The sequence below is a fragment of the Macrotis lagotis genome, chromosome X, assembly GCF_037893015.1.
Source record: "Macrotis lagotis isolate mMagLag1 chromosome X, bilby.v1.9.chrom.fasta, whole genome shotgun sequence".
In the NCBI taxonomy this organism is placed as follows: Eukaryota; Metazoa; Chordata; class Mammalia; order Peramelemorphia; family Peramelidae; genus Macrotis; species Macrotis lagotis.
Window position 1 is genome coordinate 441,285,497 of NC_133666.1, and position 72,089 is coordinate 441,357,585.

The window sequence follows — 72,089 nt, forward strand, 5'->3', positions numbered from 1 at the left end:
TAGCCACCCCATAAATACTACATTTTTAATAGTTCAGGGTATCTCTTTGCCACTATTTCATGTACATTTTTCTCTATTTACTTATTTATCTATTCAGATGACTTTCCAATCTTAAATCTTACTCCTCTCCATATACTCTGTAATCTTTGAAATACTTGTCTGCAAAGCAAAAACACTTCATCTCCAATTGACTGTTCCCTATCCCTGAAATGCACCCTTTCCTCAACTCCACCTCCTGGCTTCCTTGGCTTCCTTGAAGTCTCTGCTAAAATTCCACTTCTGTAAGAACCCTTTGCTAATTCTCAATGTTTGTATCTCCTCTCTGAGTATACGCTCAATTTATTTTGTGTATATCTTGTTTTCCATGGTAATTTGCATGTTATTTCCTCCATTAAGACTGAGGTTTTTTGAGAGCATGGACTGGGTTTTATTGTTATTTGCTTGTTTTCTTTTGGTTTTTGGTTTTTCTCTGGATCTCCACTATTTAGCACAGTGTCTCATACAAAGTAGATACTTAACAAATATGAGTTATTATGACTATGACATTTATAAGAAGGAGTAGTTTGTAGAATTGAAGAAGATAACAATAGTAAAGGTCAATATGATACGCAGGAGGTAGAGATTTGGGGAATAGGGTGAAGCAAGGTCAATAAGGGTAGGGTGTGTGGTTCCTAAGGCAAAGAAAGAGATCAGTAAAGGATGAAAGGTTCTTCCCATAGTTGCTATAACTGCAAATCAAAAGAACCAAAAGTAGAAAGTCAAAATAGAGAGGACTGGTGTTCATTTTTTTGGCCTAGATAACACCATTAGAATAAATCCAGAATATATCTTTTATGTCCTAACAGAACACCTATCAAAGAGTGCTTTAAGTAGCAGGGTATTATTTAACTTCTATTATGAAGAATGATGATTTATTAGTTAAAATGAAACATGCTTTAATAATACTTGGAATTGTGTAAAAATATTGACTAAACTTAGATTTTTTTTATTTGTGGTATAAGGTTGAAATTAATTCATAATTTCTTATAGAAATTAAAATACATTATCATTTATTAAAAAGTGACAGTGGTTATATGAGGGAGATTTATTTCAAACAAATATAGGGTTAGAATTGATAAAAGAAGTGTGAATAGAACTTTAATTAATGAATTGGATAATCTTTTCTGCTGACATTAACTATTCTAGTCTAGATTGTAGCATGCATTTTCATTCTCTTCCTTATTTGAAAGGACATAGGGTTATAAGAGCAAAAATGTGTTGTACATTCCCAGAAATTCCTATCACAATCTAATTCGGACACGTTTGCTACACTTGAACTAGAATTTACGTGTTCTTGAGGACTGTATTGGGTTTTGTTTTTTCTCTCAATCTCCACTATTTAGCACAGTGTCTTACACAAAGTAGATACTTAACAAATATAAGTTACTATGACTATGACATTTATAAGAAGGAGTGGTTTGTGAATTACCTTAGTGACAAAGGGAAATAAATATAAACATAATTCTCATAACTTTAAATGAATAGGTCATGAATTACCTTTTTCCATTCCACTGACCTGCCAAAATCTATTTAAAAATGGGAAAACATTGAAATACTCTGTTGTTTTAAGCATTAACACAGATTTCTCTCTTGTTCTCAAGTCATACAATTTAATTATATCTTTGTTGTCCCACCCTTGTGGTGATCATGTGCCTACCTCTAGATCATTTCTTCTTTTTTTTTTCCTAGGTTTTTGCAAGGCAATGGGGTTAAGTGGCTTGCCCAAGGCCACACAGCTAGGGTAATTATTAAGTGTCTGAAGTCGGATTTGAACTGAGGTACTCCTGACTCCAGGGCCAGTGCTCTATCTGCTGTGCCACCTAGCTGCCCCTACCTCTAGGTCATTTACCCAACTTTCTCTACAGCTAGGTGTATTTTCTTTTTTTTTTGAGATTTATTTATTTAAGATCTCTATCTCTTATGATAGTTCTCAGGTATTTATATTTTTGAAGGCATTCCTTTATTAATTTCTTCTCAGATTTGTTAGCATGTAATGGTGTATAATATGTTCTGATTATTACTTTTATTTCTTCAGGTTTTGTGGTGATTTTACCTAGCACATTTATTATATTGATTTGTGTCTTTGCCTTCTTTTTAATCAGATTATTTTAAGGTTTATCGATTTTTAAAATTTTTTCCAAAGAACCAGTTTTTATGTTCTTTTATTTCTATTTTTGTTTCCAATTTATCTATTTCTCCTCTAAGTTCCAATATCAGATCTTTTGTGTTTATTTTCTTTGCTTATTTGTTGGTTTTCTAATTTTTAAAATTAGACATTTAGCTACTAATTCTTTTTTTAAAATTTTGTTAATGTATATTTGCAGAAATATAATTCCCATTCCCCATCTACCTCCCACTCCCTGGACTGTTTTGTCTATATCTCAGAAATTTTCATGTGTTGTTTCATCATTATCATTTTTTCCTCATAATTATTAATTATTTCTATTATTTGTTCTCTGACTATTCATTATTTCCTACTTAATGCTAAATTTCCGATGGATTCTGTGTCTTTTGCTTTTAGTCTATGAACCAAAGACTATTTTTATTATATTATAGTTTGTAAAGTATGTATTATCTATTTCTGTCTTATTACACTTGTTTGCAGTATCTCTGGGCCTTGATACATGGTCATGTTTTATAAAAGTTTGTAAAAAAATACCATGTGGTATTGAGAAATATTTACATACACATAAGTATAAAATACACACATATTATATTATATTATATACATATATAAATGTAAATATATATTCTTTTTCTGTTCCATTTACAAGATATCATAAGTCCTTTACTTCTAGCTTTTGCAATTTGTTCAGTTTCATTTTTCACTTTTTAATATAGCTTTTTATTAGTCTTATCTAACCCTGAAAGAGGGATTTTAAAACCTCCTGTCTCTATTGTGTTACTGTTTATGATTTCTACTAGCTTCATTAATTTTTTCCTTAATAAATTTGGATACTATGGCATTTGGAGTGAAAAAGTTTATTATTGGTATTGCTTTGTTGTCTTTGGTTTCTTTCACTTAAATATAATTTCCTTATTCCTTTATACTTTTTGAATATTTGTTTTTGCTTTATCAGATAAGATCATTATAATACCTGCTTTTTGTGACTTTACTTGGTTTAAAGTACTTTTTTTATGCTCTATTCTAGTTTGTGTTATGTCTTTGCTTTTTAAAATGTATTTTTTAAGCAACAGGTTGTAGAGTTTTGATTTCTAATCCAATCTGTCATTCTTTTTATTATATTGAATTCTTTGACCTATTCATTTAAAGTTATGAGAACTGTTTATATTTATTTCCCTTTGTCACTAATATTCCTTTTTCCCACCAAGCTATGATTTTTCTTTCTTCTGTTGTAAATATAGTATTATGTTCTTTCCTTCAGTTACTTAATTTATTCTTTTTATAAGATGATCTTGCTCCCAATGATTCTCTTCCTCTCTCCCCTTATTCCATCTTCCCATTATTTAATCATTTCACTTTGGGATTTTGTTTACTAATTCTTTTTTCTTTCTTGCCTCTCTTGAAAAATTTCTTAGTGATGGCAAAATAGAAGAGATGGCCATCTCTGTCCATAGTTGAAGTAGATTCAAGTAGATTAAGGAATTGGAAGATATTGGAAGATTAAGGAATACTAGAAGATAAGAATATTTGAGAGAAAAATGCCATTTAAGTTGAAATTTGCATGAAGTCAAAGTGGAGAGGGGAGATTGTGACCTAGGTTATGAATTTATTGAGAAAAGAGGGACAATGTCCTGGGAGTTAGCAGATTATAGATTCTAAGACCCGAACTGGGTACTAAATTTGTATAGAGTGAACCCAAAGTCTGACAAGTGATGGTATTAGAAGGAGTTTGGAAACTTCAATGGGGAGCAAGGAATATTCCAAGTTCCCCTTCTGGTATCAGTAAGTTAGGGATATGAGAGAAGGGCAATCAGTATGAAAAAAGAATGGACAGAGATGAAGTATCCTCTGGTGAGATCTAGGCCTCAGTGAGGGCTAGACAATGAAAAAGGAGCATGGGAGGAAGTGCTTATAAAGTTTGAGCTCTAGAAGAGTTCAAAATAAAAGGAGCAGTCAGTTCTGAAGTGAGAAATTCTGAGCTGAATGGAGAGAACCTGAAGGGTTGGGGGTGGTGGTTTATCCTCAGGCTGTTAGGGATTCAGCTAGGAAAATAAGAGGGGCTGGAAATTTGCTAATTAGTGGAGAATGCTTTAGTCCAGAAAGAGTATCAGTTGATAGGAATAGCTCTGTTCATGAAAGTAAGTGAGTAGAAGTTATTCAAAACCTTGGCCTGATCTTGGTGTTTCTATTTTTGAAAAATATAATGGAAAAGAATAATAGGATCTGAGGTAGATGGGGACTATTGACAGAAGACAAAACTATTTAGTTCCTATCTGTCAGTTTGGAAAGGGGAGAACAAAGCTTGTACAGGAAATTGAAATCCAAGATAAATGAACAGGTTGTCAGAAAGCACCTAGATGTCCTTCAGTAGCTCAAATCATCAGGCCAAAATAACTGTAGGGAATATGAGAAAGCTATTATTATTATTTTTAATATTTTTAAAATATATTTTTCCAACTACATATAATGATAGTTTTCAGAAAGCAATCTTTGCAAGGTTTTTGAGTTTCAGATTTTTTGCCTTCCCTTCCCTCCCTCCTTCCCCTGACAGAAGGTGATCTAAAATTTGTAGATAATACATGTATAATTATGTTAAACATAAATGTATATTAAACATGTTGTGAAAGAAGAATAAAATCAAAATGGGAAAAAGTATTAGTGAGAAAAGAGATACATAAGACAAATTATTAAAATTGCAGATAGTAAGCTTTGGTCTTCATTTAAACTCCATGGTTTATGGATATGGAAGATATTTTCCAACAAAGTTCTTTTAGAATTAATTGTCTTTGATTATTGTACTACTGAAATGAACAAGTCCATCATAGTTGATTATCATCCAATATTGCTGTTAGTGTGTACAGTGATCTTCTGGTTCTGCTCACTTCATTCAGCATCAGTTTATACATGTTTTTCCAGGCTATTCTGAAGCTAAGGAGGCCAGTAAGCATATATTTAGGAAAGACACCAGGTGATTGGAGTCAGACTATTTCAAAAAACTCTTATGGACTCCTTAAATAGGTTTCCTTAACATAGCTAAGAGGTTTATATAAAAAGATTATGTTGCTTAACATAATCTATGTATAGATTGTTATGGAATTAATATAATTAGTATATCTTCAAATTTCTGAAAAAATTCTAGAAGTCATTATTAAAGGGATACTTTCTAAGCCTATTGAAAGTGAAGCACTGACCTGTAAAAGACAGTTAGCTTATCAGAAACATTACATCATGCCAGACTAATTGCATTTTCATTTTTGATAGATTAGTAATATAGCCACAATTCTGCACAGTGATTTGACTGTTTCTCCTGATACCTTGTGAATAATTAAAAGGGAATTTATCAAGTGCTTAATATGTGTCAAGCACTATGTTAAGTACTGAGGATACAATTATAAACTTTGCCCTCAGAAAGCTTACATTCTAATGATGTATGATCATTCTTTGTTCTCAAAGAGGACCAAAATGATATCACTATGTTAGAGTCAAGTTACAGTGTGTCTGATAGTGACCGATCAGACTAATATGAGTTCAGAATACTTTACCACAGGTAGGGTACAAATAGTCCATTTGGGGTGAATTCTCTAAATGTCTTTTTAGCTACTTTAATTCTACTTTGCTCATACAGCACAACACTTTTTTTTCTGATGAGGACATGCCATGTTGGGTGGTCCTCTGCCAGTATTTCCCCATGTCATGCAATCAGTTCCAAAGTCCTTAAGAGAGACCTTGAGAGTGTCCTTGTTTCTCTTTTTTCTGTCTACCATGTGAGCGCTTGCATTGTGTGAGTTCTCCATAAAACATTCTAATGAAGAGGGGAGGGGAACAATATACAAAGTAGATTGATGGCTATAGAGAGCACTTGATCTTGAAAGTTACAGGGATGGCAAATATGATCATCTCATAGGGTTGTACATCTCAATACTCTCCATTCAGGAACAATGGAATTCAGGAATTATGGCTTACAGTTACAGAATTGATGTCAGGGAATGGAAGGGGAGTGAGGACAAAGGTTACAGGGTGGGGACAAAGTGGTTGACAAGGAGATGGATAGAAAGTAGGGAGGCTGGGAATGGCATGAAGCCTGTGGTCAAGACTTTTCTGAAGAAGCCAAGCACCAATCAGCACAGTGTAGCCACAAGGCCGAACTGCAGACAATGTGAAGGATGTAACTTGGATGAAAATGAAGTTAAGTAGATTCAGAACTCATTGAAGACTTGAACTGGAAAAATGTCGATCAATATTCAGATGTTCCCTTGGAGGCATGTTTTCAGTAAAGTGCTAGAGAATTCTGTCCTTGACCTAGTGATATTTTACCATTTTTATCAGTGACCTTATTGTAGGCATAGATCACATGTTAGATACAGTGCAGATGTCAAGAAGCTGAGAGGAATACCTAACAGCCTGGCTGACAGAATCAGGATCCAAAAATTATCTTTAGAGATTAAAGGAGAGGTTGAATCCAAGAAGACAAGATTCAGATATCAATAAGTGTAAAATTCAACACTTGCAGGTTTGAAAAATTCATTGTTCAAATGCCTGTAGAGGTAGGAGCATGGTTAAGTAACTGTTTATGTGAACAACATCTGTGGATTTCATAAGATTATAAGCTTTAGTGGGTGTAATATGTGGGAGTTCACTCCCTTCACTAAAATAAACATAATTGTGCAAGTCATGCCATCATTTATATGATAACGTGGTCCTCTTCAATCATGAAGGACAAATGTCCATCCATCCATCCAGGAGCTAATCTGATCCTAGTGCACTTAATAAAAAGAAGCAGGATGCCCAGACCAAAGGAAGGTGATGGCTCTGAATACTTTGCTAATCAAACCAGATATGGTGCCACATTTTAGGAAATGCCTTGATAGTCTGAAAAATGCTCAGAAGAAGGTGGTCTAGATCACAAGGGACTTAATACCATATATATATATATATATATATATATATATATATATATAATGAAGAGCATCCCAATTATAATAACTATCCCAAAGTAGCATTGGTTGAAGTGAGGATTTGAGTTTCACAGCACTGGATATCTTCAAGTTTAGGCAAGATAACTAATTTTCAGAGACAATACATTGAAATATTCATACAGGTTGAATAACTTCCAAGACATATCCCAGCACTGCTATGACATAGAGCTTGGACCTTATAACCAATATTGAGGATCTAAGCTATTTTAAGCTTTGCCCACATTTCTCATTTGAGTTTCACAAGAACAATATGAGCCAAGTACTGCAGATAATACTACCCCTCCCCTTTATAGACAAGAAAGCTAAGTCTAAGAGGTTAAATAGTAGTGTATGAAGTAGAATTTGAAGCCCAGTCTTCCTGATTCCAATTCCATTATGTGCTTTTGCTCTAAAACTGCCTCTCAATATTGCAAGCTGGATGATAGTATAAGTGGGGGGTAACTCAAATCGATGGGGAATAATTCAAACATATCTAGCTCATGGTGAGAGGATGAGGTGAACAGCTGATCTCCCTAGGGTTTTTTTTATAGGTTGTCTGAACATTTTCTGATTATTAGATATCTTTTTTTCCTAGTCCACTAAGGAAATTCTATTTTGACCTTAAGATAATCCTTTCCTAGGGGGCAGCTAGGTGGCACAGTGGGAAAAGCACCAGCCCTGGAGTCAGGAGTACCTGAGTTCAAATCTGACCTCAGACACTTAATAATTACCTAGCTGTGTGGCCTTGGGACAACCATTTAACTCCATTTGCCTTGCAAAAACCTTAAAAAAAGATAATCCTTTTCTAAGGATCTCAATGCACTTTACAAACTATTCTCTTCATCAGTTGCTTTCCATGTATAAAGTTCAGAGAAGCTAGAGAGGATTGATGACTTTCTCAAGGTTATTTTGTAAATCAATAGCAAGATAAGATCTGGACTTAGAGACTCCCACAGGCCAGTGCAATGGGTTTGGCTATTGTATAGCACTGCTTGCTTTTCTAGCCAAATAAACAAAGAAAACATGTGCTTTTGGGCAAGAAGTACATGTTCTTTTGGCATTTAAAGTCCCTGGCAGTGATTTGCAATATTTTGCTCTTTTGAATAATTTGATCTTTTGAATAAAGAGAGGAATGTTAATCAGCCTGGTATGCTGACCTCAGTTTGTTGTCCTGTTGCTACATGTGGGCTAAAGAAGATTAGCAATCCAGGGTGAATGGAAATTTCTATAATGTTCCTTGAAATGAAAAAGGTAGTACATTTGTGGTGGGGAGGGAGGGTGGGAATTAATTTCCTTATATTCATGACAATCTTGAATTTTTAAAAATAAATTCTGCTCCCTTCTCCATTCTTCCTCCTTGCTTTTCTTTGTGCTCATTTAAAGCAGGATTGGCACATTTGACATCAGTTCAAGATCAGAGTCACGTTATCCTAAAGTGAAGCCAAGTGTTTGTTTGCCTGGCGGTCTCTGGGGAAACCTCCACATTCTGTAATTTTTGAGTGTGAGAAAGGAACAGAGAAACCCCACTACTGCTGGGAGTTCCAAGCAGTGGGTAATCAGTGGCTGAGAGGTCTGGTTTCGTATTGACCATGCTATATAAATTAGTAGTGTGATTGTGGACAGGTCTTGAAAGGCAGATGATAATTAATGTCCAGCATTCTTAAGTCAAAGGAGATGCCCAGGGGTGGCTAGGTGGCGCAGTGAATAGAGCACCGGCCCTGGAGTCAGAAGTACCTGAGTTCAAATCCAACCTCAGACACTTAATAATTACTTAGCTGTGTGGCCTTGGGCAAGCCACTTAACCCAAGTTGCCTTTGCAAAAAAAAAAAAAAAACTTAAAAAAAAAAGAGATGCCCAGAAAAGCATCTGATTTAAATGGCAATAGCTCAAGTTTATAGAGCATTTTGCAATTTTCAGTTTCCTCATAGTAAGCTGGTAAGCTGAGAAGCACAAGTATTAGGTTTCCCATTTGCAGAGGGGGGACAATGAGGAGGCTGAGACTTCTTGTCAAAGCTAAAAAAGTGACAGGATTGAGAAGCTGCCTAGGTGTGACTCTAAAAGCAGTTAAGACATGACATGCTGGGCTTGAAGTTTGAAAGACTTGAGTCTGAGTCCTCTTTCTGGCACTTACTGGTAGTGTTGAGTGGTAACTGGGAAATTTGTTTAGTTTTTCTGTGCCTCAGTTTTCTCATCTTGCCTCATAAGGTTGTAAGAATCAAATAAAATTTGTATGTTTGTAAAGCACTCTATAAATACCAGCTATTATTTTTTTTTTAGTTTTTTTTTTTTTTTGCAAGGCTAATGGGGTTAAGTGGCTTGCTCAAGGCTACACAGCTAGGTAATTATTAAGTGTCTGAGGCCGGATTTGAATTTAGGGACTCCTGACTCCAGGGTCAGTGCTCTATCCTCCGAGCCACCTAGCTGCCCCCAGCTATGATGTTTAAATTATAAAGCATCACACAGATATAAAGATAAGATGAAGAACCCATGTCCCATGTAGGACCAACTCATCAGACCATTTAGTTTAGGATTATCCCTGAAACCTTAAACATTCCTGGTTTCTTTCCTTAATAATTTGTTACAGGCCTATTAGTTATATTTAAAGAAGGTTGAAAACCTGAAAAAAAATTTAAGCATTTTCTGGTCACATGGATATAATAAAAGGAAAAAAATTAATCAATCAATAAACATTAAATGCCTATTATGAGACAGGCACTGTGCTAAGCATTAAGGATACAAAAAGAAACAAAAGATAATCCCTATCCCCAAGGAATTTATAGTCTAATGAGGGAAACAGGAAACAAATTATGTACAAGATAAATAAAAAATAAAGAGGAAAGGAATGAGAAGTAAAAGAGGGCAGGAAAAGTTTCCTGTAAAAGATGGGATTTTAGTTGGCACTTGGAAATGAGTAAGGGAGAGCATTCTAGGCATGGGGGATAGGCAGAGAAGATGTCCAGAGCTGTGGAAAAACCAGAAGACCAGTATCACAGGTTGAAAAAGTAAAGTTTAAGAAGTCTGGAAAGGTAGAAAAGTTATGAAGGACTTTGAATGACAGAGAGGATTTAGCATTTGATCCTGGAGGAGACGGTTTATTGAGTTTATGGGTTGGGATGAGGGGTGAGTGACATCTTCGGACTTGCACTTTAAGAAAATCACTTTAGTGTCTGAAGTACAAATTGGAATAGGGAGTGATTTGAGGCAGGCAGACCCACCAAAAGACTATTGCTATACTAAAAGCACTCCAGGGGGGTCAGAAGAAGTGGTACCGAGGCACCCTGAAGGTCTCACTGAAGAACTTTTGAACTGATTGTACAACTTGGGAGACACTGGTATAGGCCCACTCAGCATGACATGCCCTCATCAGTGAGGATGCTGCCCTCTACGAGAAAGGCAGAATTAAAGCAGCTCAAAGGAAACATGACATCCCTAAGTTTAGAGCACCCACCCCAGGTGTTCACATGGACTATTTGTGCCCAACCTGTGCTAGAGTTTGTATTGGTCTGATCAGCCACAATAGAACACACTGTAATTTTTCTCAAACATAGTGATGTCATTTTTTTCTTCTTCAATAACAAAGGACAAGAATCAACTGCAATAGTCTAGATGTGAGGTAATGATAACTGGAACCAGAGTGGTAAGAATGTGAGGAGGAAGTATATTACTACCTTGATCCTTAATTTTAACATTTTTCTCTTCTCTGCTTAGTTGTGTAGGAAAGAAGTGGTTTTGAAACTAAGAAACTAGGAAATCCTGACACAAGAGCTATTGTCTTCTATCTTCCCTTCCTTTCCCTTCCCTTCCCTATTCTTTCTCACATCTCAAGTGTATGTTAGACTATGCCAAGGTTTCCTTTCCTTTCCTGTGATCAGGTTTAAGATGAAGTGATTACTTCCTTCCCAAGGTTTCTATTGTTTCCATAGCAACCAACTCCTTTTCGTGAGTATCAGGTTTAGAATATATTTTATTTCCTCTACATTTTGATTGAAACAAAACTGGACAAATCCTTGTTGACTCCTTGATTTTTTCTAATTGTTCACAAACCATCTAATTAATAAATCATTTGCAAATTTAAGTCTGTAATTAAGGATCCAATTTATTCATCTCATTGGATACTGGTACTTTTGGAATTTATGGTTATGGGATCATGATTAGTGAGCCAAGAGCTTGCTCTCCAAACCTGTCTCTAGTCTCTCTCTACTTTTATCACTCAGCAATATCTCTTATGCCATTCATTCTCTCTCCTTTCTTAATTAGTTCAGTGCCTGGCTTATACCCTTACCTGTACTGCAATTTCTTCCTTCATTCTAGGGGACTTCATGTACATTAAGTGTTTCCCCAAATATCCCATTTTCTCAGTTCTTCGATTTCCTCAATTCCTAAGATTTACTTCTCCATTTCATCTTGCCATCACTCACATATTCAAGAACCTGAATAGTCTTTATATGGTAACGATCCTTTATCCTTCCATCTTTATTTCAACCTCTAGTTTTCATTTTCATTATAATCTCCTGTTCCTCCATCCCTCCATCCCTTAGTACCAGCTCAGGTACTCAATTCTTTCCTGTCTACCTTCCTTTTCTTTTCTATTTCCCACTCTGTTGAACTAGTTCAACTCTATATTATTCTGCATTCTTGAATCCCTTGTTTCAATCATTCCTCGTCAAATCCCTCCTCCAGATTAAACCATTTGCTTCCTGCTTTCTTTAGTTCTTCTATATGTCTGTCAGTTCCTTTTCACTCTTTAGTGTTGTCTTCCAAGACCCTGTTCTGGTCTTCTTTTCATTTGCTTTGTTTTCTCACTTGGCAATCTCATTAGCTCCCATGTGTTCTCTTGCTGTTGAACTAGAGGGAATAATAAAAAGTGTTGACTGGGACCACTATAAATTAATGGTACCTAATCTCAATTGAGCTTTCTCTAAAGCAAGGCAATCCTTTTTCTCCTCCTAAATTGATTTTTTTTCCTACTCACCAAAGCAGCTGTTATAAACCTTTTCATCTCTCTCCAAGTCTCTTATTACTTCTCTCCCCCTCATATTTTACTGAAAAAATTTAGTGCATTCACCGAAAGTTCCCCCTTCTCTCAATTATCCATCTGATAGCCTCTTACTATTTCCTCCATTCAAGTCTCTAAGGACAACTAGGCGGTGACATGGATAGAATGTTAGTTCTGGAGTCAGGGAGACTTCTCTACCAAAATTCAAATCTGGTCTTGGACATTTACTATGTGTGACCCTGGCCAAATCACTTTACCTTGCTTGCCTTAGCTTCCTCAACTGTAAAATGAGCTGGAGAATGCAAAGCAATTCAGGATCTTAGACAAGAAAATCCCAAATGGGGTCATGAAGAATTGGACACAATTGTACTACAAAAGTCATTGCAGAAGAGACAACTACATTAACCTTTGCTCCCATCCACTCCCAACTTCACCAGCAGATTGTTTTCTTTATCATTCTCATTATTTGTCTAATTTTCAATCTCTTCCTTTCTATCAGTTCCTTCTTTGTTACTTGCAAACATATTCAAGTGTCTCCATTCTAAAAACAAAACAAGCAAACAACCCCCCCCCACACACACACAAATTACCAGATTGGTGGATCCTCACTTTTTTGTGTTGTGGGTCCCTTTGGCAGTATCAGAAATCTTTAAACCTCTTCTCTGAAGTATGCTTTTAAACAATTGAAGGAAGAACTAAATTTTATTTAGAGGTTAGTGAAAATAAAGGCATGATTCTTTTCTACTTGAATTTATGGGCCTCGTTATGCGGACCCATTCATACTACATGGATCTCAGGTTATGGACCTTAGTGCTTGATTCCAACACACACACACACACACACACACACACACACACACACACACACACACAGAGTCTCTCTCTCTCTCTCTCTCTCTCTCTCTCTCTCTCTCTCTGCTTCTCAGATAGACTTAATAAACTCAGATAAACATCTACAATCTGAACTTTCTCTCTTTTCACACATTTCTAAACCACCTACAATCTGTCTTCTGATACTATTCTTCCATTAAAACTGTTCTTTTCAAATGTACCAGTGATTTTTTAATTATAATAACTAAAATTAAATCTAATAATTTTTTTTTAGGTTTTTGCAAGGCAAATGGGGTTAAGTGGCTAGCCCAAGGCTACACAGCTAGGTAATTATTAAGTGTCTGAGATCGGATTTGAACCCAGGTTCTCCTGATTCCAGGGCCGGTGCTTTATCCACTGCGCCACCTAGCTGCCCATCTAATAGTTTCTTAATCCTCATTCTTGACCTTGCCATTGCTGACCATTTTCTTCTCCTGAATACTCTCAGTCTCCTCTTTAGTTCTGATGACCACTCTCTTTAGTTTTCCTTTTATATCAGTTTCTTTTCACTCTTTGCTGGTTTTTCTTGCAGGGTATGTCCAATAATTGTGATTGATCTCCAAAACCCTGTCCTGGACCTCTTCTCATTAGCTTTGTGTTTTCCCCACTTGACAATCTTATTAGCTTCCCATGTGTTCAAATTATCTCTATGTTGATGATTTCCAGATGTACATATCCAGCCCTATTCTTTTCCTAAGTTTTAATTCCACATCATCAACTTCCTACTGGACATTTTTTAACCAGACATCCTACAAATATCTTAAACTAAACATATCCAAAACAGAACTCATTATCTTTCCTCACAAACCCTCTCCTCTTCTCATATGTCTGATTGCTATTAAGGATACTGTCATTATTCTAGTCACCTAGGGCTACAAGCTCAGCTTCATCTCCAATTCCTCTTTGTCAACCCACATATCCATCATCAAATCTTATAATTCCTTTCTCCAAAATATGTTTCCTTTACCATTATGTCTCTATATCTCCTCTTCATTCAAATAGCCACCACCTTAGTTCATATCCTTACCACTTTTTTCTGTACTTTTTTTTTTATGTTAAATTTTATTTTATTTTCAGATGGTCATTCTTTCTCTCCCTGATTCCAATGAGAAAAAGCAGGGATGGGGGAAAGAACTCCTGCTATAAGCCTGTAGTCAAAAAACCAAATTCCTGCACTGGTGTTCTTTTTGTCTATCTGTCTGTCTCTCTCCATGCTACATATGTGTGTGTATGTGTGTGTGTGTGAGCATACATATACACACAGATACATACATACAACCCATCCTCTTTCTACCAGGAGGCAAATGGTATATCTCATCATGAGTCTGGAATTTTGGTTGCTCATCAGGTTAATCAGAGTTCCCAAGTCTTTCAAAGTTGTTTGGTTTTATTATATTGTTGTTATTAAATAAATTATCCTCCTGGTTCTGCTCACTTCACTCATAACTCACACCATACAAACAAGCCTTCCAATGTTCTTTGAAACTGAAACCATTCCCTTCATTATTTCTTATAGCAATTGTAATCCATCAAATACATTTTTAACTGTTCAGTTATCCCCCAAATGGTGACCATTCCTTCAGTTTTCAATTCTTGTCACCACCAAAGAGCCTTTCACCTAGACTGTTGTAAAGCCTTCAAATAATCTCCCTGCCTCAAGTACTTCCTCACTCCAGTCTATCCCCTAGGCATCCAACAAAGTCATTTTTCTAAAGAATATGTCTAACCAGTCATCCTATCTATTTAATGAACACCAGTGGCTCCCTGGGATCCATGACCAAATCCCAAACCTCATATCTGGCATTTAAAGTTGCATTTCTTAGCATTCAAGTCAACATTAAAGTCTTATCTTTCAAGTCTTTCTTCCACATACTCAAAGTTCCAACCAATCAGGGCACTCTATCTCCCATCTCTGTGCCTTCTTACTTACTATCCCCATGCTTCTTTCTGACACCCCACTCCAAGTATTTGACTTCTATTTATTTTTTATTTTTTTAGGTCTTTTATTTTTTGGCAAGGCAGTGGAGTTGAGTGGCTTGCCCAAGGCTACACAGCTAGAGAATTATTAAGTGTCTGAGGCTGCATTTGAACTCAGGTACTCCTGACTCCAGGGCTGGTGCTCTATCCACTGTGCCACCTAGCCGCCCCATTTGACTTCTATTAAGAAAGCTTCAACTCACCCTCTTCTAGGAGGACTTTCTTGGAACTTTCTTGGTCCTACAGATGTTGGTGTTAGTGTTTCTAAGGTTACTTTTCACCTACTCTGAATTTATCTTATGTGTTCTGATTTCTATATGCTGTCCCTCCTGTAAAATAAAAGCATCTTGGGGTCAGAGATTGGTTTTGCTTTTTCTTTGTTTCCTCGTTATTTAGTAAAGTGTCTAGTTTGCAGCAAATATTTAGTGAACGTTTGTTGATTAAGAGAGTGCATATTTCTCTTTTCATTTCTCTCAAATTCTCTTTCTGCTTCTTCCAGAAGTCTCTATTGAATCTGAATAAGTCCATTTTCCACGTACACAAATCTACAGCTTCATGAACTCAGAGGTCTGTCAGTCCATCATCGGGTAGGGCTGTTCTTCAGGAAACTGCCTCAGGCATGAGGAGAGAGTGGGGTTGGGTTGCAGGATTTCTGCATAGAAAATGGATTTTGCTGTCATAGTTTTGATTTTATGCTTATACTAGTGCAAAACTACATTTAGCCCACATTTTTAAATTTTGTTCATAGGGATATCATGAAAGACATTTGTGAATGTCTTACTAGACTCTAAGGCATTCCCTAATCTACTATTCAAGCAATTTATAAAAAAAAGAAATGAGACTTTTTGCTTCTTTACAGGAAAAATTATCATATTCTGAAAGGCAATAAAGAATGCAATGTCAAAAAAAGAGGAGCAGGTGAAATTCAAATCAAAGGGAGAGAAAAAGATCCCATTAGGGAAAAATGGCTGAAAATAAAAAAAAAGAAAAATAAGCACCCCCACATAGTGAAGGGGTGGGAACATTAGAAGGGAGAGAACCTGGGAAAAAAGGCAACATAAAAAAACAATAATCTTGTTGACCTTGTTATTTGCCCTATTTTGGAAAGGGGAGGACATTATTAAATTGTTCCTGGGTCCCAGAAAAATCCAGAGCTAGAGAGCACAATCAATGCCTTGTACCTAATTGGGGCATAATAGGTATCTGCTGAATTGATTTGATTTAGATTGGTAGATTGGTCACGTTGAGCAAACTTGTTATCACGTTAAACTTCAATTAAAGTTACTTTGGGAAGGTTTATTTAGAGATAATAGGACCAAACTCTAAACTTCTGACAACTATTAGTTTTCTAATCCCATTCTCTTTCCTTCAACCCACTCATTCCCAATTTTCCTAATTTATGTTAGAACAGGATTTCCCAAACAGTGGAACACCTTATTTGTAGAGCAGTTCTCTGAGGCATGCATTTTAATAGATCTATTAAGGCCTTGGACTCAGAGACTTTACCATATTTCAACTCCACTGATGAGATGGAGTTGAAGGAGTGGAGATGTTGCAGACCACTTATTAAGTTTACATCTTTACATTGTTTACATCTACTTTCTGTCAGATTGTTTTTAGTTTTCCCAGAAGTTTTTGTCAAATATGAAGTCATTATCTAGTACCTAGGGTTTTGGGGTTTATCAAATACTAGACTACATTGACTGTTAAATCAGAAAATCTCATTGTTGTTACCATTTAGGAAGTTCCTTTCCTTGTCTTCTTGCTCTATCTCATCCCCAGAGCAGGTGCTGCTAACCTCTTATCTGTCTCCATTCCTTCCTTTACCTTATCCTCTCTTGGCCCAGAGCTCTCCGATTTCCAAGGTGACAATCTGATTAAATTCACTGAGTAAATGGGAAATAACTAATAAACCTCCCTCTATTTCTTAGACTACAATGTGCATTATAGTATGGGCTTTCTTAAGGCAATAAATGTTATTTGTTTTTTCTATTTATTGAATTATATCAATGAAATAAAATAGTAGAAAATATATAAACAAGTACACAATATAAGGGAAAAGACATTGCAATTGGAGTTAACCTACCAGGGTTAAAATTCCTGGTTAACTAGTCACTAAGGGACCAGAAGCAAATATTTCAAGTTCTATTTTTAAAATGACTAAATTGAGTTAGATAACCTCTAGAATACCTTCTAGTTCTTATACCATTATAAATAACTATTCTTTGGTCAAGAAGTTGCAAAAATTTGTCCTGACTGAACATATTTGTGTGTATATGTATGTTTTTCTCAGATAGCTTATTTTTTTCCAATCCCTGAAAAAACTACTTTAACATTTTTTTAAAATTTTGAATTTTTAATTCTCTCCCTTTCTCCTTCATCTTTTCCCTCCTCATTGAGAAGGCAAGCAATTTGATTTAGGTTATTATCTATGTGTTTTTTATATCTTCAGAAAATGTGATTTTCCATGGTTCATAGGCATAAAGTGTTCAAAAAGGGGAGCCTTTGTATCAGAGAGAAGTATGAGTTTAATAAATGCACCATTTAATTTTGCAAAGGCAAAGCAGTCTACTCTCTTTCAATTCCATTCTGGGCCCAACTCATTTATATATCTGTCTAAGATACAGAATGTAAGGATGGATTAGTTCATTTCATTATCTATCCAATGTTATCCATCCAAACATGTATCTAGACAGTAAACTTTTCACCTGCTTAATTTTTCCATGTGAATAGTAGGATTTTTTTAAACAATGTTCTTGGACTTGATATCAGAGTCTCAGCTCCTACTAGGAGCATCAGAAGTATTTCACCGTTATAGATAAATTTTCCTCCATTTGAACTTGATACTAGTTTTTTTTTAGGTATTTTGCAAGGCAAATGGGGTTAAGTGGCTTGCCCAAGGCCACACAGCTTTGTAATTATTAAGTGTCTGAGACCAGATTTGAACCCAGGTACTCCTGATTCCAGGGCTGGTGCTTATCCACTGCACCACCTAGCTGCCCCTTGATACTAGTTTTATTAACATAAGCTAGCTAAGTAGTCAGGAAGACCTGAATTCAGATCTGCTTTAAAGACTTAATGTCAGAGTGGCCAGAGACTATTCACTTAAACTTTCTCAGCCTCAGTTTCCTTGTCTGAATAATTGGGGATAATAGTAAAATCTTCAAGGTTTTTACTTGAAGGTGAATTTACTAAAAAAAAAAAATACAAGTATAGTACTCTATTCCCTCCAGTTTTATACCTTGTTTGATATTAATATTCAGAGGAACATCAAACAAAGTTACCTTTCTCATTGCCACTTTCAAGGAATTATGTACAGTCAGATGAATAGAGCACTGGGTCTGAAATACTGAAGACTTCAGTTAAAATTTGGTCTCAGATTCTTACAAGTTGAGCTCTGTTTTTCCACATCTATAAAATGGGGATAAAAAATAGCACCCCCTCAGAAGGTTGTGAAGATCAAATGAGATAATAATTGTAAAACATCTAGCACAGTGCCTGTTACAAAGTAAGGGCTATAAAACTCAATTATTATTCTGTATGATTTTATACATGTACATGAGCTACTTTGAAAAAATTCTTTTGAGGTACAGTTATGTCCAACTCTTGGTGACCCCATTCAGGGTTTTCCTGGCAAAGATATTGGTGTGGTTAGTCATTTCCTTCTCCAGCTCATTTTACAGGTGCAGAAATTGAAGATAACAGGGTTAAGGGACTTGCCCAGAGTCACAGAACTAGTAAGTGTCTGAGGCTGGATTTGAACTCAGGAAGATGAGTTTTCTTAACTCCAGGGCTGGCACTTCATCTACTTTATCACCTAGCTGCCTTATTTGCAAATAGTAGATCTCAGATGAATGAATGAATGAATGCATTGGAAAAAGTCAAGATCTCCCCAACACCCATGCACGATTAACCTATATCTAGATTTTCTTCCAATGCTCAGCATTTTTACTGTGATATTGAGTTTCGGAGACCTCAGAAATCAGACCCTTTCTTTGTTAATGGAGCAGAGCAAGTTTTATTATATTCTTGCAATGTAGGGCTTATTTCCCAGACAGCTATTTGGGATGAGAGACCCTGTGAGCGAGGAGCATAATTCACTAAAGATGACCACATCTTGGATATTTCTCTGTGATGGTGATATTTAGATGCTTCTTTTGAGAAATCATCAGTTGACCTTTCTTGATCGTGATGTGAGTGCCATCTGGTGGTCATAAAGTAGATGGCATGCAGCTAATGGGTCATTTGTCTGAGCAGATTTTATTCTTCATCTGTGGCCATGTGCAGTGGAAGCATTGCAGTGTTTTCTGTTCTCCATTCTCATTTCTTCATTTCAGAGGTATCCAAGAAAGAGGATAATTTTAATTCTGTAAAAGTGACCTTAGTCTCTTTTGCAAGTCTTTTGAAGAGGCGGTCAGAGAGACAATGCATTTTCAGAGTGATAATCTCTTACACTGTAGCTTATTTATACTCCCATTCATTGCTCCACTTCTCCATTTGCAATTTTGATTCTTCAGAGAGTTTGATGTTCTATGAGTGGAAGTCACATAGAATAATGGTGCTAAAAATATTGTTTATGTGTTCACATCAGTGTACCAAGGATCAGTTTTGACAAGGATCTAAAATGGACTTCAATTTGAACTCAAGTACTATTCCTGGGATTCAGAAGACTAGGATATTAGGCAAAGGCTTGGCACTGTCCATTTAGGTCCTCAGGACCTGTGACTTTGGGTGAAAACACTGGGATTTCAAAGCAAAACTTTGTTCCACCCCCAAAGACCACAGCCACCAGTTTGAATTTGAAAATGCCTAGAGTCTTGGTCTTCACCCTTCACACCTTTATACTTTAAATACCAAGTCGACACCACTATAAATTTAGTTTAGTTCTTGGGAGATAGACCTTTGCCACAAATTCCCTGCTACCAGAATTTCTAGTTCTTCAGGATTTAGATCAGGGAACACTTGTTGTAATGGGGAAAAAAATATGGATTTAGAATCATAGCTCTTTGACTTGGTTTAGAGTCAAATACTAGCTCTGCTAGCTCTGTTACCTATGTAAACTTGAGCAAATAATTTAAATTCAGTGGCTAGCAGTTTTCTCATCTGTAAAAGAAAGACATTTGACCAAATGACCTCTGAAGTTCCTTCCAGCTCCAAATCTATAATTCTGTGACTGGCCCTAACTTCTCCGTACAGCATGGCAAAAACCTGAAGGGGTCCAAATAACTAGCATTTCTCCAGGACTATGCCCTGTTTCCCTGGTCCTGGTGATACAGAATTGTCGATTCCTACTTGCTAACTTCATCTTTCCTTGCAGCCTCTTCTTGTTCTTGTCTCTAGCTAGCTTGGCCCTATCATTTTGCACCAATCCTTTCCTCACCCACCTTCTGGATTCAGTGTGTCCTTTCTTTTCACCCTCTTTCCATATTCTTGTATTTATAGAATCCTAACTCCATTCAGAAAATCTAACAATCCTAGATGCCTCCATCAGTACTGTTGCTTCTTCCCTCAATGTCCCCTGACACATTGGGTCAGGAGGAGATGACGTACTCCTTACTCCCCACTGCTACTTTCAATTCCTCCCTCTGCTACCAACAGAAATCTTTTCCCCTTTGAGGTTTGCTATATCCATCTATGCCATCTGTTCCAGACTTTTGTTGATTTACTGACCTTCAGGCTGCTCCCCCTCCTTTTCCTGGGATTTATTATCTGACTTATAGTCATTCTTGCCAACCCATCCTTTATTTGCTTAGAGAATTTAAAAAAATTTCCAATGAAAAAAATTTATTTTCTCCCTATTTCTCTCCCTCCAATCCTGAGGAAACATTGAAATTCAAAAGCTTTGAAACAAATCTGCATAGTCATGAAAAACAAATTCTTGCACCTTCTTGCCCTGGAAATTTCCTTTATGCCTGTGACTTTTTTTTACCCAGGAATAATCCTTTATTCTTTCCACTCATCTGGTGAGTCTCTCCCAGAACTCCCATTTTGAGGAAGGCCCAGGCTTGGCCATATTTTATTACCTTTCACAGGTCTCTAACTTTTCTCTCTGTCTTGCTTTTCAGCTCCCTTTTATGTGTTGTCTTCCTTCATTAGAATATGAGGAAACAAAACTCTAACTTTTTGCAGATGATATGACTGCACACTTAGAGAATCCTAGAAAATCAACTAAAAACTACTTGAAACAAGTAACAATTTTAGCTAAGTTGCAGGATATAAAATAAACCCACATGAATCATCAGTATTTCTCTCTATTACTAACATAAAATACTTGAGAGAGTACCTGCTAAAACAAACCCAGGAACTATAGGAATGCAATTACAAAACACTTTTCACGCAAATAAAGTCATATCTAAATAACTGGAAAAATGCCAATTGTTTATGGGTAGACCATGTTAATACAATTTTAAAAAAATGACGATTCTACATAATTAAATTACTTATTCAATGTCATGCCAATAGACTAAATTCATTTTATAGGTTTAGGAAAAAATTGTGACAAAATTCATCTGATGGAACAAAAGGTAAAAAATATTAAGGGAATTAAAGAAAAAAAATCAATGGAAGGTAGCCTAGCCATCCAGATCTAAAACTATATTGTAAAACAGTAGTCATCAAAACACCAGGAGAAGTAGATCTGGGAAACAGATTAGGTAGAAAATAGACAGTTGTGTCTATAACTGGGGAAATTTTATATCTTTAAATGCTTACATAAATAAAATAGAGACAGAGGAGATTGGTGAATTAGGTATACAACTAAAAAAGATAGAAAAAGAATAAATTAAAAATCCTCAATTAAATTCAAAATTAGAAATTCTGAAACTCAAAGGAGAAATTAATAGAATTGAAAGTAAGAAAACTATTAAACTAATAAATAAAAACTAAGAGTTGGTTTTATAAAAAGAAAAACAAGCCAATAAGCCTTTGGTTAATCTTATTTAAAAAAAATTAAGAAGAAAACCAAATTGTCAGTATCAAAAATGAAAATGGTTAAATCACCACCAATGAGGAGGAAATTAAGATAATAATTCAGTTATTTTGCTCAACAAACAAAATCTGACAATAAAAGTGAAATGTATGAATATTTACAAAAATATAAGCTATCTAGATAAATAGAAGAGGAAATAAAATACTTAACCCTATTTCAGAAAAAGAAATCAAAGAAGCTATCAATAATTTCCCTAAGAAAAAATTTCCAGGGTTAGATGAATTTACTAGTGAAATTTACCACACATTTATAGAACAATGAATTCTAATTCTATATAAACTATTTGAAAAATAAGGTGAAGAATTTTGTCCTATTTCTTTAATGACCCCAAACATGGTGCTAATACCTAAACTAGAAAGTGCCAAAGTAAACAAAGAAAATTATAGAACAATTTCATAATGAATATTGATACAAAAATTTTAGGGTTTTTTTTTTTTTTGCAAGGCAATGGGGTTAAGTGGCTTGCCCAAGGCCACACAGTTAGGTAATTATTAAGTGTCTGAGACTGGATTTGAACTCAGATAAACCTGACTCTAGGGCAATGTTCTATCCACTGCACTACCTAGCCACCCTGATAGAAAAATTTAAAATAGAATTTTAGCAAAAAGATTACAGCAAGTTATTACTAGGATAGTACATCATGATCAAATAAATTTCTACCAGGTATGCAGGCATGGTACAAATTTAGGAAAACTATCAGCATAATTGATCATATCAACAACAAAACTAACAGAAATATAAGAAAAAAAGAAAGCAAGTCATCAATAAACACCCAAAGGAAAAAAATCTATCAGAAGAAATCTATCACAAGGATCATATACCTTGACTAGGTGGGATTTACTGCAGTAATGCTGGGTTGGTTTAATATTAGAAAAACTATCACCATAATTGACCATATCAATAACAAAATCAACAGAAATCATGATTACAATAGGTGTCAAAAATCTTTTGAAAAAATACAATAACTATTCCTATTAAAACATTAGAGAGCATAAGAATAAAGAAAGCTTTCCTTAAAATGATAAATAGTATATATCTAAAACCATCAGCAAACATTATATGTAATGTGGATTAGATTCCCAATAAGTTCAAAAGTGAAACAAGGATTCAATTATCACATCTTTTATTCAATATTGTATTAGAAAAATTAAATAGCAATATGAGAAGAAAAAATTTAAGGAATTATAAAGGCAATGAGGAAACAAATACATCATTCTTTGCATATGATATATTGGTTTACTTAGAGAATCTTAGAGAATCAACTAGAAAACTACTTGAAAAGAAGTTGCAGGATATAAAAATAAACCCACATAAATCACTAGCATTTCTATATATTACCAACAAAGTTTACCAGGAAGAGAAAGATAAATTCCAATTAAAATAACTATAAACAGTATAAAAATACTTGGGGATCTACCTGCCAAGACAAATCTAGGAACTATATGAACAATTATAAAACATCACATCAAAAAAAAAAAAATTAAAAAAACAACAATAAACCCCATTATATCACAAATAAAGTCAGATCTAAAATGTGGAAAAATGCTCATGGGTAGGTTGAGCCAATATAATAAATGTGACAATTCTGCCTATACTAATTTACTTATTAAATGCCATATTAATCAAAATACTAAAAATTATTTGAAAGAGCAAAATAAAACAAAACACACCACAACAAAATTCATCTGGGAGGATTAAAGGCAAAAAATAACAATGGAATAAAAAAAATGCAAAAGAAGGTGGTTTATCCATAGCAGATCCTAAACTACATTTATAAAGCAGTAGTCATCAAAACTATTTGGTACTGCCATAAGCAAATCAGGAGAGCATAGAATAATTTATCTGTCAGATCTATGGGTAAAGGAAGAATTAAGAACCAAAGAAAATATGGAGTGTTACAAAATGTAAAATAGAAAATTTTGATTATACAAAATTAAATTTTTTTTTACAAACAAAATCAATGTAACCAAAATTATAATTAAAGTAGAAAACTGGAAAAGGATGGAATGGGGTGGGGAAACTTGCAACAAGTATCTCTGATAAGGATCTCTTCTCAAATAAACAGAACAAAGTCAAATTTACAAAAATTCAAGTCATTCTCGAATTGATAAATGATTAAAGAATATGAACAGCAAATTTCAGAAAAAGAAATCAAATCAAAGCTATCTATAATCACATGAAAAATATGCTCTAAATCATGAGAAGTACAAATTAAAATAACTAAGGTTTCTCCTCACATCAGATTTGCTAATATGATAGAAATGGAACATGACAAATGTTGGAGGGGATGTAAGATAACTGGGACACTAATCCATCACTGGTAGAGTTGTACACAGATTCAACCATTTGGGAGAGCAATTTGGAACTATGCCTAATGGTCTATAAAACTGTGCATACTGTTAGGTCTATATCCTAAAGACATAAAAAAGTAAAAAAAGGATCTATTTGTACAAAAATATCGATAGCACCTTTTTTCGGTGGTAGCAAGAAACTAGAAATTGAGGGGAGGATCATCAGTTGGGGAATAGCTGAGAAAGCTGTGGTATATAAATATAATGGAATATTATTGTACAATAAGAAATGATGAGCAAGCAAATTTCAGAAAAACCTGGACTTACATGAACATATATCAGCAAAGTAAAATGAACAGATCCAGTAGAACACTGTACACAGTACCATCAATGTGTGATGATCAATTCTGAGTGATTTAACTTCTCTCAGCAATATAATGATCTAAGACAATGATAAAGGGCTCATGATGAAAAATGCTTTCCAATTCCAGATAAAGAACAGATGGATTCTGAATGTAGATAGATGCAAACTATTTTCACATTCTATATTTTTTAATGTTTTTTCTTTCACAACATGACTAAAATGGAATGTTTTATATGATTACAAATGTACAAACTACATCAAATTGCTTACAGTTTTAGGAAGAAGGGAGAGAAAGAAGAAAGGGGAAAGATCTACAGCTCCAAATTTTGTAAAAACTAATGTCAATAATTTTCTCTACATATAATTGGGAAAAACTTAATACCACTGAAATGTCTGTAGCCTGGTTTGAACTCAGGTTTCTTTAATCTAAGCCTAGTGCTCTATCCACTGTTTCATTTAACTTTTAACTAGTCCCTAAAAGAAACTAAAAAACCCCAAAGAAATCTAGGATTATTTAGTAATATAGGGAAAAATTAATCAATATCAATTAGTCAATCAAACCAGATGTAATCATCTCAGAATGGAAACAATCAGTTAGAGCATAGTCCTATAAATGAAATTCACAATGAAGACCTTGATTTTAAGAATTGAATGGCATTTAATATGCATTTAAATTTTTTTCTATTCTGATCTTAATAAAAACTAAATAAAATAGGTATTTCAATATTCATAGGAGAGAAGAAAGTTGTGTCTGAAAATGCAGAGTGCTTTTCAAGTAGGTAAGGTCAAGCTGTGAAGAACAAAGCTAGTCTGCTTGTCTGTTCTTTTTTCTGCATTAAAAAAGGTTCTTCAATGATCCTTTCTTTCCTTTTTGGTTGCCCTATCCCTATTCCCTGTTCACTCTTTCACCTCCTCAGTGAAGAAAAGAAAAACTAAGCCATTGAATAATCAAATAAAATAATTGCCCACCTTGACTGTGTTCAAAAATGTATTTTATTTCATCCGTCTCTGTTAAGAGGTGGTTGGTATACTTCACATTCAGTCCCCTGCAATAGTGATAGGTCTTTGCATTCATTGATTAAAATCCTTAATTCTCAGTTTTCTTTATAATGCCATTCATTATAAAAATTGTTATGTTCTACTTACTTCACATTAGGTTTTTCTTATTCATCATTTTTTATGGTGTAAAAATAAGTCATTATTACTGACATATCCTAATTTCTAAAGAAATTCCCCAAGAGATGGGTACCTCCTTCATACATTTTCTTTGCTACTGAAAAAAAGCTCCTATAAATAATCTTAATACAGATGGGTCTCTTCCTACTTTGATTTCCCTGGGATACAGGTCAAAGGGTAAGTACAATATAGTAACTATCAGGTCTTATTTCCAAATTGTTTTCCAGAATGGAAATGGACCAGTTTATAGCTTCACTATCAATCCATGTGTTTGTATTTTTTTAATCTAGCCCTTCTAACACTTCGGGTTAAATAGAATGCAATTATACTCTTTAAGAAGCTGGGAAATGTGCAATAGTTTTCATAAGATTCACCTCAAAATGATTTAAAATATATTAATTTATCTCTTGGAAGGGAGTTTTAATTTTCTACTAAGTTCTATTTATATTACTGCACTGGTATAGCAAATGGTATCAAAAACTTTGAAAAGAGTCACTTAAAAATAAATTTTCTTTTCTTTTAGTAACAGGTTTAGCTATCTGGAAAGCTCTATGCATTTTAATATACTGGTATGGTATATGGGGCAAAGATGTTACAACTTGTCAGTTGAAAGCATTGTTAATGTTACTACATGAATGAGGCAACATTTTAGTAGCCTGACCTTCATGACATCACCTTCTCTCTGCCTTTTTAGCTAATATTTTCCTCCAAAGCATTTCCTTATTTGTATAGTGATTTCATTTATTTGGTGAGAGATTCCAATTCTTTTAGTCAAGTATGACAGGTTTCCCCAGTTTCAATACCTCTACAACAAAGGGGATTCTCTTCCAAATAAAAAAGCTAAACTGTACCCTGAGAAGAGAAATCCCAGTTCATATTTGTCTTCAGCACATCACCTGCAACTCAATCATATTCAGTGCATCTAGCACTGGCACTTGCAACTCAATCATATTCATTTAAAATGTCACAAAGCAATGAAAAACATGGGAAAAGAACAATGTCATAGTCTTTTTATTCAAAGTTTTCATGACAACACATGGAAATATAATTATTCAAAAGAACAATGTAAAAACTAACTCATTACCCCCTCAGGAACAAAGAAAGAAAACTTGTGTGATGACCCTAAATTCAGGTAGAATGTAAATTATTTAAAATTAGAGTTTTAATATTTTTGCCCTTTCAAGTCTGAAGTTCTACTTCAGCCAGTTTCAATTTTTCTCCCATTTCTTTACACCTCAAATTTCACACACAATTTACTCTTGTCCTAGTTTGTCAAAATGCCACTGAATCTGCTAATATTTCATTGGGGCATGGAAGTGTCCTTGTATTTTCAAAGGTTATACCAATAGAATGCAAACACTGACCAGATTCATTCTAAGCTGGAGAGGCCTCAGCTCAGATTAAGTCTCACACAAAGCCCAGCCCAGGCAAGTCTTGTGAGGGGTTGAATGTTTTTGGTAACGGCAACTCACTAGACTTGTCCTCTAAGGACAGGAGGAATTAATGCCCTTGCCAGTGGACTTGGGTGATTCACAGACACTAGATTAAGGATACCTGAGATATTAGGTAAAATGTCACTGGCAAAACTACAAATGAGAGTAAAAAAATGTATACTACCAAAGTGTGAAAAGCACTGCATTATAAGTTAGGAAGACCTGGGTTTGACTCTGCTGCTTACCCCTTGTGTGACCTTGGAAAAAATCAAACTTTGGGTTCTGTTTCCTCATCTGTAAACATGAGGGGGTTGGATTAGAAAAATATACTTTTACTTCTTCTAAAGTTCTATGATATGAGCCACTTTTAAAAAAAAGGAACAGGAAAGAATTTTGCTCTGTCATTTATAGGAAAACTCAATTCTCTAGCTTGAAATTTTTTTTTGCCTTAATCATGATGAACAAATCATTAATACTCCATCTTTTATCTAGTTATTAGAAGTAAGAAGATTGTCTGAAGTCTATTGAATTTTCTAGGTGACAAGTATCAGGAAAATCATTCATACTAAATGAATAACATAAGTAACAAAAACTACTATTAACTGAGAATTTGAAGTTATTTTCCCAGAAAAATATCTACAAAGTTTTGAAAGCACAAATTCTTTAATGCTCTATTATAAATTACCAAAATATCTTTCTGTGTAAGAAATATTTACATGTTTGCATAACCACGTATTCTGAAACATACATTATCAATACAGAGTTGACCTTAAACATAGTAGGCACTTAATAAATTTAGCTGGAATTGAATCAACTCTTAACTATGTTTTCTTTGGCCAAGATGTCTTCAAAAGGTAAGGAAGAACAAACTGAATTTTATTATCAGGCGAACTAAAAATATGGCCTAATTAAGATTGAAGTAATTTAAAAGGGAAAAGTGCAAATGTGTAACGGATTCTAATTTTCCTAGCATGTGAGATTCCTTCAAGTCAAAGTTTTATTTTTAGAGGACCCCTCAAATTCCCTGAAATTTGCCACTGAATCTGGGAGGCAAATTCTATGTATCATTGGCAGCATTTGAAGATGTTAGGTCGGGAAGGGATTATTTTGTAGGAAAATATCTATTATATAGATCTATAGATTTAGCTATATTGGTTCTTAATAGCCTGGTTTAAAAAGAACCAGCCTATATACTTGCTTTCAAGTTACAGGAAATGTAATCCAAATTAGCCCAGAGAACAAGTGATTAGGATTAAGCACTTGAGTTTTAAGTATGTAAAGGAAATGTGTGATGCTTTCTGAGATGCCCAAATCTGATCAAATAAAACTCAGTGTAAATAGCTCTCAAAATCAGTTCATCTCACAGGCGGATCAAAATCTTTGGAAAATTACAATGGCAGACTTAAGAGAACAAGATAAAGCCAGATTAGGAATCTTTGGGGAAACAGGTTGTTGGAGGTAGTCTAGTATAAAATATGAAGCCTCCCAAGAGTTTATGGGAAGGACAAAAGGGGAATAAGGCAATAGAAGCTCATCCAGTTTAGGATAACTTCCTAACTATTTTTCCAACAATGTTCTCTAGTTTATTGTTTGCAAGGCAATGGGGTTAAGAGGCTTGCCCAAGGCCACACAGCTAGGTAATTGTTAAGTGTCTGAGGCTAGATTTTTATCCTTATTAGACCATAAACTTCGTGAAGACAGGATATTTTACTTCACTTTGGTATCCTCAGGGTCTACTCTGGTGTTTTGAATACTCAATGAAAAAAATGACTAACTCTTGGTTTCAAATCCCCTCTCTATGGATTGCTATTTGTGTGACTCAAGACAAGTCACTTAGCTTCCTGGGCCAGTTTCTTGATCTGTAGGATGGGTATGTTTGTATGAACTAAATAAATAGCCTCTAATACACTTCTTTTTCTAGATTGATATGTTAAGTATTTCAAGTTTATTGATGGCATCTGTGTAATCAGTTTCATTTTTTAGCAGCTAACCAATTTCCCTCCTCCAATTATTTTTTTTTAGCAACTGGTTGGTTCTTGTCCTTCATTATCAAAGACAACCAAAATAACATCACTGTCTGAGACAAATTACAGTGTCCGACTGCTGATCAGACCAATACAAACTTGGAATAGTCTACCACAGGTGGTCAGAAATGGTCCACTTGAACACTTGGCACGGGTACTCTAAACCTACGTATGTCTTTTTAGCAGCTAGAGAATCAAGTCTGAATTCAAATTCAGACTCAGACATTTGCTAGCTATGAGACTTGGGCAAGTTATGTAGCTTCCGCTAAAGGAGGATAATTATATCATCTACCTCCCAGAGTTGTGGTGAGAATCAAATGAGGTAACTGTACAGCACCAATTAGCACAGTGTCTGGGGCAAAGTTAAGAGTTATATAAATGTTAGTTATAATAATAAAAATCATTATTATCAATGCACTCAGTAGAACCCAGAAGGTCCTTGGGAACAAGGATGGTTTTTTCTTGTCTTTGTATCCTCAGGATGCAGCAGAAGGAGGCACTTAAAACATGCTTATTGGACTGAACTAAAATGAATTATCAGACCACTTAATGGACATGACCATTTCATGGTCCCAGAGGCAGTTCTACAATGCAGGCCTAGAAGCAGACAGAAGACTCTGCTTACTAACTCAATATATTTGTTTTCCAGGTATAAGTGACCAGAGACCTGTGAGTGGCCAGGACTTGCCCAGGGACTGGACAATTTGAAAACATACAATTCCTAGTTGCAAATGGAAGGGATGACGGTTGTTTTAGGAATAAGAATGCTGGACAGTGGTATGCTTGGTGACTCGGGTAGCACTCATGGCTACATTAGAATTAGAGGCCAGGGATTCCTGTAAATTGAAATTGTGCAGGGGGGCTAGTGTTCCAGCTCCAGAAACCAGAGTCTTTGAGGCTTGCAGGTTTGAAGCTGGGGTGAGCACTCTCTCTGTGATGGTCAGATTCTGTCCTCCAGCCTGAACTGGCTGAAGGCTTGAGCTGGGGGCCAAGAATCTCTCTGTTTCCCTAACAACCACATAGTGCGAATCAGACAGATCCTGAATGCTTCCTAGGCTGCTGGCTATGCCGCCATTGGGCTGGATCACACGCTCGGTGACCACTACTTTGCCTTCACTGGCATGCTGTTGGACAAACTGTGGGTCTACCAAACTAGAAGCTGGAGTGTACACCCTCTCTGTGACTGTGACGCTCTGCGGCTGCTTGCCGTCGAGGATCAGAGTACTTGGTGGTAAAGTGGAACCAGTGCCATAGGATGTTTCTGTTATGACAATGTTACCTGTGGGTACTGGATCAGGGAGAGGTCTTACCACCTTTAACCCTTGCCTTGAAGATAAGGATCTTTCAGAGACTAATTCTTGAGTCAAGATCGACTCACTCATTGGCTTGGGAGTCTGGAAGCTGATGCTGGAAGAGGAGGAGGAATGGGATTTTTCTGCCTGAAGAGTATTCTGCTCATAAACTGAAGGTGAAACTGTATTCACACTAGCCTTGGTGTGAACCTTGTGACTCAGGCCAGTTTCGCTAGCTGTCTCTATTGTCTGACCTATGCATATTTCTGCTAGCGTCTTGAACTTGATTCCCAAATCATCCAGGTAATTGTCATCCCAGTCTGCCTCGATGAAACTGCAACAGCCAACGGAACCATGAAGAGATTGTGTTTCTTCCTGAGAATAAACTAGAAGACAGTCTCTCCCAGTTTCAATTTCATCATCAGCAAAGGAAACAGCTTTCTAAAAAGGTAATGAGAATCAAAACATATAATTTAGGAATAATGTCACTTTCAAAATAACTGTGTGACTAAAAAAAATAACTGAATCAGAATTTAGAAGAAAAATAAATGCTTTTTAAAAATCTCCTCAACTTTCTTAATTTTATCCAACAAGATAATATGTCAAGTGTTTAGCATGTTTGGCTTATTTCCCCTCTCTCTTTCCAACCATGAAATCCCCTTACCAATCTTACTTTGAGGAATGAGAAGGAGCAAATATGGAAAGGTGAAGTAGGAACAGGAAAACTGGAGTAATTTTTTAACTATTTAGACATGGTGAAACAGAATTAAATTTATAGGAAGAACTAGAGAACTAATTTTCCTTTATCTTTTTCTTCCTTCCCCAAACCTATAATTTTTTTTTTTAGCTTTTTGCAAGGCAATGGGGTTAAGTGGCTTGCCCAAGGCCACACAGCTAGGTAATTATTAAGTGTCTGAGGCTGGATTTGAACCCAGGTACTCCTGACTCCAGGGCTCGTGCTTTATCCACTGCGCCACCTAGCCGCCCCCCCCAAACCTATAATTTCAACAATCACACAAGAACCTCAAACTCATGAAAGCAACCTGTCCTCATTCCTGTCCCTATTTCCCAACAACCAAGAGGGAAGATTTGGGGAAAAAAATAACAAAACCCCCCCCAACTTAACAAACAAGCCACCTCCTTGAGACACAGATCATTATCAATAATTAAAAAAGAAAAAAGTCAGTAATAATAGTTATCCTTTTAATTTCTTTTAACTTTCTCATGATTATCTGATATACAGTATTATTTGATAGTAAAATCAAATATTTCAGTTTATACTAATGCAACATGAAAAGCATTGAGACCTATTTTTTACTTATTATTTAAAAAAACTGAATTAGCAAAATAACTTGACTTTTAAGTTTGTAATTATTCTTATAAACTTGTCACATTCATATACATATGATACCCAAACAGATCCTTACCTCACTGAAATAGCTTTTCAGAAATTCTTCATTTAGTGCTCCAGTAACTGTCCTGGATCCGGTAGCTCCAGCTGCCCCCATCATTGTAGTCCCACTCATGACTCCTGCTGCACCCATCGTTGAGGTCCCACTCATGGCTCCAGAAGCTCCCATGGTTGTAGTCCCACTCGTGGCTCCAGAAGCCCCCATCATTGAAACACCACTAATGGCTCCTGCTGCCCCTCCAGTTCTTTTTATTTCACTACTCAGAAGGCTTCTGTGTTCTTCCCATACTCCATCTACCATAGTCATAGTTTGATGGCCCAAGCTACTTTCTCTTCTGGTTGTTTCACTGCCTAACAGGACTCCTGTTCTACTTCCTCCTCCAGCAGATGCTCCAAAATTTCCCCCATGATCTGTTGTCAGGAGAGATGTCACTACCTAAAAAACCAAAAAGTTGCATTAGAAATTTAGAAGGGGTGGAAGATCAGTATGTAGTTTTTAGACCTTGGAACTCATGAGAATTGGACAGAATGAGTGGGTTTTTATAGCGTTTGAAAGGAGCAGGATACTTTCTTGCTGAGAGGGTTGGTGATAATTTAGACTGATTCTCATTCCTTTCATGATGTTCATCACACTGTCTCCTGGAGCCCTTGAGTACCAACCCAATGCAAGGGTTTACTGGAATGGCCCTTTACAGGTCTGAAATGTTAGGTTAATGCTCTACAATATAACCAAAATTTGAAAGGAAAATCATGCCTTGTCTTCAGGTGGTGCCCCTTCATTGTTCCATGGATGCAGCATCTCTACAGTTCCAGGTATGACTGTGAAACCTTTGGCTCCTGCTCCTGCTCCTCCACAGTGACACAGAAGCAACAAGAGGGGTATAACTGGAGAGAAGGAAGAATTAAGTAGAAGGTAAATTAGTTTCCATATGCTAATAATGTAGAGCATTAAATTCAGGCTTAAAAATAACTTTGGCATTTACTTCTTTCTCTGCCCTGTAATTAGATTGTAACTTGAGAACTAGAAGGGAGGATATCTAGAGTGATCCCTTCATTTTACACATGAGGAAACTGAGTCCAGACATGAAATGACTTCCTTAAGGATTCATTAGTAATAAGGGAGTATATCTAGTATTTGAACCAAACTCTAAAGCCAATATCTTTCAACTGACCCATTATCCCTATTTCTGACACTCTATACCTCATGCCTAAGTATTTCTTGTTCATTTTGCCCTCCTCACAGTAAGTTTGTTTTGTTGTGAATTCAAGCAAATGACTCTGGACTCTTAGCCAGAGATAAATAAACAGCCAGATAGCTGTTTTGCAGCCTGCAATGCTAATGATGCTGTCCAAATTGGATCAAAAAGGAATTGGGAAATTAATTTAACAAAATAATAAAAATACAATAAAACATGGATAATGTTTCTTCCAAGTCAATGCAGCTGATAGAGATCCTATGTATGACTCAGTGGCTCCCATTTCTATTTAAGTTTGACCCCACCACTCTTACAGACATAATGAGAATGTCTCAAAGGGGAAAAAAGGAGTTCCATGGAGAGATTATCTAAGACTGTTATGTGTTTTAAAGGAGTTGAGTGACATTTATTTTGGAGTCATCATAGAATATTTCTGTCTTTTCCCTATTTTCAAGATGTTATTCCTCAACATGGGCAGTGAATAGAACTTGAGGCATGGAGTTAGGAAGATTCTTCTTCACCCTGAGTTCAAATTTGAGCTCTTACATTTATTAGCCATGTGATCCTGAGAGTCACTTAACCCTGTTTGCCTCAGCTTCCTCATCTGTAAAATGAACTGGGAAAGGAAATGGTAAATCAATCTAGCAGACTTGCCACGAAAATTTCAAATGAAGTCATGAAGAGTCGTACACAACTGAAAAACTGACAACAAATTCCTCAATAAGGCATTCCTATTTCCAGGCTCTAGTTCAGGTATTCTTAACCTTTTTGGTAGCTTGGGCCCTCCCTTTTGGCAGTCTGGTCAAACTTATGAACTTTTTCTCAGAGTAATTTTTAATACATAAAACAAAGTACAATGGAGTACAAAAGAAACCAATTATATTGAAATACTTTATCAAAAGACAGATTAAAAAACAAAATTCATGAATCCCAGATTAAGAACTCTTGCTCTATAGTTTATAAATTTGAATACAACCAATGCAGTACTATCTATCTAACTAATCACAACCAATTTTAAGAATCATGGTTAGGTTTTATAATTTGACAGATAGATCTCTAATACAGTCAAACTTCTCTAAAAATATTCAAAACATAAGAAATCTTGAGCTTAAACAAATACAGTGAAGAAAGGAAAAGAAGACCTCCTTCTATTTTAGGCAGAAATCAATGACATGATAATCACTGATCTGATCAGATTCAAACAACTATGAAATTGTGACAAAAATAGAGATGCGTATTTCTGAATCTCTTGGTCTAAGATAGCTGCCTCAGCATTTGCTGATTCATCATCTTTCTCTTTTCCAAAGGTAGAAACATTTATTCTAACAATGGCAGGCAGCCAACCCTGGAATAATCTATTTTGTTGCTTTAGTTGACTTTACATGAACTTAATCATCTTTAATAATTATTTTTTTAATGTAGAAGAGTTGGCAAAAAATAGTGCTTGTGTGTGCATGCATGCGTATGTTGTGAAAGTTGTTCTTTGTAACTGAAGAGGAGCATGTCACAATGTACATGATGGCATGAACTCCATATTACTTAAGGAAATGTCTTGCAAAGATATCCTTCTCACTGCCTTTTCCAGAACCGTTTCACCCCATGGACAGATTTATTGGGAAATAGGATTTCTGGTAAAGGTTTGGATGCTACAGGAGTTCTTGGTCTTATGGATATGATTTCCCTCCCATATCTGCAAGGTACCTCAGTATCCCAGCAATGCCAAACAAAATTCCAGTATGTGATTTTTCTGGCAACAAACTGTTGTCAATACAACATTTGTGTATGGGCCAGACCTTTCATTTGAATATGACATATACTGACCTGTCTCTCAATGGAATAATTGTCCGAAATGCTCCATATCTCCCCAGAACCCAAAGATTTGGTTTCCTGAAATCTGCCTGGCAGGCCTAATTGCTTGTTGGCATCATCCCCTCCCTCCCTCTAGGCTCCCCCTTGATGCTGAGCCTGAAGCATTTACTTGGAAAAAAAATCAGGAGTGTTCAAAGTAGGCCCAAGTTACTCCAACTAGGAATAATGGAATAGGAAGCCAGTTCAATTTTTTTGGTTTTTGGAACTAGGACCATGATTAAGAGGAACATTCATATTGTGCTGCTAGAGGCAAAATTCACGGATTCCTGGAAGAAGATGGACCAGAGTGAAAGCATTTACCAAGAATGTTTTCATTAATCAAGAACTAAAGTCAGAGGACAGAAGACGACCAGATACCATCATTGTATGTGTATGTAAGTGTGCATGTGTGTGTGTGTGCATATGTGTGTGTGAGTGTGTGTGTGCATGTGCATGCACGTGTGACTACAAGGCCAAGATAAGCAGTGAAAAGGCTGGGAACAAAATGCAATAATATTTTGGTATATCAGAAGGCAGGGCCCCAGAATGTTAACTACCTGTCAAATTTGCAAAGTCAATAAAGAGAGGTGGTTTTATTACTTACGTAGCAATAAAAGAAATGCGAAAATCATGAGGCCAATTGCTCCAGCCCCCAGCCCCACATAGTTGTCGACCAGTGGTTGGACACAGCCACTACCACTCACACAGTTGCAAACTGTCAACTTAAGGATCTGTTTTTCGGGACAGCTTAATCCTTGATTATCACTCACTGACAAGTGGACTTCACTTGTGCCTACTTTCAGTTCTTTTGGTATCAACCATGCACTTGTACCTGGGGTGAAAAAAGGGGAGAAAGAGAAAAAATATAATATTTAATAAAGGGCATTTTCCCCAGGCAATAAAAATATTCTATTCATTCATAGATTTAATTTTTATTTTTGCCCTTATTTAATGAGTGTCTACATATTAATCACATATTTTAGTAGGAAAGGATCAAAACAGCATTAGAGACAAAAATGACTCATTTGAGCAAAATGACATTTTCATTATTTCTTCTGTTTTTCATAACAAACCTAGGTTGTCAGTTTGTGATAAATTCAATGTTTATTTCCATACTATGTCACTGTTTACCTCTCATCATGCTTTTCCTGAGCACCCAACTAGAAATTACCACTCCCTCTTCTGAACTCATTTAAGTATTTTCTTTTTCTTCATGTTTAAAGCAATTATCTTCAGCTACTTTCACGTACACTTTGGAGGTTGGTACTGGTACTTGACAACTGGAGAGATCTGGGTTCAAACCTTTACCCTGTGTGTATTGCTCTGCTTCAGATGTGTTTCTTGTAAACAACATATTGTAGGTTTCTGGTTTTAAATCCATCCTGCTATCCACTTCCATTTTATGGGACAGTCATCCACTCACATTTACAGTTAAGATTACTAATTCTCTATTTCCCTCTGTGCTATCTTTCTCCATTTATATTTTTCACTTTCCTTTCCTCTTATTCCTCCTCACCAAAGATTTACTCCCTTTCCCCTTTAAATTTTAATTTCAAAATTTAACTTTCAGCTTATTTTCACTTATATCTTCATCTTCCCTTTTATCAGTCCCTTCTTCCCTTAACTTTCCCTTTCCTATCCCTACCCCCTTCCCTGTAGATTAGGATAGATTTTTAAACTCAAGTTGGAATGTATCTTATTCCCTCTCTGGGCCAAATCTATTGAATGGAATTTACTCAGTGTTCATAATCTCCCTTCTTTCCTGCTAAAATTATAAATCTTTGTGCCTCTTCACCTGGTATTATCTCTCAAGTACTATTAATCAGGTATCATCAATCACAGCTTGATTATTTGTTTGCTTGATAAGGTCATATTGTTATAAAATATCTTCACAGATTGATTGCTTGATAAGCAGCATTGTCTCAAATTACATGAAATTATAATTACAATCATTTTTAACCTTACCCCCTTTTCAAGTACCCTCCAAAGCCACAGAATCCTCTCATGAGCCAAAGTGTCATCCAAAGTCAAATAATTTCTTGAACTATTTGTGCCCCTTCCCCCAGGCCCATTTTCTCTCACACTTTACCCCACCCCATCTAGGGTACTTAACTCTTTTGTCAAGTGAAGCAAGGGTGAAGTCAAACCCTTATCTAATTAACTACAAGAATCTTAAGGATCTCTAAGTACTTTACAAATGATTGTAAGTTACAGAGACACTGGCTCAGGACCTTACAGTTTATGATGCTCTCATCAGAGTAAGTGCTAAGCTTTGTCAGCACTGCAGAATTAAAGTGGGCCAAAGGATAGGACACTTAAGTTTAAAGTTAACACCCCTGCTTTTCTTCAGGGACTTTTCATCTCAAACATAGTGATGTCATCTTGGACTTCTTCAATGGAAAGAGAAGATCCAACTATACCTATCCTTTAAGTCCACTCTCTTCAATTATTTAATTGTCCTAAGAGATGTAAAGTTCTCAATAATTAGAAGTGTTATATCTTCCCTTTTAGGGTTGTATACAATTTGATGGTCTTGACCAATATTTGTTTTGTTTCATTTTTTTCCTTTCCCTTTTCATTTACCTTTGTATGCAACTCTTGAGTTGTGTATTTGGTGATTGAATTTTCTGTTCAGTTCTGGTCTTTGTGTCAGGAAATTCTGGAAGTCCTCTATCTTATTGAACATTCATCTTTTCCCCTGACAGTTTATGTTGAATTTTGCAGGGCAGTTAATTCTGGGTTGTAATCCCAGGTTCTTTGCCCTCCAAATATAGTATTCTAGGTCTTCTTGTCCTTCAATGCTGTCCTATCAGGAGGACCCTAGAGTGTGAGTCTGATTGTGTTTCCTTTATATTTTAATTGTTTTCTTTTTGTTGCTTGCAATATTCTCTCCTTTAGTTGAGAGTTCTGGAATTTGGCTATCACACCCCTTGGAATTTTTATCTTGGGGTGTCTTTCTGGAGCAGTTTTTTGTATTCTTTCTAGTTATATTGTCTTTTTATTCTAGCAGATTTGGACAGTTTTCTCTAGTAATTTTCTGCATGATGTTTTCCAGGTTCTCTTTTGATCTAAGTTTTCTGACAGTCTAACGATTCATAGATTGTCTCTTCTGGATCTATTTTCCAAGTCGGTTCCCCCCCCCCCCAAAAGATACTTTATGTTTTCTTCAATTTTTTTCAGCCTTTTAATTTTGTTTGATAGAATCTTGTAGTCACATAGATTCATTGGTTTCCATTTGTTCAATTCTAATTTTTAGATTTTTATTTTCTTCAATTACCTTTTGTGTTTCCTTTGTAAAGGTGTTAAATTCTGTGGTCAATTTTTCATAATTTTCTTGTGTGACTCTCATTTTTTTTTCTATTTTTCTTCTTCCTCTCTGGTTTTTAAATTTTTTTAAAGTTCTTTGATGAGTTTTTTTTATTTGAGTCCAATTCATAGACTACTTTGAGACTTCCCCTGTGAGTGATTTTTCACTGTCTTCTTCAGACATGGTAAAGTAGTTTTCTATAGTGAGCACTCTGAGTTTTTTGCTCATATTTGTTGTTTTTACTCTGTTTCTGGGGTATAAGGAATAGAGATTCAACCTTTTTTTTTTTTTTACTGGGACTGGGGTCTGATCCCTGGTTTATCATTGGCCAAGATATTGCCTATGTAGTCCAGGTCTTGCCTTTGCAGAGGTTTGTTTCCTCCTTTATGTTCAGGTTCTGACTTGGCAGTGGTTTGTTCATGACCCAGTCCTGTCGTTTGTGGTGGTGTTCCCAGGATTCAGACTTTGTTTGATATTGGGATCCTCCCTGCTGGATTGTTATCTAACTGCCATGACTTCTGCTGTTGTAAAGCTGTAGGGACCTAAAAGTCTCCCCTCTCTGTCGCCTCCTGAACTTTACTTCCCTTTTGCCCCAAAGAGACAGACCTTCACTGAAGATCCTCCATGATATCTACTGTTGAAAACTTCTTTGAATCTTCTCTTTTTCTTGGTGGGATCTATAGCTTGAATGTCAGAGTAGAGGCTTCATTTATCTTTGGTAGGGAAAAGCTCTGGGAGCATATTAGCTTCACACCACCATCTTGTCTCCATCCCAGAAGTCTCTAGAATACTTCTCACCTTATAGACTTTGTCAGTTTGCTTAATATGTTGAATTTGATCATCTATTTTGATATATTTCTTAAGAATTTCATCGCATGGAAGGTTAAAGTCACCAAAAATAGTATTCAATTTGTTGATGAATTTTGGACTCTAAATCAGTCATTTTTTTTCACTATCACCCTTCCTAGCAATTCTAAAGGAATTCTAGTACATTGACTGACTCCCACCTGGGAGGCTTTTGATATCCATAGATTTGAGGCTCTCTCCACCAACCATTTGACTTCTTTCTAGGCCTACAACTAGAGAGATGACAGTTTCAGAGATACAGGGAGAAGGGAGAGATCCGTGGCCAAGAAGCAAAGGGAAACTGGAAATGCTCTGTCTTCAAGACTATCATTTTAGAGAGTTCCCTTTCTAAGAAGGAACCAGAAACTGCAGCACCAGGACCCTGAAAATGAGGAGCCCTGAGGTTTCTATCTGGACTGTTTCCCAGTATTTCAGAGAAACATTATTAAAGATCATTAAATTAGTTGATGTGATTTTAATGAGCTAATTTTTAAGTGAACAAAAAGCTGCTGAAAACTGTCTTTCTGAAGCCTAGAGATGTTATTGCTGGAGATAGCCATATAGAGGACATATATTGCTCATTTAAAGAAAATAACTTATTAAAATACAGTCTTCTAAAGTAGATAAATAAGAAGGTGATAATTTACATTATAAAAGTATTCATCAGTGATCCTTAAAATAGGAATATCATTTAAGTGTTTATTTACAGATTATTTGACAGTTATTATTAGAGCTATTATTAGGAGCTATGCTCAGTGATAGAGCAATCAGAAATTAAGAAACATTTTGTAAGTGAGAGTGTAGAAATTGGAAACTAAATAGGATCAATTTAAATATATAGATTTATATTTTATTGTGGCAATAGAAAGAAGAGGATACATATAAGGGACGTTGAAGAGGTAAAAGAAGCAAGACTTGATGGCTGATCGACTTGTAATGAATGAGTAAAGGAGAAAAAAAGAGTTAAGAATGAATCCAACATTAAAAATTTGAGAGACCTTGAGAGACTGGAAGAAAGAAAAGGAAAGTTTTAAAGGGTGGGCATGCTTAATGCAATTATTGTTAGATAGTAGGTTCTTAGTAAATTCTAGTTGATTGTTGACTGAAATGTTGAGTTTTAGATGCTTATGGTACAACTAAGAGAAGATAGTCCAGTGGGGTAGTTAATGAAGTGGGAATTTAGGGACAATTATGACTGGATATATCAAGATAAGGAAAGCAATCCAGTTTTGTGGAATATTACTGAAATATGCTTAGATAGCCTCAGGTTAAAGTTTTAGAAACATAATACTAGAGATCTTTTATTAAAATATTCTTTCTGTTTCAGTACTTCCCTACCTCATTCTGCTAAGATGTGCTATAATCAGGTAATAATGCTGTAACCTGGCAACTAATTTCTGCCTCTAGATGAACACATTTCAAATGCTAATGAGTGGCTCCTTTCCACAGCATCTGCCACACTATATAAAATAATAAAACATTTCACTGGGGAACATTATATCCATGATGGATTTACTCTCAGATGATAAACTAAACTGCATGGGATCCAAAATCCATTAACCTTGAACAGCACAGAAACCTATGATCATAACATTGAATTTTTACTTCTTTTTCAGTTATGTAGAGTTATAGCTCCACTTCATCTCTTCTTGGCATTATTTTTTGAAATAAGATAAAATGTAAAGAAATTCCTGAACAATGAATAATAAGCAAGAAAAGAGTAAAGAGGATTTTTTTTGGGGGGTGACCTTTATATATGTTTTCAGGAGCAATTTAAAGGATTTAATGAGATACTGACTGGAAGGCAATGCAAAGCCAGGAGGCTACAGCACCACTCTTAGGAATATAAATCAAGAAATGGTGGGGATTAGAATCAAAGATGTAATTAGAGGAAACAATTAGGAGAATAGGACATAATAATAGGAGATAATGCTGAAGAATTTCATAAAAAAGAAGAAAATAATGCAAATAGATTTAAATAGGATTTAATTTTCTAAAGCATTTTTCATAGGTACCAGTTCATAATGTTAGAATTCAATCTGGGATGGCTAGGTGGTACAGTGGAAAGAGCAACGACTGGCCCTGAAGTCAGAAGGATCTGAGTTCAAATCCAATCCCAGACACTTAATACTTATTTATCTATGTGATCTTGAGCAAGTCACTCCACCTCATTGCCTTGCAACCCCCCCAAAAAACCTCAATCTTAGGAAATTCAGAAATTGAGCAATGTTTATTAAAAAACATTTTGTAAATTCGACTATTCTTTAAAGGACTGCCACTATAGTATTTTGCACACGGATTATTGTTTATGGAGAAGATTGTTAAGCATTGTAAAAGAAGCTGTTTAGAACATTGGAAAGAATTTTAAATTTTGAATTGAAGATCCTAGGTTCAATTTCTTTCTTCTCTTTGCTTTCAATAGTATATAACTTTGGACAAATTATTTAATCTTTGTTTCTCAATTTGTTCTGTAAAATAAGAGAGCTAGACTAGATGACATTTAAGATCCCCTCAGATTCTAAATCCTATTACTCCTAAACCATAAAGAACTGCCCCCCTCAAAAAAAAAGGTGTTCAGAAAGGAGATAATACTATTTTGAATATCTAGGAGAATATTTTTACAGAAAATAAGAGACAGCATTATATAAAGGAGATTGTGCTGACCTTGGAGTCAGGAAGATCTAGTTTCAGTTCACTTCTCAGCAACTTACTAGATGGGTTACCATGGACAAAAATTTCAAACTTTTATAAGTCTCAGTTTCCTCATTAATTAAAAAAAGGGTATGATAAGGACTGCATTATCTACTTCATAGAGTTAATGCATGTCAGGATGCCAAGCATATTTATCCCCCTTATAAAAAGAACCTGGGTAGATCACTTGACCTGGGATAATCACTTAATTTTGTTTACCTCAGTTTCCCTTATTTATAAAATGAGCTTTAGAAGAAAATTACAAACTACTCCAGAATATTTGGCAAGAAAACTCCAAATGGGGGCATGAAGAGTAGGACATGATTGAAATGCTTCAATAACAACAAAATGGAAAGGAAGTGTTAAGGAACAGAATTAAGTGACCTTTTTTTCATCTTTATATCACCAAAAACTAGACCATTGCAGTATAGGAGACTTGTAAAAATGTTTTTGGTCTTGTTGCTTAAAATGAATTGCAGTTACTTTTTCCTGACACTCTTGTCAGTTTTATACTCACAACCATTTCCTCTTATTGCTTAGAAGCAGAACAAGAATAGCATACCAATTTCTTCCTTCACCTTCTGGAGTATAAAATTATCAGCAAGACAAGATAACAATTTTTTTTTTTAGTTACTGCTAAAAGCAGAGAAAAAAGCTTCCAACAGATGTCCTTACTGGTGAAATTCCTTCATTACTACTCTATTATGTGTCATTTAAAACTTTATCATTTGCTTCTAGAAGTCATCATCCATCTTTTTTTTTTCTGTCTTACCAGGCAATCTGAAGTATATTTCCTCTACAGTACTGTTTAGGTTTTTCCCTCTGTTGCCATTCCAAAGTTCTTTTCTTTCTTTCCATTCCTTCTCTTTCCAGTTCAAGGATTTCCAGACTGGAATATATCTTCTTGATGTACCATGCTACTTTATCACCACTTTGTCTAATCAGCTCCTGATTAGAAAGTGAATGAGCTAAACATTTGCATGCCTATATTTCAGTTATTAGTCACACACCATAAAGTCTCAGTGATACTGGACATAAAATTTACTGCATTAACATTTCCAGTTCACTTTTGTTAGTGCTCATACTTTGCACATCTCTGTATAAATATATATAGACTATAAGAGTTGCCCATTACCTTGGATATTATCTCTTTGAATTTTTGGATGACTTAACTGCTTTTCTTCTCCCTCTGTTATATCTTTTATCCTCTAGCTTGGTATTTGTATATGAGTAGTCTTCCCTTGATCCCCCACCACCACCTTGTTCCTCACTCCATTTTCAGTTTACAGTGGTCTAAGATAGTTTTGCAAGATTCCTGGAAAATGCATTTTTTTCACCTCTATTTTGTTGTACTCTATCTTTGGCCAATAATCCAAAATTCTTTCATTTTAACCCATGGCCTAGAAAATCCAAATGATGTTTTAAATCACTATCCTTTTAACCTAATTTTAATTTTATTTAACTCCTTTTTTTTGTTTAAGCCCTTTTCAGGTGACAAGCAGGGATGAAAATGTCAATTCCCTAGAAATATTTTTGCAGTTTCTTCTAGCATTATCATCTATCTCCCCCACAGGAATTCTCAGAATTAGTTAGGACTGACAAGTTTGACAAACTTTGGGTGCGTCTATCATATTTTGACATCTGCAGGAAAATGACACCTCTTAACTTTCATGCTAGGTCACATGGAGGTGATGGATCCCCTCAGAATGTAGCTACCAATTTCTAGGATTTATCTCTTCTTCCTATGGTCTATACTAGATATTTGCTCTTCTGGAAAGGATCACCAATCATTCTGTAAATTGTGGATATTTGCATCCTTGCTTCTACTTTCAGTGAAAGACCCTCAAACCTAATCCACAATCTCTATGGTCTTTTTTTTAAATTTCTTCTCCTCTGTGTCACCTTTTTCTAGTTTGTGTCTTAAATCACAGGATTAGATTCTAGCCTGTCTCCTCATATTCTTTTTCTCTGTTTTTGTCTTAAAGTATTCCTACATTATTTCAAAGAATACATTATTATTTCAAACAATCTGAAGATATAGATCCATTTCTCAAGTCTTTTAACCTTTTCTTCTATCAGGGAAATCAATTGTATATACAAATAGTTCTTAATGGATCATGGTCCCACATTCCTAGAATGTTCCCCATCTTCCTCACTGCTTCCCTAGATTCCTCAGTTTAAATCCTACCTTCCCAAAATGATTGGGGAAAAATGAAAAGAACCCACATGTAGGGGGGATGGCTGAACAAGAAGTTGAATGGGGAAAAGATGTTTACATATTTGTATCAAATGGTGGCCATCTCTAGAATGAGGTAGGGAGGGAAAAAAGAAGGAAAAAAAATTACATGATAACTTCATATATATATATATATATATATATATATATATATATGTATATATATTTAAAATGAATAGCAAGTTTTACCTAATAGATTTCCAGTTTTTTGTACAAACATCCCCCCCCCCCATTCTACTATGTTATGGAAATGCTTATTTCTTAAGTCCAGAATGAAACAAATAAAACAAAAAAAATAAACAAAAAAAGTATTTGAAAAAGAAAAAAATCCTACCTTCTGTACATCTTTTCCATTTTTTCTCTTTCTTAACTCCAGTGCCTTCCCTTTTTGCATTACTAATCATCTACTCTATATAATTCTTATGTATCATTAGTTATTTACATGTAATCATTCAAACTTAGAATTGTGAACTTCTTGAGGGCAGGAATTGTCTCTTCCTTTTCCATGTATCCTCAGACACAAGGCCTGGCCAAACTTAAGCACTTAAGTTTTTGTTGGTTAACTCTTAAAGGATAGAGATTGAGAATTGCATTGGAGGGAGAGAGATTCAGTGTCTCTAGAGATCTCATCTGGGTTTAGGGATGTGGGGATTGGTAGAAGAAATCTGGAGGACATCCTAGAGATGAATGAGACTGTTTGAACAAATTATGGAAATGAAATTGAATAAAACGGAGTTAGTATATTTTGGTATAATAAATAAAATAAATTCCCTTATTAGTCCATTATTGAAATTTCTGAAACATTATATTTCAAGTGACAAGATATGATAATAATGATAATAACTCATGGTAATGTGGGATTTTATAATTTAAAAGGTAATTACTTCACACAATAATCCTAAAAAAGATAACAAATATAATTATTATTACACTCATTTTACAGATGAAATAACTGACAATAAAACAGATTGACTCTTTTTTTGGCAAGGCAATGGGGTTAAGTGACTTGTCCAAGGTCACACAACTAAGTATGCTTTAAAGTATCTGAGACTGGATTTGAATCCAGGTACTTTTGACTTCAGGATCAGTGCCCTATCCCCTACATCCACCTAGACTCTTTTTTTGTTGCTTTTTTTTTGAGAGCCAGTGGGGTTAAATGACTTGCCCAAGGTCACACAGCTAGGTAATTATTAAGTATCTGAGGTCAGATTTGAACTCAGGGCCTGTGCTCTATCCACTGCACCACCTGGCTGCCCTCATCACATAGACTCTTAAAGGAACAAGATCACACGACTAATAAATAGCAAGTAAGGACTTGGAAATCCTGCTCTCTTTCGTATAAACCAAATTGCTTATCCAATAGTCATTCATTCAACAAATATTTACTGAAGGTCAAGTTTAGAGAAAGTACTTTGGTATGCCATGGGAAATACAATGTTAAAAAAGTATCTTTACCCAACATGTTTATAATTTAATAGCTTGTTTGTGTAGTTATTGGGGGGTGGGATTTCTAGTGACTATAGCTTCCATAATAATTTCAATAAGGATGATATATTTTAATGCATTGCTGATAGAGCTGTGAATTGGTCTAACCATTCTGGAGCACAATTAGAATTATGAATGAAAATTACTAAACTTTCATATCCTTTGACCCAGAAATCCTACTACCAACTTTAGTCTTCTAAAGAAGATAATGATGGTATCATAGTTATAAAGCATTCATAATACCATTATTTGGTTAATTACCAAGCTTGTGATTTCATTGGTGTGGGCAACTCCCATATAAGGTAATTCCCCTATAATAATGTTGGTTGTCTCCTTCACTACAACTGAGTCTTAAAAAGTTGTCTATAATTCTGAGCCATTAAGTGACTTGGCCATAGCCAATATATATCAAAAGTGAAACTTTAGATTTGGTCTTCCTGGTTTTGAAGACATCTCATTCATAATCATATGATTTGTCAGTTTTTGGTTAACTATTTTAAAGGAATATATTTTGCTAGAGGTTTGAGTATTTGCTTGGAAGTATTAAGTATGCATAAGTAGTAAAAGATTTTAAATAGGTGAGACTTAGAAGTGGATAATTACTTTCCCCCTACCTGCCCTCCCCCACCTAGGAAATAGCAAAATTTTTTGGTATACATGGGTTCTGACAGTAAATCTCATGCTAGAAGAACCTTTTTCATAGTAAATCAGAATAGCTGGCATGTTCTAACTCCATCCTTTCCTTTCTATATTACATGGAAAATAATCTTTTCCAGAAGTCAATAAATCCTCATCTAGACTTCATTAAAAACAGAATTAAAAGCATTGCCAAGGAAACAGGTCACTGTCCCCTAACTAGCAACAGTGAAGGCTAAATACAAGCAGATCTTTCAAGGCAGGTAGCTTCTCAGCAGGGTGGTCTGGACTGAGATTGGATTATGCCTCTTCAGAGACTCAAGTGACCTACTCTCAGCAACTTTATGTTTAGATTTGGATGAAAAGAGGCTCTTTTATTCTTTTAGAATGCTTAACTCCTGGCAGAAGGTAATGTTTTTCTTGGGTCTTTGAAGGACATTTTTAAAAGATTGTTTCTATTTTTAAAAATTCACAGTGAACAAGTACTTGACTCTCATCCAAGGATACAGAATCTGAGACCCAGTATTTAGATTCAGTCTCTACCAGGGAAACAATGCTAATGTTACTTTGTTTTCAGATCAACAATGTAAATGATTCGCCATAGTTTTGGAGTGTTTGCTGACCATTTTTCAGAGAGGAAAGCTTAGTTAGTGACTTCAGGACTCAACTATGAATCAGTAACCTAGTCTGGGTTAAATATTGACAAGTTTAGAGATGATAACTTACTGCACTCTTCAAGAGATGGAAATCAACAAGGGGAAATTCTAGATTGAATTGAATTTCTTTTAAAGTTTTCTTATAATTATTTTTAATATTTTTTTTATTTTTCCCAATTATATGTTGATAATTTTTAACATTCATTTTTAGAAAATTTGAGTTCTAAGTTTTTTCCTACTTTCTCTCCCCTTTCCTTTTCCTAAAATGGTAAGCAATTTGATATAGTTTATATATGTAATACATATTTCCATATTAGTCTCAGTTTTTTTTATCAAAAAAGAAAAATAACTACAAAAAGAATAAGGCAAGTGAAAATTGTATGCTATGATATGTATTCAGAGTCCATCAGTTCTTTATCTGAATATGGATAGCATTTTCCTTCTTGAGAGCTTTGTACTTGTCTTGGATCATTGTGCTGCTGAGAGCTGCATCATTCATAGTTAATTATCACATAATATTGCTGGTGCTGTGTAAAATGTTTTCTGCTCATTTCATTTTGCATCAGTTCATGCAGGTCTTTCTAGGTTTTTCTGAAATCTTTCTGTTAATTATTTCTTACTACCTTAAAGTATTCCATTACATTAATTTATCACAGTTTGTTCACCTATTCCCCAAATGATTGGCATTTCCAATATCTTGCCACCATGAAAAGGACAGTTAGAAATATTTTTGCACTAGGTGTTTTCTCATTTTTATGACTCCCTTGGGATACAGACCTCATAGTGCTATTGCTGGATCAAAGGGTATGCACAGTTTGGTTGTCCTTTGGGTACAGTTCCAAATTGCTCTCCCAAATAGTTGGATCAGTTTACAACTCCACTAGCAATGCATCAGTGTTCCAGTTTTCCCTCATTCTCTCCAATATTTATCATTTTCCTTTTTTTGTCATATTAGCCAATCTTAACGGTATGAGGTTGTATCTCATTTGCTTTTCTCTAATCAAAAGTGATTTAGAGTACTTCTTCATATGCCTATAGAAAGTTTTTATTTCTTCATCTGAAAACTCCTGTTCATATCCTTTAACCATTTATCAATAGGGTAATTGCTAGTTTTCTTATGATTTTGACTCAGTTCTCTATATTTTTGAGAAATGAGAACTTTATCAGAAACACAGTAAAGACTATGTCCCAGGTTTCTGTTTTCCTTCTAGTAGTGGTTGCAAAGCATTTTAATTTAAATTATATATATATATATATATGATTATATTAATATAATCAATATTATGCATTTCACATTTCATAATGCTCTCTATCTCTTGTTTGGTGATGAACTTGTAATTCATTTAACTTCTCCTTTAAGAATTTGGTTGCTATAACACTTTATGCATGTAGATTTAGTATTGATATTACTTCCTTGGTGCCTTTTAGGAAGATTTCCTTCCTTAACTCTTAATTAGGTCTGCTTTTTGCTTTTGCTTTGTCTGAGATCAGGATTGCTACCCCTACTTTTTTTTTTTTAAACTTCAGCTGAAGCATAATAGATTTTGTTCCAACTCTTTCCTTTTACTGTGTGTCTCTCTGCTTCAGGTGTATTGTTAGGATTTTGGTTTTTAATACATTCTGTTATCTGCTTCCATTTTATTAGAGAGTTCATTCAGTTCACATTCATACACTCTGTTTGTCCTCTCTCCTTTGACCCTTTTGTTCCTTGATAGTGCTTTTCTTCAGTCTACTACCTTTCCCAATCTGCCATCACTTCTGTTAGTCCCCATGCCCTTACCTTTACTTATTCTTTTCCCCTCCTACTTCCATATTGGGTAAGATAGATTTCTTTATTCAATTGATATATATTTTATTCCTTCTTTGAGTCAATATTGATGAGAGTAACTATGCATAGAACTATACATAGAAAAAATATATATATATTTTCTATGTATACTTCTCCTAGCTGTACTATTAGTGGTAAGAATTATCAGTATCATCTTCCCATGTAAGAATAAAAAGAGTTCATAGAATCTCATGTTTTCTTTCCCCCTTTTCCCCTTTTAGACTTCTTTTGAATCCTAATATAAGATTTCTTTTTTGGTTATTCAATTCTTGTTTGAAATCCTTCTATTTCATTGAATGATCATTTTTTCCCTTGAAGAATTATGTTTAATTTCACTGGAGAGGGATTATTAGTCTAGCCCTAGCTTTTTGTCTACTGCATTATTATATTCCATGACCGCCAGTACCTTTAATGTTGCAGCTGCTTAGTCCTATGTAACTCTTATTTCTTTTCCCAATTTTTCCTCTACTTATATTATTTTTTTTTTGAGCTTTACCATGAGTTCTTTCTGGGTGTGATACCACTTCCATTCTTTGGGGTTTTGCCCATAGGTGTTTTCACATTGTCCTTTTCTGAGTTTATGTCTTGCTCTCTCCTGTCATCATAATCACTTTCTATAGTTAGATTTTTTTATTGTTGTCCTATCCATAGTAAGACATCTTATTTATTGTTTATTGCCCATTTTTTGGTATTTTTCCTTTCTTTTAAATTTGAGGTCTGTTCCCTGGGTGGAAGGGGCACTGACTCAGACTTTTTGTGTCAGGGGCTGCAGATTGTGTCTACTTGCCTGGTGCTAGCTACATTGATGTTGTCCTGAGACCCACAGGGGACCCTTGTATCTGGTGCTTCATTGAAAGAGTGGATTGGGAGGTGACTGGTACTGTTGGAGGCCATAAGAGTCTTGAAGCTTACCTGGTGTTGTACCAGGGTCATACTCCTGGTGTCTGGTGTGTACTGAGGTTAGTGAGGTGTTTCTGCATTAGCATCTGCTTGTTTGTTAAGGGCTATGCATGTGGTGGTTCTTGGAGCTAGAATCTGTCTGTTTCCCTGGCTATACTGAGGCACCTAGGGGTCCAGGGGTCCTGGTATAACTATTTGCTCCACTGCATTGGAGCTCAGTATCTCCACTGGTTTGCTGAGGTGGGACTTGCCACTGGATTGCTGAACACTCTTGTCCTAGATAGCATTCCTTTATACCCAAGTAAAGAGACAGATCTTTCTTGCTGACTTTCCAAGTTTCCTGGACTACAAGGTAGTTTCATCCCATCTTTTTGCTGATCCTGCTGTTCCAGTATTTGTTTTAGGATGCTATCTTATGGTTGTTTTGAAGTGAATATGGGAGAGTGGCCTTCTAGGTATTCTTCACACGAGATTCTTCACACAAGATACTCCATCTCCCATCTCTGTAGCTTTGTACTGGTACCACCCCGCCCCCCATACCTGGAAGGTATCCACTCCTTACCATCATATCTTTCTTCCTTTAAGATGCAACTCAGTCACCATGTTCTGCATGAAGCCGTTCCTAATTTTTAGTACTCTCCCTCACAAATACTTTGAATAAATACATTTGCATATGTTAACTTTATATGTATATAATGTTTATATACTATTCATTAGAGTATAACCATTTGAGTAGGTTTTGTTTACTGACTACTCCACCATCTGGGCTCCTAGAACTCTGGATTTGTTTCTCCTTAACAGAGGACCAAGGAGTAGAAGTGATGGAACCTTTGGTAGGAGGTTTTCAATAGTGTGATGGAGGGATCTATGCTAGGTCTTGTAATTTTATCAGTATCTTGGATAAAGCTATGTGTGGAAGCTTTCTTAAATTTGCACAATGCACCAAACTAGGAGGATTGACTAACACCAGAATGATAGAGTCAATCTTGACAGACTTAGAACACTCTGATCTAAAAAGATGATATTTAATATAATATTTTACAACTGGATTCAAAAATTGACTTCACAAATACAATATAGAAGATGCATGTTTATATAGCAATTTATTTAAATAAGATCTGGGTCGGGGCAGGGAGTTTGGTGAACTGCTTGTAACTCAATATAAAATAACAATCTGATTATAGGAGTCAAAAAACCAAACAAACCTCTCAGACAATTTGGAGCTGCAGAGAGACAGAAGTAAGAATAAAGAATAGATAATCCTGTACTGGTCAGTCAATAAATGGAGTGCTGTGTTCTGAGAGCATAGTTTATGAAGGATGTTAATAAACTGGGGAATGTCCAGAGGAGGACAACCAATATGGTGAAGGGTTTCAAGTTCACATGACTATTGGTTGAAGGAAAAAGAAGTGTTTAGTCTGGAGAAGGATCAAAACAGAACCTGATAACTATCTTCAAGTCTTTGTAAGGGTAACACTAAGGAATGAGGGCTTAAATTTTTTCTACTTTTTGCCTGAGAGAAGAATCAGTAGAGATAGTTAGAAGTTTCAAAGAGATAAATTTAGTCATAATATTAGGAAAAAAAAGCTTAAAATCTGAGTTATCTAAAAATGGAATATAATACTGATTGGAAAAATACAGGGTATCCCTCTCATCAGAGATTTTGAAACAAATTCTTGACAACAACTTTTTAATCATGATGTAGTAGCTATTCTTTTTCAAATATTCCTTTTCAGACTCCTACAGAGTCCTCCTTTAATTCTGAAACTCTGTAACTAAGAAATCATACTTGTTGTTACAGAAACCTAGAGAGTGAAATGAGTCTATAATCTAGATTAGTTAAAATAAGGGAAAATGATAAATGAGGCCTCATGATTAGTACAATTTTTCTAAATCTCCATCCATATTTTCTCTAATTCTCATAAGTACCCTATGAAGTAAGTACTACTGATATTTTCATTATAGATGAGCAAATGGAGGCAGAAAAATGTGTCAGTGGGTTACACAGCTAGTAATGGTTAGAAATGGCATTTAAATTCATATCTCTCTTGTAAGTTCAGATCTCTTATCCCACAAATATAGCCCAGTTTTCGGCTCTCAATAAGATTTTGTTCATCAATTTATTCTTGTCTTTCAACATCTCATCAAATATATATAAAAAATAATGCTAATTATTACTGCAACATCTTAGTTTCCCTGCCTCAGTCTCTTCTCATTCCAGTCCATCTTAGATACTATTGCCAAAGTATTTTACCTTAGTCTCAGATTGATCAGATCATTTCCCTACCTAATCAAAGCCAGTGTTCCCTATGAACCCTAGGGATAACTCTAAGATAAAATACAAATTCTTCTCTTTAGCTTGTAAGGCCCTACACAACCAGGTCCCCACCTTTTTCTTTCCAGTCTTATTGGACAATACTCACCCTCTCTACTCTTCAATCCAGTCAAGTTGGATACTCCATTTCCCATCTCTGTAGCTTTGCACTGACTTCCCCCTCCCCAATGCCTTACCATTCTGCCTCTCTCTTCCTTTCAGATGCAACTTAGTCACCATGTTCTGCATGAAGCCATTCCTAATTTTTAGTATTGTCCCTCACAAATACTTTGTATTTAAGTACTTTGAATATATTTGCATTTGTTAACTTTATACATATATGACTTTATATAGTGTTTATGTACTATTCATTAGACTATAACTATTTTGAGTAGGCTTTGTTTTTATTTTTTTTGTACCTATATCCTCAACTCCTACCACAGTGATAAACATATAGTAGGCATTTAATGAATACTTGTTGATTACTTGATAGGAGGTAGGGGTCCACGATCTATATCGGTCCTAACAGAATCCCAACAGAGTCTCTCTTTGTTCTGCCACTGTTACATCAGGAAGGACTGGAGCTAGGACTTACTCTGTAGCTCTTTTTCCTTGGTATTTGGGAACCACTTGCAAGGTAATCCTTAATTGAGGGAATCTTATAGGTTAGTGATCATCTGGGCAGTGGTTTGGTGCTGAGGCAAGTGACCTGCTATATGTTCCCAACAACATCAGTGAAGCCTAGTGATAAAGATTAAGGAATCACCTGAAGATAAGATGATTTAGAGACAGATAAAGGAACAATGATCTAGTGTACCTTAGAGGACACTCACCTCCTATTACTTTTCCTAAAGGTTTGTAGAAAATTGGAACTTTCTTCCATTTCTGATTTGTTACTATGGGTTTACAGAAAGCTTAGTAAAAATAAACAGCTAAACATGGAAGTTGGTTGAGTAGTTATTTCTAACTTTTTTTTTCATCATGTTTTGTCCTGGAAAATGTTAGTAATTGGGATTTTCCCCAAAATTCCATCCAGAGAATTTCCATGTTTTTCTATAATACTCACTACTCACATTTTTATTGTGATCTGAGATATATCTAAACTTTTGAGATATATCTAAACTTTTCTTTTCCACAAGAGCCCTTCAAGTGAGTTTTGTACTCCTTCTTGAAGACTTGAATATTCAGAAAACCAGAGAAATGCCCCCCCAAACATTAAAGCTGATAGACTTCAAATTTAAAGCTGATAAACTTCAAATTCAAACCCATGATTTCTAAGCTTAGTGTATTTTATTTATTTATTCATTTATTTATTCATTTATTTATCTATCTATCTGTCTATTTATTTATTTATTTATTTATTTACTTACTTATTTATTTATTTATTTATTTATTTATTTATTTATTTATTTTAGGTTTTTTCAAAGCAATGGGGTTAAGTGGTTTGCCCAGGCCACACAGCTAGGTAATTAAGTGTCTGAGGCTGAATTTGAGCTCAGGTACTCCTGACTCCAGGGTCGGTGCTCTATCCACGGCACCACCTAGCCACCCTAGTTTAGTGTATTTTACACTCCATTATACTGTTTTCAGAATACTGCTCTCCATAGTGAACTCAGAATCCTTTGGAGGAACTACTTGGGGTGCAGGAAAATGAATAAAAATGCAGGAAACAGAAAGTGCTCTAACAAGTATAGTTTATTGATTTTGCCCAAGTAAATAAAGAGAAGATACTGCTTTGTGGAAGTGTGATACCATTAGCTTTGTGAAAGATGGTCCTTTCTTCCCTGCCAAATCTCTATTAATGGCTATTGCCACAGAGAAAAATGACATTTGTTTATTCCTTCGGGTTGCTGACTATAGCTGTGGTTGAAAAAGAGAATGGACTCAGTTGAGCAGCAATGGTGTAATGACGATGACCAGCATCATTGGCGGTGAACACCACCTGAAAGGGAAAACAACCAACATTAGGGTTAATGCCTAGAGAAGGAATGATACGGAGGATCAGTTGAAAGGTGAAGTGACAGGAACTTTCAAGCTGATTTCCTTTTCCCTCATAATTTGCTCACTCTTTCATAATAGGAGGAATTTTCCTAATGAGAAGAGTAGTACTAGAAAATGAAGTTTGTAAGGAGAAAAGAAGGAGGTAAAACCCATTTCTGGAGGTGTTATGGATTAATGTTGGAAGTATGTGCTGGATAATGGGTTCTCTGAGTGCTTTCTAATGCTAATATTCTGCAATTGAGACAAATTCCCTGAATAGGGTGGTTTTTGCAGAAAGGAGCAGTATCTTTTTTTTTTTCTGTTTTGTTAAAACACTTTGGAAGGATTTGAACAAGGAATAGAAATCCAAATACATTATTGCCTTAAGCTGCTGATCTTTTGTTTCCTTCTTAGAGAAAAGAAAAACAGTTATTCCCCACTACAAAGAAGAAAAAAAGACATATAATTTCTGTCTTCTAGGACTTTATAGTTTCCTATATATTAATATTAATAAAACTAGAATTAAGCAGGTGTCTTTTTTTTGTTTCTTGCCCCCCCCAAATTTTCTCCTTAGTAGAGAAGTAGAAGAAGCTTACTTTAGACACTGTGAGGACAAATGAGTGGAGAAAGAAGACTACAAGGAGTAGCATAGAATGGATAGTTATCTGATCTATATGGGAGAAGGATGTGATTAGGCTGAAAAGGTAGCATGGAACCAGATTTGAGACATTTTAGAATGCCAAAATAAGGAGTTTTTAATTTTATACCATATTCAGAAGGGAGTCACAAAAGACTTTTAAGGTAGGAAGAAAAGTCTTGTAGTCAAAACAATGCCCATATGAGAGAAGCCACAAAAAAAATCTTGATTGGGTCTGCTTACAAATTCATGTTCTCCAGCTTCAACTAGACCCTCACAGAGGCACACCAATCCTTTTTTAAAATATCTTATTGCTATTATTGTTCTCTCTCTTCAACTTTCCAATGCCATCCTATCTCCTATCTGGTTTCTGAAATTCAGCATTTACATATCTTATTTAACCTTGTCCAAGCCAATGTAGCACTTCCTTCATGGGGACGGTGGGAGCAGGGCAGGGGCGGGGAAGAGAATGAGAGAGAGAGAGGAGGAGGAGAGAGGAGAGAGAGAGAGAGAGAGAGACAGAGACAGAGACAGAGACAGGAGACAAAGAGACAGAGATACAGAGACAGAGAGAAACAGAAAGAAAGAGGACAGACTTAGAGAGAAAGACAGAGACAGAAATAGAGGGAGAGGGAGGAGAGAGGGATAGTGGTAGTTCTATAACCAACTACTCTATGTACTTTTGAGAGTGGGGAAATAGCATTACTTTTATAAACTGGTTTTATTATCAAACTGAAGGGAAAAATGTTCATTATACTCACACAGGAGCTATTATATTTAATGGAAGAAACAAAAAGTCTTAGCTGTCATTGACTGTTACAAGTAGGAAATTGAAATTCTGAAATCAAATACACCTGAGTAAAGGTAATATAGTGCAGTTCTACTTGGTTAAATTGGTTGATCAGATTTTTTATTCCTTCTACTCATTAGCCTCATGGACAAATTCACTTGCTTGGGATTGCCTTTGTTGATTCAAAGAAATACTTCATCGTCCTGATGACTTATAGGGTAAACTTGGTACTTTTTAGATATCTGTTTTCAAGGGTGAACTACACATAGACTCTTGCATTTTTCTTTTCCTAGATGAATTCAGAAGTGTTAATGGATTTATAGTCATACATCTGTGTTTCATTTGTATCAAAAGAGAAACCCAGTATTCCATTATACTCACATCTGCATACTCATGGAATGGGGAAACACCAAGGGCTTTCCAATAGGAGATGGTGTCAAATTCTACCTTGTATAAACCCTCTTCAAATTTATCATCGCTTGTGAGTTCATGGACCTCTCCGTAATCATTGGTTTTCCTAGGCAATGTAAAAGTGAATGTTAAATAGTGTATGGATCTACAGGCATCAAGGAAATAATTAGCAAGATGACATGAACACTGGTAAAATATAATTATGTACATAATATAACTCAAACTACATTTCTGTCATTTAATTTCAGTCAGTTCACTGGGGTTGTTTCAATAAGGGCACCAGATGTTTATGAGGCATAGAAGGAAAAAAAGTCATTATTTCTAGGCTAGAATATTATTTTCCTTTGTGTTGGTAGATGGAGAAAATATTCATGCATATTCATGCAGGAATCCCTTAGTGCCTTGCAAGGGAGAAGTGCTTAATCAATGTTTGTTGAACAGTATTATATAAAGTGAGTGGGTTGGATTAGATGATCTCTGAGGTTCCTTCCAGCTCTAAGTCCTATGAGATAAATTGAATATTCAGTCTCCAAATGCAGCTCTCACACCGAGATATGCATTCTCTTCTCACTTGGCATAAGTTTTTTTGTTCTGTTTTGTTTGTTTTTTTTTTTACAGTTATGGGAGATTTGGATGTGCAAGGAGACACTTAAGATAAAAAAAAAAGAACTGGAAGCTCTTTATTTGCTTAATCTCCTCAGATACTGACCAATGGAATTTGTCTAGTTTTTGTTGTTTCTAAAAGGTTTAATGCTGGATCAACCCAATAAACATCACATGAGTGGGGTGCAAGGATTGCAAGAAACAGAGGGACATGGAAAATGACCATGTTCTTGATAACTTTGAACCTTCTCTTTTATCTTTTCTTTGATTGTTTTAATTTTTTTGTAACACAGAAAGAATAACTCAAGTTGGATGCACTGTTATTTTTTCCTTGACAAATTATTTTCATATCAAGTATCTGAATTCTCTGTTGCTAGAATAACCTTATCTGCTTAGAATATTCTATTGGCCTATTTTTCGAGTTCTACTTGGCATTTTGTACAGACAAAAATGAGCAAACAAATACAAACTCAATTAAAATCCCTTCAAGAAAATAGACTTCCTAATGATGGGTGAAGAATCATAATGCTGTTATTACAGATTCAATTAAACCACAAAAGTACTCTTTCCAAGGACCATAAATACTAAATAGCTTCTCTTCTTCCATTTGTTTCTGTAAGGTTATGTTGGTTCCTTTGATCAACATAGATTTATTAATAGGTGCAGTGAATTCTTAGTGAGCAGGAATAAAAACTTACTTTTGTATTAATATCTGGTGTAACTTGGTAGTGGATCATAGTATCATAGATCCAGAGCTGGAAGGAATCTTAGAGGTTATTGAATCTAATCCCTCATTTTTCAGATGAGTAAACAGAGGTCCAGAGAGATTAAATTATTGCCTAGGAACATATATTTACCTAGGTTTCAGACAGGATTTGAGCCTGTGTCTCAAATAGGTTTTTGATTTATTTAATTGAGCACTAGTCCAAAAGACTTGAAATTTAGTCCTGGCTCAGCTGTTTACTGGCAGTATGACCTTGAATAAGAAATTTCATCTCTCAGGGTCTTATCTGCAAAATGGAAATTAAAAACATTTACATAACCTACCTCCAAAGGTAGCTATGAGAAGCAAAAGAGACATTAAAGTGTCATGTAGGTGCTAACTACTGATGATGCTGATGCCTCTGTAGTAACTTTAGAATACTTAATTATAATTAATTTTGAAGTATAAAGAACTCTACCCTTCTTTTAATTATCTGGGATTTCATGATGGGCATACTCTGTCCATTGATTTAAATCACAACGTTTCTATGTGGGTAAATAGACTTCATGAGATGTTTATGACTAATCTTTTGATGATCTCTATATATAAAATTTACAATTTTTGAAAGCAGGGATTGTTTCATCATTGTGGCCCCTCCTTAGTTTATACTAGACACTTAATAAATATTTATTTATTGATTGATTGAACCTTTCTGAAATGACCTAGACTGGTCTACAGATGACAAGCATATGATAAAGTCCATCACTGGATCTCTTCAAGCATGATGGGATCTTCTGGAAATTTTTTTCCTCTGCTGACATACAATTGGGGAACCCAGGACTGACTCTGTATGAAAAAGTGTGAACAAGCATTCATCCTGAAGTGATGCCTCTGTCTCCTTTACAAACATTTGCAATTAGATGCATAGGATAATAGCATTTTCTTTCCCTATATGAATGTCTCATTCTTTGACAAATGGTAGAGGAGCAACTGTAAAAATTAATAACCAGAACCCACATTTATATAATGAATATAAATCATTTTGTAGGTGTTGGTCACTTACCCAGATGCAAAGAGCTCCCAAGTTTGCTCCTCAGTTTTTTTGAACACTTTCACATCCACATTGGCCGCCGGGCTTCCTCGGACTGAATCAAGAACTTTAACCATCAGAGGGCACTTGGAATCCTCAGCTCCATGAGCCTGTGCAAGGCAACAGAAAAATTCAGTGGGGTGTTGGAAAACCTAAGTGAGACAGACCAAGAGCATGTTTTCCTGATTCTTGATATTCCTTAAAATGAGTTTGGGGTTCCATTGGAAGGCTATTTCATATGCATGATCATAGGGTATCTTGTTGCTGCAACAGGACCTATAAAGCTTTTAAGAGATACTGAACAGGGGCAGCTAGGTGGCGTAATGGATGAAGTGCCGGTCCTGGAGTCAGGAGTACCTGGGTTCAAATCTGGTCTCAGACACTTAATAATTACCTAGCTGTGTGGCCTTGGGCAAGCCACTTAACCCCGCCCGTTTGCCTTGCAAAAAAAAAAACCTAAAAACAAAAGAGATACTGAACAAATTTATCCATTCAGCTAGACTGAATTCTTTGACTGATGTAACAGGAGGGGCACCTGGACTCTTCAAATTTATGGTAGGAGTTACCCCAGAAAATATTGGATAATTTAATTATTTAATGGGGCAATTGGATGGTGTAAAGGTTATTGTTGGATTTGAAGCAGGGATTCCCTGAGTATGAATCCTCCCTCAAACACTTACTAGCTGTATGATCCTGGGAAAGTCACTTAACTGCTCTCAATCTCAGTTTTCTCATCTGTTCAATGGGCATTATACTGTCACCTATGCCACAGAATTGTTGTAAGGATCAAATGAGATAACATAAGTAAAAAGCTGTGTAGACATTAAAGTGTCATGTCGGTGCTAACTACTGATGATGCAGATGCCTCTGTAGTAACTTTAGAATACTTAATTATAATTAATTTTGAATATTATAATTAATTATGGATAAGATAATTAATATTAGATGATAGTTAGCTAACACTTATTATAAGGTTCAAAAAACATTTTACATATTTCATTTGATCCTCACAATAACCTATAAAGTAGGTGTTATTATTATTATTTCCATTTTACAGATAAGAAATTGAGGACAAATGAGGTTAAGTGACTTACCCATGGTCATACAACTAGGTTCTGAGGCAGAGTATGAATTCAGGTCTTCCCAGTATGCAATCTTTCTCAGGATAGTTTTAACTAATTTGAGTTTGAGCTAATTAGGTAAATATTTGATTGTAACTTTATTCTTTTCAGATCAAGAATCTTCAAAGATTCAGTAAGTATATCACAGAATCACAAAATTTCTGAGTTGGAAGGGACCTCAGGGGACATGAATTTCAACTTATATTGTAGTGAGACTCCCTTCTACAACATATCTGATAAGGGCCATCCAGGATTCATTTAATGATTCCAAAGAGGGAGTACCCTTCAGTTCAAGGCAGCCCAGTCCAATTTGGGACAGCTTTACATTTTTAGAAGTTCTATTGCCTTCTGGGACCAGGGAGATATGTTATATAGCCAAAGGACTGTCATATAGTCTCATTTACATTTGCTGTCTATGCAAAAATTTCACAAAGACTAAGTTCTCTGGAAAACTGTCATTAATTCCACTCCTACTTCCATTATCTATTGGCAATTACTGAAGCACCAACTGCCTCAAAGAAGCAGTAAGAACAAAGCAGAGAATACTAACTCCCTGTTCAATTCCCTTGAAATTTGATGGAACCTAACCCTCTCTAGGGATTGCTTCAATTTTGTTGCATTTTAAAAGAAGGGCCATTAATTATAAAAAAAATTTTAAAGTCACAACTGGAAGAAGCCATTTTTACCTTGTCTACTATGAATACGAGAGGTTTCCCAACAAAAAAACTATTTTCAGTGACCAAACTCACCACAGATGCAGCCTCAGATACAAACACCAGTCCAGTGAGGCAAAGAAGGAGCAGGGAATGAAAAGCCATTTTGCTTGCAATGAATAAATCTCTATACCAACCTCTCCTAGCCTGGGGTTTTTATACCCCAGTCCTTGGAGTTAAGCTGCTTATTCTCGCCTAAAGGACCTCAAATCTGCTGATTCTGATTATTTACCTAGTCAACAGTAAGAGAATAAGTAACTCACTCAAATATGAACCTTGTCTAGAGAGATTAGGCTGTCAAAACATTCTCTCTCTCTATGGAAAATTGCTAGGATTCATTTTTCTTATACTAAAAGAATCCCTTTTCATTGAATGCCATTGGATATTAGATTATATCAGAATTATGGGATTATATTGAAATATCATTGATATATTTACAAGGAATATCATTCTTAGTAGTTTAAAAGATTCAAAGGGTTTAGAGCTGGAAGGGAATCTAAAAATTATAAAGATTGTTTTTTCATTTAACAAGTGAGGAAACAGAGGCCAAGGAAGACTTGGCCAATGTCAAACAAGGTAATAAGTAGCATAGTTACTGCCTTAATTTAGGATTCAAAGTCAAGATGATTCAGATACATTAGCTGTGCAACCCTGGGCAAGTAAGTTTTCTCATCAGTAAGGTAATGGGCTTGGACTTGATGATCTCTGAGTTTCCTTTTACCTTTAATTCTATGGTCCTATGATTCTGTGACCTCTGACTTCAGAGTCAAGGATCCTTTTCTTAGATTATGATCTTAGTTGATTCCTTTTATAGCCCCCTATTTATCCTTACGTTTCTTCTGTTATTTGTTCATTTTAAAAGAAAGATGGAAGCTACAGATGAATTATTTTTCCCTTCAACCACAGTGTACATTTCTCTATGCTAAAATGGACTGCATTAAAACACATCGCATGCCTTGATAAAAGATGATGAGCCTGCAGAGAAACCTACCTCCCTTTCTATGACAGCATCTGAATGTAAAAAGGTTTGCTTTTAGCCAAACTAATTCACTTAGAATGCTTTGCATTGTCAGCAGTTTCTCTCTGTCTTGCACTTCCCACACAGAGATTACCTAAGCCCAAGGTAACATGTCTCATGTCCAACAAGAATTAGGAAAAATGAGCAGCTGAGACAACCAGAGCAGCAGTGGCCATCCAGCATCTTCTCTCCCTGGCACCTCCAGCTCCAGCCTGACCAGCTGCCTTCTGTCAGAATCAGAATTTCAGGGGTATGATCAGACAGCTGTTAGAAGTGGAAGCAGTGATTACCATAACATTATATCCATCCTGACAGCCTTGCAAGCCTAGGAATTGAAATTATCTGACAGCATTTATCAAGAACCCATCCATGTGTGATGCTGTTTTAAGTGTTACACCAAGCAACTGAGACAGCTTGTCCCTGATGGAGACATGGACATAGGCAAATATTGTTGAGGCCATAAACAGATTAAAAAATACTAAATGAATTTTTGACCAGGAGCTGGACATTTTGGAACCAGTCCATTATTAAATTTTCATTGTTAATGTTTACACCTTAGATATTGGCAAGAATTTCATGTATTATTTTATTGATGGTCTAGACTTAAAGAAAGTGTTAGTGCAAATTCAACTGAAAAATGTTTGCAAACATTCCTTCCCTCTGTCCAACTGTTTTTTTTTTTTACAGACAGCTAAGTGGCATCAAAAATAGACTGCTGGACTTGGAATCAGGAAGACCTGAATTCAAATCCAACCTCAGAGATTTCCTAGCTGTGTGACCCTGGGCAAGTCACTTAACTTCAGTCTATCTCAATTTTTTCAACTATAAAATAAGAATTATAATAATATCTGCCACACAGGGTTGTTATGAGAATCAAAAGCAATGACATTTGCAAAAGCTTAGCATAGTGGGTCACTCTATAAATGCCTTTTTTCTTTCCCCCTCTGTTCTCTAAAACTGGTTATTAAACATTCATGAGCCCATCCCAATATTGCTCTATGTTTGAACTCAGTAGTAGAAGAATGAGGGAATGAGATCATCACCAGACAGAAAGTTAATAATATAATAATAATATTAATAATAATGATAAGGATAACCAACACTATAGGGTTTACAAAATTCTTTACATCTGTTCTCTTATATGAGTTTTACCGTACTGTTGGATGAGAGCCATCAGAAGCTCAGTGTCCAGGAAAGGGAGGACTAAAGAAAATTCTCATTTTTCTTTAGATCAGCTCATGAAATTATACAATTAGAGGTGGAAGGGACCTCAGAGACCAAATATTAGTTCAATCACCTACTTATACATCCTCTTTTTTTTTCAAATGAGGATACTGGGGCTCACAGAGATCATATAGATTGTATATAAGAGATCCAGTGTTCAAATTCATCATGTTAGAAAGAGTCAAAGATGGGGGAAACTAAGCAGTTCTACCATCTTTGTGCTCAGTTTGGATCAATAATAGCATGTTTTGTTTGAAATGGTTTGGAGATGGATTATTGTTCAAGATTTGACCAAGGAGAAATTTCAGAGACATAAATAAATCTGCCTGTTGTCTGCCTATAACTAGCTAAATTCATGGGATTGTGGTAATAGCTGTGGAGATGATGATGATGGAGGTAGGGTTAGGATCTCCACATTGCCAGGAGGACTAGAGACTGCTTGAGTAAATAGGAGCGATCCTAATGAGGAATCCAGATTCAGGGAACGTTTGATGGGGGCAAAGAGCAAGACTATTTTAAAGTCAGTGGTCATCTCTCTATTTGGAATTATGCCCAAAGGGCAACAAAAATGTTCATACCCTTTGATCCAGCAATACCACTACTCTGGGTCTATACCCTGAAGAGATTATGAAAAAGGGTAAAAACATCCCTTGTACAAAAATATTCATAGCAGCCCTGTTTGTTGTGGCAAAGAATTGGAAATTAAGTGAATGTCCTTCAATTGTGGAATGGCTAAACAAACTGTGGTATATGTATGTCATGGAACACTATAGTTCTGTTAGAAACCAGGAGGGGATGGGAATTCAGGGAAGCCTGGAGGGATTTGCATGAACTGATGCTGAGTGAGATGAGCAGAACCAGAAGAACATTGTACACCCTAACAGCAACATGGGGGTGATGATCAACCTTAATGGACTTGCTCATTCCATCAGTACAACAATCAGGCACAATTTTGGGGTATCTGAGATGGAGACTACCATCTATATCCAGAGAAAGAATTGTGGAGTTTGAACAAAGACCAAAGACTATTACCTTTAGTTAAAAAAATGGTATATTATTATGTAATTTTGCTATCTCTTATACTTTATTTTTCTTCCTTAAGGATATGATTTCTCTCTCATCACATTCAACTTAGATGAATGTATCCCATGGAAACAATGTAAAGACTAACAGATTGACTTCTGTGGGGGGTGAGGGGAGGGAAGCAAGATTAGAGGAAAAATTGTAAAATTCAAAGATAAATAGAATCTTTCTAAAAAAAAAAGAATTAGAGTGGCCTGCTCCAAGTTAAAAAAAAAAGTCAGTGCTCATCTCTCCAAGTCAGGTCAACTAGAGAAGACATTTCTTCCTTTTTCTTTTTCTTTTTTTCCTTTTTCTTCCTCTTCCTCCCTCTCTCCCTCCACCCTCCTTCCTACCTTTCTCCTTCCCTCCTTTCCTTCCTTCCTTCCTCCCTCCCTCCATTAAAACTTCCATTCTCTCTATTCTAGTTGATCCAGTCAATTAGCGAGTGTTGCTGGGATATTCAACTGTTTGAGAATTCATTCAACCTTCTGACTTATAACAAACAGGTTTATTGAATGTCTAAATTGTAAGTACAGCTAGTTGGTATAGTGGATAGAATGCATAGGAAGACTTGAGTTTCCCTCAGCCACATACTAACAATATGATCCTGGACAAATTACTTGACCTATTTCAGTCTCAGTTTCTTCATTTTTAAAACAGGAATAATAAAACCTTCACACAGAAAGGATCAAATGAAATAATTTACAAAGTATTTTATATAAATTATGTTAATTCTAACTATCATTACTAAATTACTATCTGACATTATGAGATGAATATTCCCAACCTTTCATCTTTCACTAGTTACCACTAATACATTCTTTTACCATTCTTAGAAGTCAGCCGATTAAAACCAGAGAGGTCAACTACTCAATGGTCAGAATGTTGATGATGATGTTTGTCATTCATCCTCAAAGCAAGCCATGATATCAGGGAGGTGATACCATGACATGCATATGAGTTGGATTTGACTGTGTGTGTGTGTGTGTGTGTGTGTGTGTGTGTGTGTGTGTCTGTGTGTGTGTGTGTACGCATGTGTGTGTGTGTGTGGGGGGGCAGTTGTCCTAAGTCACAAGCCTCACTTTCTCCTCTAGAACCATCTGGGTTCAGTGACCAGATATGAGTCAGGACAACTAGAGATGAACTTGGAGGCAAAGCAATCAGGGTTAAGTGATTTGCCCAAGGTCACACAGCTAGTAAATGTTAGGTCCTCCTGACTCCATGGCAGGCACTCTACCCAGTGAATCATCTAGCAGTGTTATACACATAGGGAATATGGTTCAGAAGTGAGAGCTGAATTCATATGTTACCAACTCTGACTTTTTATTCACTCTCATATTGCCTGAAAAAAATATAATCTTAGGTTGCAAAATGTTCCCCCAAAAGGAGAGAACAATCTCTTTGTCTGTCTTTGTTAGATCATATCTACAGTACTAAGTTCAATTTGAATAATACATTTGAGGAAGGCCATTACTAGCAAAAAGATAAGAGGATTGTAGGTCAATGACACCGCGTGAGAATTGGACAATAGAACTGGAGTTGTTTAATTTGGAGACTTCAATACAATTGATAGCTCACTTGCTTCAAGAGTTTGAAGAGCTTATGTGGTAGAGCCCCAGAGGGCAGAGCAAGTAACAGTGGGTGGAAATTGCAGAAAAAGAGATTGCACCTTAAGGTTAGGAAAATTTCTCTAGCAATTAGAACCGCCCACAAATGGAATAAGCTGTCTCAAGAGGTATGAGCTCTTTGCTCTTTAAGCAAAGGTTGAATGGACACTTTGAGAGATGTCATAGATGGAATCCTTTCATATAGATTTGACCAGATGATTTCTGGGATCCCTGGCAGTTCTGAGATTTTTGTTATTCTGTGATTCTAGGATTGAAAACAGATTACAGGAATACTATTTTTCCATCCTCCACTCATCTTTTTGTAGAGGAAGTCTAAGTGCTTTGGGCTCAATTTGCATTGACATATGTGTTAAATCTGGAATCCTTGCACATTAATCATTTGTCAAATTGCATTGAAAAAGGGTTACAAAAGAACGTTTAACTCAGGTCCAAAGCAAATTACCAGTATTGCTATTTCTTGACCTTCTTAATGTCTACCTATAGGAAAGTGCCAATGGAATTTCTCCAAGAATGTCTAAAAATTGGTGAATAGAATCTAAATCATGTATACAATCAATAAAGCTCACGTAGGAGGAAGAAAGACTCAATGGAACTGCCCCTTTAGAAATCTCAGCTGAAAGGATTTTGATATACAATAGTTCATGTGGTTAAAAGCCTTGGCTGTGTTGAGGACCAGGATGTACTTTAGCAGAGTTGATATGTCTATGGCATGACTGACCCTATCTGCCTCCATGACTTTTATCCCTGGAACCTCTTTATCACATATAATATATAAATCACATGTCAAATAGTCATTTAATAGTGTATAAATTTTTCAAATTCTAATATGTTGGTTGGTTGTGTACTTTTGTCATTTGTATGCAAAGTAGACATTTCTTTAGTTATACTTTATAACAATAATAAAATTGATAACTAGTATTTATGTGCTTTATGATTCACAGAGCAATTTATGAATATTAATTATTTTTGTTCTAAAGAGGAAGGCTGGAGTCATATTGTGAAGGAATTGGAATACTAGACAATTGGGATTTTTCCAATAGGCAAATTTAAGATTTTGATCCATTGAAGATTTTGAACAGGAGTAAATATTGTAAAAGCTAAATCTAGCAATGGTATGAAGGAAGGATTGGAGGGAGAATAGATTGGAAGTAGAAAACCTGCCTAGAAGTTTATAACAGCAGTCAAAGGGGAGATAAAGGCAATAAATATCTGGTCTGGGAACAATGGATATAGAAAAGATGGTACAGATGTGGAAAACTGTGCAGAGCTTAAGGCTCCTTAGCTAAGGAGAGTGAACAGGCAGAGGCAATGGATTGAATCTAATGATAAAAGCATCAATATAAAGTCTTATACTTGGGTTAAAAACTCAACTTCACAATTATAAGCTGGAAAAAAGCATGGCTAAATAACAATAAAATATCTGAGAGTATTCTAGAGTTGCAAACTCTGTATGTGTTAATAACGGGATATGACAATCAAAAACAATTGGAATGACCTCAAGCTATAGTCACGATAGAGAATACCTGGAGTCTGGAAGACCTGAATTCTAATGTATACAGTTCTAGTTGTATATTTACCCTGAGTAAGTCATTTAACCCTATTTGTCTCAGTTTTCTCATTTGTAAAACAAACTGAAAAAGGAAATGGCAAACCACTTCAGCATCTTTGCCAAGAAAATCCCAATTGGAGTCAGAACAGAAACAACTGAACAACATAGGATACAGTAGAAGCCCAGTGTTCAGAACTCTATACTCTGCTCTTAACAGATTATCCTAAAGGTTTTTTATGTTCTGTTCTGAATGTAATGCTTTTGGAAGGATATTAATAAGCTGAATAGCAGCCAGTAGAATGAAATTAGGGCAGTGAAAGACTTCTAAGAGAAGTCTATGTCAAATTCACTGCTTTTTTCATATAAAATATAATTGGGAAATTTTTAACAAAATAAAATACAGTACAATAGAGATAATGTTAATTTGTGTTTTTCTTTGTTTTTTTACTCTAGGTGTATTGTTGGTAGCAACTAGTGATATTTAGCTGGAAAAAGAAAAAATTAGTTGGATTCTATAACTGTCTTTAAATATATTTTTATTCTTTTTTCTTTTTTAATTTATGGAATAAAACAAGCATTTCCATAATATAGTATGATTTTTAAAAAAAGATTGAACATGAAGCTGCAAATAGCTTGCTTTTCTTTATATATATATATATATATATATATATATATATATAATAAAGTTATCCTTCTTTTTTTCTTTCTTTGGAAGGGCTAACATATAGGAGAATTAGAATTTTTCTCCTTGGCCTGGAGGGAAGAACTAGTAGCAATCAATTAATGAATAATCATTTTTCAAGTGCCTACAGTGTTGGGCAGTAGGGATCTTGATCTTCCTCAAGCATATTTCTAAGTTATGTTATCCCTCTGTCCATTCAATAAAATCTAGTGGCTCCCTAATAGCTCTAGGCTCAAATATAAAGTTTTTCTTTTGGCTTTTAAAGGGCTCCATAACCTGGTCCCTTCCTCCATTTTCCAGGCTTCTTACATTTTATTCCTCTCCACATACTCTAAGATCTATTGACACTGGCATACTTGCTGTTTCTCTCAGGTGATTCTCCATCCCAACTCCAGGCATTTTTTAGGGTGTCCTGTTATCATTTCTTCTTTTCTTCTTATTAAAGATTTTATTTATTTTGAGTTTTACAAATTTTCCCCTATCCTTAAAGAAGAAACAAAAAGTATAAGAGATAACAAGATCAGACAATAAGATATCTGTTTTTTCCCCTAAATTAAAAGGAATAGTCCTTGAACTTTGTTCAAACTCCACAGTTCTTTATCTGGATACAGATGGTATTCTCCATTGCAGAGAGCCCCATATTGTCCCTGATTGTTGCACTGATGGAATGAACAAGTCCATCAAGGTTGATCATCACCCCCCATGTTGCTGTTAGGGTGTACAGTGTTTTTCTGGTTCTGCTCATCTCGCTCAGCATCATTTCATGCAAATCCTTCCAGGTTTCCCTGAATTTCCATCCTTCCTGGTTTCTAATAGAACAATAGTGTTCCTTGACATACATATACCACAGTTTGCTAAGCCATTCTCCAGTTGAAGGACATTTACTTGATTTCCACTTCTTTGCCACCACAAACAGGGCTGCTATGAATATTTTTGTACAAGTGATGTTTTTACCCTTTTTCATGATTTCTTCAGGGTATGGACCCAGTAGTGGTATTGCTGGATCAAAGGGTATGAACATTTTTTGTTGCCCTTTGGGCGTAGTTCCAAATTTCTCTCCAGAAAGGTTGGATGAGTTCACAGCTCTATCAACAGTGTAATAGTGTCCCAGATTTCCCACAACCCTTAACTCTGGACATTTTCATTTCCTATCCCTGATGTCTGAAATGTTCCCCCTCCTCCTTTTTACCTCCTAACCCAGGTTTCCTTCAATTCTTAGCTAAAGTCCCTCATTTTATATTCTCAAAGTTCCTCTCAATACTATTGCCTTCCTTTTGAGTCCCCAATATGCTTGTATTGTCTTTGTAATTAATTGTTTGCTTGCTTTTTCCTCCAATAGTACATGAACTCTTTGAGAGCAGGGACTGTTTTTTGCCTTTGTACTTAATCATAGTGGCTGGCACATAACAGGTTTTTATAAATGCTAGTTGACTGAGGATCCAAAGATAAAAAGCAAGATAATTCCTGCCCTCTAGAGCTTACATTCTACTGGTTGGAAAATGTGAAGAGACTGAGTCTCAGTTTGAAGTAAGTTAAAAAGCAGAAGTAGCCAAAAGTGGAATGGGCAATGGGTTACTTCATACCCTCTCATTCTGTGATTTTTTTTTAACCATACCTCTCCATAAATCCTCTCTATATATGTAAATCCATCAATATACAAGAGACATTCCCTCCCCATTTTTATTTAAATACTAATTTGATATCAGTCCAATAAGCATTCATTTACTCATTGTTTATCTTTCATCCTTGTAACATCTACATATTTTCTATTTCATTCATCCTTGACTGGAACTTTTATACAACTTTTTAAAGGCAAGTCTGGTTAATTCCTGTGGTAGAGAGTTTCTAGAGAGTGGCATCCTAAAAATGTGAAATAAGTAGATCACTACATGGATGCCTTAACTGTTTACTATGAGGGTCTAGTCCAGTCCAGTAAAGTGTTCAAAAAGACATTAGCCACACCTTTGGCCAGGATGCAGAAGGACATAAGAATAAGACCAAGTCTAAGTATAACATGAAAGAGAGCCATCATCATTATTTTTTTCTGAATGGAACACTGGCCAGAGATAGGACTAGTGTCTAGTGTCTATCTGAAAAGAACAACATCAATCTGGGTCTCCTTTGAATAAGCAAAAGTTTGTTGTCTCTTTCAAAGAGCCCAGGGTGAACTATTTGTTGATTCCAGTAGGTTAGGAAGTCCTGGGTACAAGCAGTGACCAGGCTAGAGGCCAAAAGCAAACAAAAAATATCCAAATCCAGCTTAGTACAATTCCTTAGTTGCTAAGGAATTCAGTGGAGGCACCCATTGGCTTGTCTCTATTTGAAGAGCTTAGCCTGCAAGGTCACTGGGCAAAAGAGGTTTGTTTCTTCCAGGGAGGCTGGCCATGTCATTAGCAGCTGGTCCCACTAATGGATTCCCTTGGAACAAAACTCCTGTTCTTTCCCTTAATACATATTCAAGTCAACCAACTAATCCTTCAGGCTAGACAAATGATTGCATGGGAAACAAAATTAATTTCTCCATAACTTTAATTGAATCACACACACAAGCCCAGCTGGTGTCCTCCTCTCTGTTTGGCTCTGACAATTGCTCTAAAGTTGTAATGAAGCTAAGTGATTGTTGACCCACTTAGTTTAGTGGCTTGTCTCCTGGCAGGTGGAGGTCACACAGGGGATTTACATTCTTTCATTCTCTACCCAAAGGAGGTGTGGAAGCTCTTGCAACTTCTAGAAAAATCTAAGCCCTTCTCATCTTGTGTAATGCATTAAAAATTTTTTTGATGGGATGAGGGGGTTAAGTGACCTGTCCAAGGTCACACAACTAGTAAGCATCAAGTGTAAGCCTATTTGAACTCAGGTCAAGGCTATCTACTGGGCCATCTACCCTTTGTGTAAAGCATTTAGAAAAATAGTATAGTGCTGGGGTTCTAACTTAGGGTCTATGGACCACTAAGGGGTTCACAAATAAATTATTGGGGATCTGAACTGGGGTGGTACAATACTACATCCTTATTTTTCACTAAAATCTAATTGAAACTTTGCATTCCCTTCAATCATTTTCAAATTTACTTGGAAAAGGAGTCCATAGATTTTCTCAGACTCCCAAGAGGGTCTATGAAATACATAGAAGTTAAGAACTCCAGGTATATTGAGAAGAGTTCTGGATCTGAAGTCTGGATAAACCTGGAACCAAATGAATCTGGACTCTGGCACTTACTAGGTGTGATCATTATCAAATCGTTTAATTTCTCTGAAACTTAGTCTAATAATATCAATAGTAGCTACCTCCTTGTGAGACCCAAATGAGAAAATATCTATTAAAAATGTCATTATTCTCAAAATTTAATTTCTTGCATGCAACTACAGAAGTTCTGAGAAGTGCAGAGCTCAGCTTGACTGTTTTTCTTTTTAAGTATGTGAGAAGTCATACTTCTCTGAATACTGAAACCTCTTCTTTTGTAGGACCAAGATAAGATCTTGATGACTGAGAAATTTGTTCCAGGCACACCTATATAAAGGGTAGATTCTACAGTATGTCTCCTACACCTTTGCATCTCCCTTACAGTGCCTAGGGATACAATAATAGATATATAAGACAGATTTAGCAATTAAGTGTTTTACAATTTAAAGAGGAGAGGAGAAAGCTATAAATATATTTTTGTTTGTTTTTGCAGGCAAAAGAGTTAAATGACTCGCCTAAGGTCACACATTTAGTAAGTATCAAGTATTGGAGGGTGGATTTTAACTTAAATCCTTCTGATAACAGGGCTGGTGCTCTGTCCATAGCACCTCTAACTGCCCCCATACATTCTATTTTAAAGGTAGCTATGATAAAGTGAATGAAGAGCTGGACTCTGAGTCAGGGTGACCTGGGTTCAAATCCTGCTTCTGACACATTTGCAGTGTGTCCAAGGCAACAAACTCAGTCTCTGAATTGCAGAATAGCTGTAGATCTGCATTAGTGGAAAGAGTTTTCTCATCTGGGAGGTCCCTATACATGATGAAATCATAGGGATTAAAAAAGTTACCCAAAAATTAATTCTAAGGAGGTTAATACAAAGGACAGGTTCCAGACAAAGTTTTAAATGAGATATGGCTCAGTAAGGACAGGTTTTAGAGCAGAGGGGGAGGAGAAAGACAGGGGTAAATTTCAGCAAAGACAGCTAAGATAGACCTTGAAGGAAAGAGGAACTTTAGCAGCAAGAGATGGAAGAGGGGAGAATCATGTTCCCAACATAGTTGACAGTGTGAACAAAAGACGTGAAGATAGATCAGTAAAGGATAGGTTTAAAGGAGAGACAAGAGTTCAGTTTGTTTTGAGTGTCGAGTTTGTAAGGGAGAATAATATGAGATAAGGCTGCAAAAGAAGACTGGAAGCAGATCACAGAGGGGCTTGATTGTCAAAATCAGGAGTTAATAATGAACTTGCTATCTATTTGCCACCTCCTAAAGGAAATCTTTTCTGCTCTACCAGTTCTCTCTCTCTCTCTTTTCTCTCTCTCTCTCTCTCTCTCTCTCTCTCTCTCTCTCTCTCTCTCTCGCTTGCTCGCTCTCTCTCTATCTCTTTTTCTCTCTCTCTCTGTCTCTTTCTTTGTCTCTGTTTCTTTCTCTGTCTCTTTCTCTCTGTTTCTCTCTCTCTCTCGCTCTCTTTCTCTATCTCTTTTTCTCTCTGTCTCTTTCTTTGTCTCTTTGTTTCTGTCTCTGTCTCTGTCTCTCTCTGTCTCTTTCTCTCTCTCTCTTTCACAGTTTTCTCTCACTTTAACATATTTTTGTTTACATGTTGTATACTCCAGTAGATACAAGTTTCCTGAGGGTGGGAACACTTTTTCTTTTTGTCCTGAGCACAAACTTTGCACATAGGGAAAAAAAAAGTAAGGGGAAAAATACTCATTAAGTTATTACTATAGGCACACTAAATTAAATGCTTTGCAAATATTATTTCATTTCATTCTTTCAACAACTCTGGGAAGTAGATGCTATTATTATTATTCCCAT

General features: G+C 35.7%; 2 protein-coding genes across 2 annotated transcripts; both read right to left on the reverse strand.

Moving 5' to 3' along the window:
- Nucleotides 1-24,159: 24,159 nt before the first annotated feature.
- LOC141499239 (desmoglein-2-like) lies at nt 24,160-35,835 on the reverse strand (the record flags this gene model as incomplete). Its single annotated transcript, XM_074202070.1, has 4 exons — nt 24,160-30,970; nt 31,957-32,376; nt 32,695-32,825; nt 35,589-35,835. Coding segments are annotated over 4 exons (1,779 nt in total), but the record flags the coding sequence as incomplete, so codon positions are not given.
- A 17,724-nt stretch (nt 35,836-53,559) lies between these two features.
- Nucleotides 53,560-60,123, reverse strand: LOC141498018 (transthyretin). The gene is made up of 4 exons (XM_074200931.1): nt 59,968-60,123; nt 58,071-58,207; nt 55,672-55,807; nt 53,560-53,825 (listed from the first exon to the last, which is right to left on the reverse strand). The coding sequence occupies exons 1-4, from the start codon at nt 60,034-60,036 to the stop codon at nt 53,718-53,720; spliced, it is 450 nt and encodes a 149-aa protein (XP_074057032.1). The 5' UTR covers nt 60,037-60,123; the 3' UTR covers nt 53,560-53,717.
- Nucleotides 60,124-72,089: the final 11,966 nt, after the last annotated feature.

Coding starts and splice junctions, on each gene's coding strand:
- LOC141498018 (XM_074200931.1), bottom strand. CDS start 60,036: ATGGCTTTTCATTCCCTGCTCCTTCTTTGCCTCACTGGACTGGTGTTT. Junction 58,208..59,967: donor TATCTGAGGCTGCATCTGTG/GTGAGTTTGGTC, acceptor TGCCTTGCACAG/GCTCATGGAGCTGAGGATTC. Junction 55,808..58,070: donor TGGGAGCTCTTTGCATCTGG/GTAAGTGACCAA, acceptor TACATTGCCTAG/GAAAACCAATGATTACGGAG.